This window comes from Myripristis murdjan, chromosome 14 (genome assembly GCF_902150065.1).
Source record: "Myripristis murdjan chromosome 14, fMyrMur1.1, whole genome shotgun sequence".
Taxonomy (NCBI): domain Eukaryota; kingdom Metazoa; phylum Chordata; class Actinopteri; order Holocentriformes; family Holocentridae; genus Myripristis; species Myripristis murdjan.
The window spans coordinates 14,023,218-14,095,306 of NC_043993.1; the positions used below are offsets into that span (position 1 = coordinate 14,023,218).

The 72,089-nt window shown below is 39.7% G+C and overlaps 3 protein-coding genes across 3 annotated transcripts; 1 reads left to right on the top strand and 2 right to left on the bottom strand.

The window, feature by feature from the left end:
* Positions 1 to 31,758: 31,758 nt before the first annotated feature.
* Positions 31,759 to 44,671, top strand: ufm1 (ubiquitin-fold modifier 1). The gene is made up of 6 exons (XM_030069703.1): positions 31,759 to 31,903; positions 32,006 to 32,062; positions 34,560 to 34,617; positions 36,165 to 36,204; positions 38,624 to 38,656; positions 44,202 to 44,671. Coding segments are annotated over exons 1-6 (264 nt in total). The 5' UTR covers positions 31,759 to 31,901; the 3' UTR covers positions 44,276 to 44,671.
* A 1,821-nt stretch (positions 44,672 to 46,492) lies between these two features.
* Positions 46,493 to 50,007, bottom strand: LOC115371654 (nicotinamide N-methyltransferase-like). Its single transcript, XM_030069119.1, has 3 exons — positions 49,881 to 50,007; positions 47,112 to 47,319; positions 46,493 to 46,910 (listed from the first exon to the last, which is right to left on the bottom strand). Exons 1-3 carry the CDS (start codon positions 50,005 to 50,007, stop codon positions 46,493 to 46,495), a joined length of 753 nt encoding a protein of 250 aa, XP_029924979.1.
* An 11,393-nt stretch (positions 50,008 to 61,400) lies between these two features.
* On the bottom strand, positions 61,401 to 65,577 carry LOC115371656 (nicotinamide N-methyltransferase-like). Its single transcript, XM_030069120.1, has 4 exons — positions 65,543 to 65,577; positions 62,497 to 62,663; positions 62,020 to 62,227; positions 61,401 to 61,836 (listed from the first exon to the last, which is right to left on the bottom strand). Exons 1-4 carry the CDS (start codon positions 65,575 to 65,577, stop codon positions 61,401 to 61,403), a joined length of 846 nt encoding a protein of 281 aa, XP_029924980.1.
* Between the last annotated feature and the right edge of the window lie 6,512 nt (positions 65,578 to 72,089).

A 72,089-nucleotide genomic window follows, 5' to 3' on the forward strand; every position in this document is an offset into this window, starting at 1 on the left:
AAACATCATACTGGAGATCTAAAATATGACTGCCTGCTTTGAGGAAAAATTAGCAGAAACACGTATTATACATTTCGTAGATATTAGGTTAAACATGCAAAACTGGTATGGTCTTTTATATTCATATGACAAAGTTTACCACTATGAGTGCAGTTCTCATTATCGTACACATTACAGCCTAAGCATAATGTCTCAAACCAGCCAGAGTTCAAATTTGAGCATGAGACAAAACTGGAAGCTGTCATGATGCAGTTTTCGTGAAAATGTGTTTTCTTTGGAAACAAAACCAAGGCAGGAGATTGCAATGTAAGCTGTGCATGGGTAATTTATTAGCAGAGCTCCAAAATATGATGAGAATTTGTTTCCAGTACGAGTTGTATGCAGCTGTTCAGTGCATGTGGATGCTGGGAAAGTGGATGGGGAATGGCCGGATATCCACCTTCACCTCTTGTATCACTATCAGGCATGAAAAACCACAGATGAGTAAGGAAACATTTGGAAATAGCAGGAGCCAATCTGTTTTGAGAGACCAATTTAACCATAACCGTAGCCCAATCTTAACCAAATTGTTTTTAATTCCTGACTTTCACTCAAACCCTTAGTCACTGTTAAACTTTCTGTCATCTAACCTTTGTCAATGGCAGCAGTTGAAAAAGCGGTTCCCAAAGTGTTTCCAGTTTGTGATATTGTGACATAATTCTCTCATGGTGGAGGAACATAATGCTCACATTATTCATGTACATATGTGTTTCAAAATTCACGCTAATTTCATGATATTTTGCCGCTTGGGGATTCAGTGTCTTGCTTGACAGTATTTCAGCAATAGCTTGTGAGAAGGACATTATTTATTCACCAATCGCACACTTCTGCCTGTTTGATTTGAAGATATGGGAACAGAAATGATGTAAAGTGCTAAATGAAAGCAGATGAGGGAATAGGGAAGGACCTCAGGAGCAAGTTAGTGCAATGACTTAATGATCCACTTCCCTCATGTCACATCGATCTATTTACTCATATGTCATCAGCGCATAACAATTAGCATCACCTCGGCCACAAATGCATTATAGAGCAAAGTGTAAAGAGTAAATGCTCTGTCCCTCATCTCTTTCTCTCTCTCTTTCACTTTTCCCAGTCTCCTTCCTCAGGCAAGGTTTAGCAGCATGCAGTTCCAGCTGACAGTGCTCACCATACCCCACTGCTTCTGCTCTTTTCCCTCACGTCTGTTCCATTAACACCACAGGCCTCTTTGCTGACTCACTGAAAGTTTAAACTGGCGGGACATGCTGCACATCATAAATGCTGTAAGTAATTACACAAGGAACAAATGCCATTTTTCCACCAGTCCCATGTCGGTCCCATCAAAACAATTATGCAACTGCGCTTCTTACTTTTCGTCTTGGCTGATGGGTAGCTGCTACTGTGTAATTACTGCAGACAAGTACACTGCAATGACAAACTGTTTAGCAACATGGGAGGAGACAGCTTTCTAAAGCCTCTCAAAGGACACCATCACCATGGAAATGACCAGTTGCTGAAAATAACAGAAATCATCAGTGTAATTATAGTGGAAACGGACGTTTAATCATGCCATTGTTTCTGATTGTGTTTTTGCTTCAGGAGAAAAAATACAAACGAGATATAAATGCATGTTAAATTATTCTCCCTTGTGTGAATGTTATGCTGTTGGAAATGCGTTACGCATTCGGATCATTTTAAAGCACTTATCTATAAATCAAAGCACTTTACAGAGAGAAATTAAACATGACAACAATTCAAAACGGTTAAAAACATCTCATATCATGCAGATCTTACACAGTATATCATGCGTTTATCCTGGCTTCACTATTTATAAAGGACTGGATAGCTCTTGGTTGCAGTTTTGGTGAACTCTCTGTGGCAACTGGTGATCCTCCTTTCCTTTTCACTCAGGCTGAAAAGGGGGCACTTGACAATACCAACAATATGATTACATGGCTTCATTACAATCTCATTTATGCGGTGTCTGGAGACATTCTATTTGAGCGACTATCAAATACCCCCTCCAGCTATCATCTGCAGTATAATTGTTATTAAATTTACATCAGCGGCCTTTGTAAATTTAAATGTGATCTACCTCAACTTGCCAGTGTTGAATAAATCTGTACATGGCTCTTTATTGCTATTTTTGGAATCATTAGTGCTATCACAGAGCCAAATGATATGTAGTGTGAATGACAGAGATGGGTCTTTATTATTCAGCAGTTTTCTGAAACCAGGCAAAAACACTTAAAATATTCTATATATAGCCATTGTTGGTATTGAACAGGCTCCTTCTTAATCTCATAATTCACAAGATTTTTGTTCTTCTTGATATTAGCGACACCTTTGGTGTTAAGGAGTAATTTCTTTGGTGTCTTGCATACAGTGAAACAAAAATAATAAAAGACACGCAATTTAGACTGAGTGTATTAAACAACAGCAAAACTTATCAACCTAAAAGACAGATTTGCATCGCCTCTCATGTTTGACTGCTATTTTTTATCTTAACATGCACTGCCAACATTCACTCCGGGTTTGTCGCTGAGATGGTTGCTTTCCCTTTTAGCACACCTGCCGTCCTTTGCACAATTGATGTTTCTTTTCCCTTGGATTTTCTGTTAAAGAAGTTTGAGTTTCTGTAGGAGGTGGTCTTTTGTTTGTTTAGTCAGTCAGGGTGCTCATGCATAACTGCTTTTTTCCCCTCAGATTTATCCCAAACAAAGTACCTCTGCTGCTTCTGGACACAGAAAACCCATCATTCTCTGTGCGGCACAGATTTTTTTTTTTTTTTCCAAGGAAGGAGGTACCTGCTCACACTGTGGGTGTCTATAACAGCAAATGCATGAACTGCCTACAGGATGAATCACTATTTATAGTGTTTGTTGGCAATATTTAGTCCCAGAAATGAGTGATTTGTGTGGAGCCAGGCTGGCTTGAGGACCATTACTTGGTTTTGTTAAGCATTGCTTTACATTGGTTTGGCCTTTGGGTTGTTCCACAGTTTCATTATGATAGGAGGCTCAGCTTTTATTGCCGACCACAGAGAACCTCTATACCTCGGACTGATGTTCAAAGGTCAGCCACATTCTGCTCAACCTTTCATGCCTGCAGGAAAGAAATGACTGAGGACGATTAAAGGAAAGAGCTCTGCTTAGATTATTACGCAATTCACATTACACATTCTTACAATGATTAAGGTGTATTTGATGGTGTGGTATGATAGTGATTAATTCTATAGGGTCTTTATTTCAAATTAACCGATGACATTCATTTGTTCATCAGTATGCCATTATGATGATGAAGATTATCAAAGTTGTAGTGAGGATGATGATGATGATGATAGCAATGGTTGTGGTGGAAAAGATTATAATGTCATGGTGATCTGATAATTGTTTGCAGGAACTGAAGAGGAACACTGAGCTGCAGCCTCACTTCCAGACTGCTGTTAACGCGAGGTTAATGGAGCTGGCTTGAAGAAAGCGCGAGGGGTGGAGAGGGGGAGGGTGACAAAAGACAGAAACTGTGAAAAGGAAGCACTTGAGCGAGGTCAGACTAAGTGTCTACACGGCTCTCATTTTCTCGTTTTTAAGAGGGAAAGAGAAATCTTAAGCCCCCGGGGCTTAGCAAGTGTCCTTACAGAATGTCACAGCATTTAGCTACTCACGCACACACACATAAATCCCATGCTCACACAAACGCACATACACACACGCACTAGCTTACAAGAGACAGAACCCTACTCGTCTGTAAAGGTCCCATGCACTGTACAAACTTGTATCATATAAACAGCAAGGAGGACACATGGAAAGGGAAGTCACAGAGAACATGGGCAAGTTGCTGAGGAAGATATTTGTGTTTTTTGTGATCTTCGTCATAGCCCAGTCTGTCCTGTTTTATCCATTTTACAGACTGATGTCTTGTTTCCTTTTTCCCATTTTCTGTGTTATTTCACTCCTTCTCTCACAGTCGCCTGTGGCGTTGTTCTTGTTACCTCAGTGGACTGAAGGTGTTAGAGTGGTTGCTATGCTCACTGAACTAAAGGGACCTGGTCCAGCTAAATGGAAAACAACAAATTAGGCAAGTAATAGAATGCATTTTAGCAGATATGACGTGTCTAAGTACACAGCACCTGGGTAATTGATTTCTTTGACAAGAGGCTAATTGTGAGCCTATGAGAGCATCGATATCCTTAGGTAAGGTAAAATATCCAAGTGACATTAACGGATGATTTTTTTTTTTTTTTTTTATTAATAGCACAATTAGTTATAAGATGGAGATAGACAGAGAGAGGAATGTAAAGACGGAGGGCAAGAAATTAAATTGTTCACTATCCTCTATTTTTATCTGATTTATCTGATATCTGATTTTAATTAAAATAACTTCAAATCAAATACGTTATGTGCTGTTTGCCATAGAGGTGGAATGTAAAAACTCTTACAAAAATATAGATGTTCCAACACACACACACTCACACACACACACAGATGCAAGTGCATCGGGACACTCAGTAAGAAAGTAAGAGAGAAGCCTTTCAGCTTTGAGAAACATCCATTAAGGGTAAAAGCTTTTCAATCAAGGAACTGAATAAAACACCACAGGGAAATTGTACCAAAAGACAACAAACAACTAAGAAAAAAAAAGCCGAAAGGAAAGCAGCATTAAGCATACTTTATGCACAGAACATTTAATTGATTTCTTTACTCATTTGACCATTTGTCCGCCACAAAAATGAACAATGAAGTGTCTAATGATGTGCATGTTGTCTTTTTGACCACAGCATCTGCAGATGAGTCAATTTAAAACTCTGAGAGGAGAGATGTTATTCCATTATCCCACGGTCTGATTGTTGCCTGGCCATCAGAATAGTTCATTTATGATTCCAGGCACTAAGTGTTTGTCTTTAAAGCAGATCAGAGAGTATGGCACTCAACATCTGACAGCCGAATGAGCTTGCAGATGATCAGCAGTGAGCTCTTTGGAGAGGGCGACTATCGGTCGGTGTGCATCCGTTTGTCCGTGATTTCCGTAAAATTTGCTGGGAAGGTTGGACATGGGTCAAGGCAAAAGTATCTAACTTTTTGCACCTCTTGGCCAAAACGGAGTGCAGTAGCAGTTGTGGCATATAACAAAAGTCATATAACTACCCAAAAGATTAGTGCAACACCCCAAAATTTTGACATAAGCTTTGTCCTGGGCTAAGATAGAAGCTATTAACTTCTCATACTGCTTGTGCCATACCTGACCCCTCCCAAGCGACACACACTTTTCAGTTCAGTTTGGCTGTGTTTCCAAAGTGGGCCTTGTGGGATGTCTCCTGACCTGGCATGTAGCTGTCGACAAGCTGATACACAACAGATTCTGGACCAGAGGTGGTCTAATGAGTTTTTTTCCTTTGTTTGTTAAGTCAACAAAAGGTTTTTTTTTTTTTTTTTTTTTTTTTTTTTTTCTTTTGCACATCCAGCTGCTTTACATGCTTTACATTGATCAAAGTAAAAGGGGGGGAGGTCTTCCACAAACCTGGTAGCACCATGTGGCTCAAGGCTATGATTTTGTGTCCCAGATTATAACATGATTTTTTAGTCCATTGTCGATTCTTGCTTTCGTAACACACAGGAATTTGTTTTTTATTGGTTGTGCCTCTGAAAGGTCAGCAGCAAACAGTGTCAAAGTTGAAAAATTGTTGAAGTTTTAGCACAACACCGAGATGGTACACTGACGCATCTCTGCTGCGGGGTTGGAGGCAACCGCATTATCCATAGAGAAATAAAGGACAAGCTAGGGCAAAGCGTTTTACTTCAGATGATGTGTAGGAAGCATATTTTCTGGTGAGTCGTTAGGGCAAGATATACACTTAGATGTATTTCAAAGGCACTCAAAGCACCTCACACAGGGATACATGCTGTGCCACAGAACAATCTGCCTTGGAGCTATTTCATGTCCTCAGAAATCCAGTGGCAAAAGGTATCAGAAACCTGCAGGGTTCACAGCCACATTTGAGTTATGAGCTTCAAGTCTTGATAGCAAAGCTCACTCCACTAAAATCAAACACAAGAACAGGGAAAGCTCATATGCTGGAACTTTGCGTCAGCTGGTGTTTGCTTACCCGCTGTTTGTAACCATTTGAGAAGTATTCAGACTGATGGAGTGTATGTAATAGTAAGGCTGCACTTGAAATATTCGCTGAAATGGATGGAAGAAATTCAATAACATCAGTTATCAGTGGATTTCAAAGGCTCGGAGAGATGTAAACTAATGTAAATTTACACAGACATAGCGTCTGATGTTCTTTACTTGCACTTTACACATTAAAAATGGAGGCACTCTCTCTGTGGAAAAAAGCAGGGTACAGCAAAACACAATGCATGTGCAGGAGGGGTAGGAGGCTCAGGGCTTATTAACTGCAGTTGAAATTGTCTGTAAAAAGTTATGACTTCTGGAATACTGCAGCACTTTTGAGTTTAATCCCTCAAAGAAAGAACAAAGACATTTGAGTCGTGTCTCCTTCAAACAGCTTTGATGATTTATGTATATGAATGCAGTAGAATTGGACCTCCTGTGCTGTGTGGATAGTGGTGCAAGGTCTCTGTTGAGCACATCACAACTCCATTTGGCTTTTGTTGGCTTTCTTCACTAAACAGCTGCTTTAGTCTGTGCAGTCAGTCAAGTTTGCAGCATTTGAACCGGCATCCTCACGGGAAAGCCTCTGCCCAGCACGTTTGCCTCACTTAACTCATTGAACTTGGATTTTCCGTTAAGTAGCTTCAAAGTTGGGATTTTGCAACACTTAATTAAAGCTTCATCATACTTATAATGAGTGAAATATTTAGACCCAAGATTGTTTTATGGCTGCACCATTACATCGAATACAAAATGTCTAGTTATCTTCTGCAGATTTTTTATTATATTTTATTTTCTTCACACATTTTTCTGGCTGCACAGCATTGACAAACCAACCTGTGGGAGCATCAGAGTTGAAGAGATTAAATTAGAGGAGTTAATCTCAGCAAATGAAATATTGTTAATGTTAATTCTGCCTGTGTGTATTCACAGTCATTCAGCAAATACCCTTGTTTGCAAAACATTATGGAGAACAGTGTTCTGAGCCAGAGCAGATTTTAAAACAAAATGACAAATGATATGCAGTGTTTCTCACAAACTGCTGGCAAGCCAAATGTTCTTCAGGCACTCTAGTCTCTCCCTGCAGTAGAAGCTAATTACTTTGCAACATTAGCTGACTATTAACCTTGATAATCCATCTGATTATCAAGGTTACATTTCCATCTGTCCCTCCATGCAGTTCATGTTGGTGCAGTCGCACCACAACATGAAGGGTCTCAGAGGTGCTGTATCATGGGTGAAATGAATTATGGTCACTGTAGTTCAGTAACATGCTTTCAGAGGTTGGCTGCATTACATCTTGATTGAAAACGACATCAGCAAGAACAGCCAGCGTCATGCATCATGGCTTCAAAAAAGAAAAAAAAAAAAGTAAGGGGAACTTGTAAAATCAGTCTCACTTTTCTCCAACCTCAGTTCATCGCATGTTGTTCAGAAAGCTCCTGGCTCTGGGTTCAGCGGCGTTATTTTTTCGGCCATTTTTTCGAACAAAGAAAATCTAGTGGCACTGCTCATCCCTGAACTCTCTGCAGAGTTCATCCACAGCATTTCATATAAGTGATTCAATAGCTTGGCCATGCTGTCTTCCCCCTCCTCATAAAAACACACACACAGCTATTGATTCTTATAGTAATCTATCCATAGATTGTGACTGAGGTGTCATCCATCATATTGCCTGTACTAATTCTTAACTGCTGTGAGCGTTTTATCAATACCATAAACCCCTCATTTATCATCCTGTTGTGCTGGTGCAGCTGCCCTGGTGTCTTTGATAAAGCCATTACAGTTGTCTTCCAGTTTTGTTTTGTTTTTAAATTGTCCCTTAATTAGTTAATAACATTTTCTGTAATTACGACAAAGGGGATACTTGTGAAAATGAAATGTGGTGGCAACAAAGCTACCACTTACAAAAAAAAAAAAAAGAAAAAAGAAAAAAGAGAAATGTGTAATTTGCATCTGTTTCTGTTACAAAAAAAATTTCAGTAAAACAGAAATTGTTTTCATAGGCAGATGTGGAGAGAAGTGAAGGAAAGTTGAGTGTGTTCATTTTCATACAAAGACACCTAACTGGCAAAATATTGAGGCAGGCAAATAGCTCTGAAACCAGTGAACCAACATATTGAACCTTTCAGATTAAAATATTATGAAATCAAGACATTAAGGATGTGCAGTTAAATAATAAAGATAGAAATAGTGTGCATGGCATTAATGCAGATGCAGGAAACTAAATTTACAATGTCAGCCTGGCTTGTGATAGTTTTTTAATACTGAGGGTCAGTCAGAGAGGCATATTACTGTATCATTTACCAAGGCACAGCACTACCATCTCCTCCATGTCAAGCCAAACACTTAAACAAGAAGGCAGCAAATAAATATTAGTCAACAGAAGTGTCTTTTATACATGGTGAGAAAATAGAAATGTCAGTTTAGTTTAGGCTGAAATGATCTTACTTGTCAGTGTATTAAAGAAACAGAGACAGATGTGTCGCGGTATAGCATGAGTCAGAGCCAAACCCATGCAGCCACAGGGAATAGATCTCAGCACATTTTCTGATATGAGCCACCACTCTACTCAAAGATCTCACAGCAAAGCAAATCATGGAGTAAAACCATGTGTCAACACATTTCCAAGAGAAGAGTTTTTCTTTTAAATTCAAAACTTGAAGTTTTCTTTCTGTCTTTTTTTTTTTTTTTTTTTTTTTTTTTTTTGCAGGCCATAATCACTAGGCTAAATAAACACTCCAAATTGAGCACACTGGGATTTAAAAAGTCCATCTGATGTTTCAGAGAACTTGCATAAGGAAAACTTGGTGAATCCTCGCATTATTAGCCTCTGGTAAATATCGGCACTTAGTTTGTTTCAAAGCACTTTCTTCTACTTCTTCTAACTCAACTTCCTCTACTTGTTTCAAGGCACTTTCTTCCTTCGTAGTAGTAGTAGTAGTAGTAGTAGTAGTATTGTTATCATTATTGCTTTATTATTTTACACTTCATCCCCACTGGAATAGCTATACCTGAACAAAAGACCTCACCCTAAAGCCACTATAGAAACTCTGCACTATTAAACCTGAGAAGGCATGGTGGATGAATGGGAACATGCAGTTCACTGCTCCAAAGCAGACAGGGAGGCGCTAGGTGTCAGCAGGCCTGTGAAGGTGTGTGGGAGGTAAGAGATTAAAGGAGATAAAAAGATATCCTTTGGTGAGGTATGGATAAGTTGATTTTTTTTTTTTTTTATTATCATTTTTATATCAAAGTAAAGGCCTGTCTTCTCACACACTACAGACCAGCTGGCATTTCAGTAAATGGATAAAAGACAGAGAGGAGATACAGAGGGATAATACCGCAGTGCCGTGGGAACTATTATGGTTTAAGGTATGTTGACTGTGATTTCTACACAACTTAGGTATAAAAAGCCCTTTGAAGAGGGTAAACGAGGCTATAGGAGCTATTTGATATTCCCTCCTCTGTTTTCTAACATAATTATAGTGTTACAGATGACTGGCTGCATGTAACTGGAGCCCAACCATTTGGAAAACATCCCTTCTTGGTCAGTAGAGTAAAAACCTCCTGAGGAAGTAATGCCTTGAATTAGATTTGCTATCCATCCGGCCGCAGCATCCTTTATGCCAACACCACAAAGGCCTTGTCTTCAGAGCAACAGGAAATCAATGTCACCATTAAATTTTACAAGAGATCATTAACTTTCCATTGTTTATCTGTATGTGTGTGTGTGTGACATCTCCTACAACTGTGTAGTGCCCCATTCCACTAATCATATTGTCCTGCTCTGTGTTCTCTTCTCACAAACATATACCTTACAGTGGGCAGACTCGAATATGCAAAGAAAGATTCAGGGGGAGAGGGAAGTGGCAAACAGATGAAAACGCAGAAAGACAGAAACCTGAGACTTTGATGTCAAACAAGTGGCCAATCAGAGGATATGCATCCCCTCGAGTCCAATCATAACACATCCTTTGGCCCAAATCCTGTCATTGCATGCCCTGTGGATTTGACTCGTTTGGAGAATATCCCATAGTTTTCAGATATACACTGTGAACAAAGCCTCCAAGGGGAGGATGGCTGAGCTGGCCTCATGTATAAGATGTCAAGAGAAGCGTAGTCTAACCTTTGGGTTTAATTGGTTAACTTCCAATATAGGAATCAATATGTAATCCGGTGCATTCTGTGAGTGTAAATTAAAGATGTGATCTACAGAACAGCCTCTAAGAGTAGTTTCTACCAGCAGGTAAAATGTTTTTCCACATGCAGTCAATGTTTCCTTGCTTTTTTAAAGAATCACACAGAGCTGTGCTTTTTTTTCTCATTCATTGGATTTTAACCACCATGTATTATAAAATGACTGAAATTCCTGCTTATTAAAACTATATTTATAAAGAATACCATACTGTAGCCATGGTAATCATAAGCAATGATCAGCTAGACTGACAGACTAATGACTATACGTTACTTTAGCCTCCCAATACAGCCTGTTAATTACCTAACATGCTGACTTGCGGTAAAAATGACAAGCATCGCAGGTTTAGGGAAGCCACTCCAATAACTATCCATTCTGCAAATCAAAAGAAATACAGCTATGAAAAAAAGTCACAGAAATGACTTGTTATATTAACCAATAGTGACATGATAGTGCATAGTGCACTGTGCACAATCCACCTTGCCATTTTGAAAGATAGAAAGCATCAAGTATGATTTTCTTTAAAATAAATAAATAACACATTTGTTATGTAATTATAATGATGTCAAGATTATAACTTCAGTCAGTCTTGATGCTCTTCAGTATAAGGCATTAAAATGTCTGTGGCTAAAACTGTCATAAGTTTGCAGTGTTGCATCATACTGTTAACCTAACCTTTAATAAACTTTTCTATTAAACATCATCTCAGCTCAGGAAAGAGAGTTGATGCTTCTTGGTGTTGAACCCCTAGAGGAAAAAGACTTTCAGAAATGTGCTCAGCTAATACATTTTCAGCTTGTGACATTTCACAGCTGATCTTTTAAAATTGTACCCGAAAAGCCACCAGATTATGTGGAAGGCTGCAAAACTATACTGCAAGGCTGCAAGTTATTTCTTAATTCGAAGGCAGGTTTATAAAGATGATCCAATATGGAGAAATCACCCAGGAAACAATAACCACGTCTTTCTCAAAGGTGTAGATCAAAAAAAAAAAAAAAAAAAAGAAAGAAAGAAAGAAAGAAAGAAAGAAAGAACCAGAAATCATCCTCCATGTGTGCACGTTAAAAAGACACTTCAAGGGCAGGTGAGCTAAGGATATGAACTGATTTGTAAACTTAAACTGGAGACAGTGGCAATGTAATTTTCTTAATTCTACAAAGGAAGCAGATGTTCTGTGTGAGCAGGCATGGGCTGAATTAATCAGATCTCTCCCAAAAGTCCTTGAAACATCACTGAGGAATAAAAATTTAAACACTCCACGGTATTCTCTCTGTTGTCTGCAACCACTTGACCCTGTCACTGTTCTAAATCAGCAGCTCATTTTGCTGCATTTTGATGTCTCACACTATTTTACAGGACATAATGGGTAGATATGACTTCCTTATGTAATGTCAATGTTCACTCAATGGGTGAATAGGCCTCTAACCATGTCAGACAACAGCCGTGAATACATAGAATGATTAAATGAAAATTACATTCAGATTCACTGGCCAGAATCCATATGACCAAATGCAAATGCAGTCAGCACAGTCAATAGTAGCTACAATAGTATCCTTCCTCCACCTCCCAGTTTCTACTTGTTTTTTTGTTCTGCCTACTTTTTTGTTCTGCCCTTTAAGAGTTTTTAGGGAGTTGCTCCTTACCCGATGTGAGGGTCAAAGGACAGAGGACTTTGTATTGCTGTGAAGCCTGTTGAGGCAAATTTCTATTTTGTGATATTGGACTATACAAATAAAATGAACTTGACTTGAAAAGGCTGACAATGCCAGTGCAAGCTGTAACTCTGTATGATATAATGAGACTGAAAAATTCAGAGTGGCATGAAAATGAAAGGCTAATGCTCATTTGTTTCTTTACCTTTCCACATTTGTGAGACTTCCAGTTTTTGAAAGACTTCTACCCTCTCCTGGCGTGGAGAGTTATTTCCTCTCACGCGGGCACCGTCAGCTGTAGTCTTTGTGTATGGACAACTTTTAGCAGGCAACATAAGGTGGCATAAGGTGATGTAAAGCGATCTAGTTGTAGACCTGGGTCGGCACTAGTTCTTTAACATCTGCGCGATGTGTCCCGGGCCTTAAATCCACATTGTCCAAGACACTGTTTGGAAGTGAAAAGTGGAGGGTGTGTTTTCGGTTTCAGTTGTGCTGGTTCAAGATGCACTGGATGCATTGGAGTGCCTTACCCTGGGGGATGAGGGGATGAGATGAGATGAACCCTGAGGCTGTAAAAACTCCCCAGCCAATGCATCATCAAGGCCTCAGCTACTCTGAACACATTACTTAATCACCCTGACAAACTACTGACTCACTGGCTGTGTAAACAAACCCAGTGGGAGAGGAGATGAGGCCTGAATCGGTTTGAGAGCACAGAGCACATCATGAGCAACAGATCCCAAAGATTTATGTCCAACTTGAATGTTTGTGCTTTTGCCTCTGTAGTGTCATCACCCTCCACTCTGGAAAAGCAGATACACTGTGTGACATAAGATCACACGCAGAAAGATTAATGTATGTGTGTGTGTGTGTAAGCTTGTGGCACTAAAAATGTCGCTCAAAATTAAATATGTGCGTGTTAGTCTGATGTCATCATAAAGGCTGAAAAATACCCCCTAAAAACAATTTCCCAAAACATAATGAGAGAAAGACAGAGAAACAAGTGATGTGTGTTTTGGACCATTAGGTGCGTTTTGTCTCATCTTCCACCATTTTTAATGCATTTTTTTTGCAAATATTTATTGTATTCACACCATTTGTAGCAAGAAAACAAGGTTGCAGATGTTAGTCAGTATTGTTTGGTCTAACAGAACAGTGCACCACTTGACAGTATAGAATTAATGCATTTATCACTGAATTTTGGGCATCTTGAAAATGTCACAGACTCCTTTATTTATGAAATTACTTAATCACCCATATAGTCATGAAGGCAGGTAGAGATAGTCACAACGCTATGCAACTCCACGTGGCAAGCCCAGGTTTAAGCTATCATACATTTTCATGGTATGTTGCTTCAGGGAAATAGCAGTCAGGAGCAGTTTAAGGGTCAGTAAATTGCACGTTTAATCAATCAATCAATGGTAATAAAACACAAACAAAGCTTTCAAATTATCTTTTCTTTTTTAGTGCAACTGCTAAAAATAGTAACAGGACATCAATATCTGAAAAAAAAAAAAAAAGATCAATAGCCGAATACGCCGAATACAGGTCCATTACAGTTCCATGCATTCGTGTGAGTTCAGCTCCATTTACATGATGAATAAATTCCATTTATACAAGGATACAAGGATACAAGAAAGTTTATTGGTCATTATACAACAGGTTGTATGATGAAATTAAAATTATCATATAATTTTTTCAGTTGAATAATTTGACAAAATCAGAGGTGTCTTCTTTCATGAAAAGTAGTTCAGGGGCTTTTTATCTGGAATATATTAAGCTCTGGGCAGTATTTAATGTATTCCATTTATCTAAATATTTAATTAGTCTGCAAATGTCTCATCAAACTTCATTTCAGCAGGGGTTCAGAACAGTGAGATTGTTTTCGCTGTGTATGGTCAAACTCTCTGATGATACCCGCACTATCAGTTATTTGCACATAAGCTCATGCTTCCTCAGTCTTGATGATAAATCCAAAGAACTATCTTTCTTTTTCCGTCTTTCTATTCCCATTCCATTCTCTTTCATCTCCTGGGGTGGCCGACAAATATGAGGAAACAATATTCATCCAAAGACAATGAACCAAAACATGTCGCCATGGTTACCGGGTGTGCAGCAGATAATGTCTATGGCTGGCTGGTGTCTAATCTCTAAGCTTTCTTAATGGCCTGGTCTCTCTCTCTCTCTCTCTCTCTCTCTCTCTCTCTCTCTCTCTCTCTTTCCCTCGCCCCCAACTACCAATGCATGGCGCATCAGAATGGGTGTTCAATGAAGTGCATTACAAGAGAAATTGTGGTATCGACCAGGTCTGACCTTTCTAGGGCGTAACTGTGTCTATCAGGTGTATGATGACTTATTACTTTGTGGATATAGTCTCATGAGGGGTGTCTGTCCATAAAAAGGATTACGAATGTTAAATGAGCTGGGTTCGCTCTCTATCCCAGCCCTCTCCCTCTCAGTGACTCCACAAACCACTGCAATCTCCATTAACCTCTACCCTTGGCTCCACCCTCACCCTCACATGCACGCACACACACACCCATACAGTACATAGACATGCACATACATACACCCTGTGCTCTGATTTTTCTCTGCTGGTTATTAGTCTGCCCACAGGGCACACAATATATAGAAGTACATTATATTAGAGTGTTCATTATGTTTGCACTGTCAGGGCTCTTTGTGTATGGGAAGAGTAACGCATATTGCACACAGCAACTCTGACACTGCCAACAAAACATGGTTGATAAAAGCACAGAGCAGAGGCCTTAGGGCATTGGGAGTCTCTTGGGTATTTTTTTTTTTTTTTTTTTTTTTTTTTGGCACTGGAGCAAAGACAGCATGTGGCTTTTCACAGAATAGAAACATGTGAGACAGGCAGGCGGGCAGAAAGGGAGGCAAGAACAAATACAGAAGAGTTGATGAATAAATCAATGACCGGCCTTATAATAGACAGTGGACTCAAACAAAGACAAAGAGAGGCGTAAGTCCAAAGATAATGGCTGCCAACAAGGGGATAAAAAGCTTTGGTATAACTGTCACAGCTAATGACAGAGCATGTAGGCAAGATTAGAACAGCCAGTTGGAAAGTGCGGGGAAACACGCAGTCGCTAATAAAAAACACAGGTTTGAAGGGCTAATGATACACTGCTGCTGTGCTGAATATGCACTGAAGAGAAATGAATGATCCACAGGTTGACAAACAGCGAGAGAGAGAGACAGACAGGTGGATAAAAACGTATGCAGAGAATGCAAACGGTGTAACAAGAAGAAACCTTTAAATACTGTGATTCCTTATGTTACAATAAGGTACAGAAGCTCACAAAAGGCTCATTTTATCTCTATGGGTATATTGTTGTGACTCATCATTCCAGACCTGACAGCTAAAATTAGATCACCTCAATTTCCACTGAGAATGAATCACCTCTTTTCTTTACTGCGTGGCAAAGTTAATAACTTAATCAAATATGGATTTAACAAGTTTAGCACAGCCTGCCTGCATATCACTGTTAAAATATAGCAGGTATAATTTGTCATGATTAAGGTCACACTGTTATAATCACTGACAGTGGCCGGCGATAACTGAGTTTGTTCAGAAGGCTCTTGGACAAGGTTTATAGTAACACGTAATCATAAAACTTGAAGCAGTAACGCCAAAGTTATGGAGCAAAGTGTGACTTTTCTTCTGGGGAAATTGTCTAATCACACAGCGCGGGCACGTCTCTGTCTAATTTGGAAAGTATGCGCTGTCATTTAGGGTTAGGGAGTGGGTTGCTGATGAAGAGCGGTGTCTTTCCAGTTCATTCACTTAAAATACGTAACTGATGCAAATGAGTCAGCAACAACTGAGATCAGAGTGCCACGGTCAAATCGTGCTCACCCCTGCGTGTGTCTGAAATATCACATTTTCTGCTGAGGACCAAGGCCATATAAAGGCCTTTTACCTGTGCATGTGTGTGTGATAGGCACATGCTGAGTCAGACCTCCATCACTTCAGTAAAACAGCTGCAGTTTCCCAGGCCAGACATCCATTAATCCTCTGATTGCTTTAGGAGGCACTGGGCACCTTCTGTGCTGACATCCCAGTGCCAAAACCAGCAGGATGACATCTACCCATCCACCAGCCTCACAACCTTAACTGCTTCTTTATTTGCAATCTGTCTCTGTATCTCTCTCTCTCTCTCTCCCTTGTGGTTTCAAGTGGTGGTCAGTGATGAAGTGTACGGTAAACCCCAGTTTTTACATCCTACATACATCTTTCTGATCACCATATATGTCACATCAAGAGCTATTAAATTGATGCAGTTTTATGAAGATGGGCTCTTAAATAGGCAGCATAAAATAATGTGTGCATTAAAGTATAATTGATATTTGGTGGTGGTTTCCCTTATCGTGGTCTTTTTTCTTTTCTTTTTTTTTTCTTAAGGGTTTCATAAGAACAGTGGGTATACAGCAGACCATATAATCTCTAAACTGAGGTTAAAACATGGCAATCACCAAAATATAAGTTGAGTTATGAGATTTTTACATGACAGTAGAGTTATGTCCCACATGCATCAAGGGGACATGCATGTGCAAAGCTTGTACAATGACCTCAGCTGAAACTTTTGGCACATTTAACCGGCTGTCACACTGACGAGCCGAACCAAATCATGAATGTATAATCTGCGAAGCTCTGCGAGGTTTAGGGGTCACCACTGTCTCAGAAGCGCTCGGAGTGCTGTTTTGTTGAACAGATGCCATTTTAACTTGAATTCAGCTGAGTGATTTTTTGACTGACATCTCTATGGTGCAATAATTGCTACGTAGCCACGCTCTGGAACATGGTGTGTCTACAGAGTGTACATCAAGTCCCTCATCACAAATTTCTTGATTTCCCCATGTCTCACTTTTCTTTCTCTGTTTCTCTCTCTCTCTGTTTCTCTTTCTCTTTCTTTTTATTTCTTCATGTAGCAAGCAGGACACAGGATGCATGATGTGTATACACATGAAGGTAATCACACCACATTCTACTCAAGCTCCACACCCACTGTCCTTTGCAGTTTGTGAGTAAAACAAATGGGAACGATAGTAGTGTGCTGACAGTACTGTAGCTGACAGTGAGCCCGGTTTCTGACTGAAACAAGGAGACTTAGACCTGAACCTGTAACTGAACCCCAATAATGGTGAAATAATAATGGTGAAAAGTAGGGTGCTTAATGTTTGATGGAAGCTGATGTCAATATCTGATATAATCTACGGGTGGTGACATATCACCTGCCACCAAAGACGAGGCACCCTAGCAATGGGAATCACAGCTCTTTAACAGGATCTGGCTCTTATGGCTCCATCCTTTCTGAAGAGCTGGGCTGTTTTGAATGACATTTTTGATTTGCCAATATTGCACTCCATTTCATTGCCTTTATTGCTGAAGTGCATCCAAAGCACGTTGTCTACCTCTGAGTCTGATGGTGCTATCTCAGATTCCGGTAATACCCGCCACTACTCTGCCTCTGATTGGCTAGAAGCTTACTCACTGCCATTCGCTGTGTCCATTGGTTTAGGTTGGTTAAAGTTATGGTTAGGGTGGGGTTAGAATTAGGGTCAGCCAATCACAGGCAGAGTAGGGGTGGGTCTTCCTGGAATCTGGGTGGGTCTTGTGACCGGTCTCAGTCACTTCACGTAAATGGGGCAGGATTAGCATAGGCAGGGAAATTTGGGCACAGCGATAAAAAGAACGGCTCTCACCTTTGACTCGGTTCCCATCGTTCGTAACAAAGAGCTGTTCAAAAGAATCGGATCGCTCGTGAACATAACATCACCAAGGCACCCTACATTTCATCATTACTCTTTAGGCACAGATTACCATCCATTGTGCCATGCCAGATTTTCTGGTATACTCGGCAGCTAAAAGGCTACCAGAGGAGCTTCACAGTAACACTAGCAGGTGTGCTGCTCTGTTTGGGAGCTTGACACTCCCTCAATGTGACAACTTGGCTGGCTCTCCACTTACCTCCAGCTCTCGTCTCTCCCAGCCTCCCAGCGCTGGGAGGGCCTGCCCACCCTGGTCAAAACAGCGAGGCCACTGCTTATCTTCAGCTGTAATGAGAAACTAATTTCTTCAAGGCACACTTCAAGGCACACACTCCCATATCTCCCATATCTTCCTTCTCTTTTCCTGCTAAAAATGCAACTCTGCCCTCTTAAGAGGTAAATTTTACACCTTTTTTCCTCCCTGGACCTTTGCCTCTGTCATACCTGACCAGGATTTAAACACGGGGGACACTACCAGTGATCTCTCTTATTGGTGGCTTATGATGTTAGTGGATAAAGAAAAATGGATAAAGGGCAGCAGTTAAAACATTATAAACGTAAAATATAATGCAGCTTCCTAAAATATCCAGTTGTTTGTTCAAAAAGCTCACGCTTCATTGCTGCCGTCCCTCTGAGGTCTTTCCACCTCTATGGATTGGTTTGAAGTGGTGTAGCTTGGTGTTTGTGGATACGTGGAAACAGGTATGATCAGAGCTGTGTGTAATTTGTGGTGGTAATCCCCCCTCCCACCACCACGATGCTTTTTGATATGCATTGTGCATGACTGTGCTGCAATTCTGAGCGTGTCTTTCATCTCTGTTTCATCCTCTATTTTAGCAGGAACAGCTTTTAAAGGTTTCTAATTTGGTTTGATAAATGAAAATGCTTCATAGCAGCACTGTCATTCAGACCACCAAATTCATTAAAAACAGAATGACCTGTTGCTATCCATGTCATAGAGATGACTGCCCCCATCTCTGGGTTATATCTATCTGTAGTATCTATCCATCTTTGTCAGCGGTCCAGTTTAAGCCTCCCTCACTTGAAAATCCCTGGCTGTGCCACATTTTAACTATTGTCAAATATTAAATTCAATGACAGGCTGTGACAATTCTCTTTTACTCCTCCCAACAATTCTGTGCCTGATGTTTTACAAATGTCAGAATCAGAATTGCTTTATTTGACGAATACATTAAGCGCACAGTAATTATTTTGTCTTTGTTACACTGGTGCACAGACATAAACACACCAGCATGTCATATTGTTTAACAGTATGCACTGACAATTCATAGGCAACAGGAAGTCACATGCAGTACAAAGGAACAGTGGAAGAGAGACCGCAGACTGTAGACTGCACATATATGTGCATATACTGGAAATTTAGTATTCAACATCAATGTCCATTCAAGCATTACGGTACAGTGTGTGTCGATTAGATTATGGATCAGTATTGTATTAGGCAATTGCTATGAATTAAATAACTAACTAATAACTAATAAGATATTAATTATAAAAACGACACAAATGTGGAGGCAATTTCTGAAGCTATAAAGTGTGTGTGTGTGTGTATATGTGTGTGTGTCTGCTTGTGTGCGTAGATGTGAGAAATGTGTGTGAGACAGGGCACTGGCCATCTGCAACGAGTGGCTTGTGTTTACATGGCATGGAATGGAAGAGAGATTAGTGCCAGACAGATAAGCGATAAATACAGCCACTCAGCCATAAGATATCGCCACCAGTTCATCCCCACCAAATCAGACAGAGCATGAGGATGTAATGCAAATGACCTGTATATAATCTATATATAGCTTTATATCTCTGCCTATGAGCCTGGACATATTTCCTGACACATGTGCTTACGTTCCTCCAATCTGTAAATATGATTTAACAACATACGTCACTATGCATGCACATTTGTGTTCCTGGATGCATTTCTGCACATACGTCCTTCTATGTATAACTGAGAATGTCTAACAGCAAACAGTGTCTACTGGCAAATTTCCTGTGTATGCTATTGTGGAGAGAGATTTGCACTCCCTTCACGCAGTATGAATTTCTCTTTACTGCAAACATATGTACAAATTTGTCAAATTGCTGTCAACATAGTGACAGTTCTCTCAAAATAATGAGATTTCAGTATCACATGGCATTACTGTTATCTTCTAAATGTTTGCTGTATTATCTTCAATATACTCCTATTGTTGTATTTTTATCTATACCTTATTCTCTTTTGCTGCTGTAACGACCCACATTCCCTCCGGGGATCATTCAACTTTCATCTAATCTAAATTAATGTAACGGTCCTCAGCTAAGCTTGACTTGTGGTAGAGAGGGATTTGTTTTTTGTTTTTGTTTTTTTGCACTCTGGGTACGTTTTTCATTCAAAACATATTATTCACCATAACTGTTCAGTAATGCTCTGTATGCATCAACCATGCCATTCAATTAGGTAATGGCCAGGATGACTGAAATGTCCCAGAAAACTCAAAGCATGAGATTTATTAAGGAAGGTAAGTTGCTAATCAATTTACTTTCACCTTTAAATGCCACTGAAATCCCGTAGAGCAGAGTGCCCTTTCCTTTCCCCTCCAAAGTTAGCTATGTAATTAAAACTTGTGCTGGAAAATATGTTTGGCAGGATTGGTTACATTTCTGATTGTGGGCATTAAACCATGTAGAGAAAGGTTTTCACAGATTACACAGAACTGGCTGAAGCACAGAACTGAACAAATACCAGGCAGTATAACAAATGACAGCCACTATTTAAGAAGGTTAGTATTGATTTAACAAAACCCACCCACTCTCAAATTAAGCCGGTCCCTTGAGTCAGGTCAGGACACCTAATCAGCCAATAACAAATAGTCGCCGTTGGATGAAAACCTTGTAACTCCAATTTCAGTGATTTTCATTTTTCACCTTTCACTGCCTCTTAGATAAACTGGAAAATATGTAACCACCAGGCTAAAAACAAGGCTGTTTTTCTCAGCTCCTACAAGCTGACATTTTGGAGATAAGTCTCTCACCTACAAAATGCAATATTCTCTTTGAAAAAAAAAAAAAAAAAAAAAAAAAAAAACACCAGCAAATTCACATTATGCATACTGCATATCAAGATTGTCCAGTTTAGTTTATCCCTCCAAAATATGTCTTAATAGGGAGAACGGTTCAGACTATGACAGTTGGACTATTTAAAAGGTGCCAATCACCCACATCCCAGACTCAGCCGAGCCTGATTGCTGTCGAGTGTTTCTGGAACAAACATCGATTTCCCTCTTCTAAGTATAGTTGGCTGTGTCTGGAAGTGTGTGCAACGGCAGGAGAAGGGGATTGAGCTGTAATCATAGTCTCTAATTAATGCTTTAGGCCTCATCTTTTGTAGTGCAGGCAGCTGAGACATAAATAGAAACATTGCCCATGCTTACACACACATACATGCGCACACACACACAAATCCATCCATACATGCACATACACATGTTGTCTGTGGGGCAGACAGCTGCTTCAGAGTCTGATGCTTGAGGAGCTTATAGTCTGAAAGGTTGATGGTAATGATGGTGCACTTGTCAGTTAAAGTTACTCAAAAACCTCGAAGAGTAATATAACAACTAAAACACTTCTTAAATGTACTAAATCTGGAATTGTTGGTGCTTCATTTGGTTTTTGCAAAGTTAACGGAAGAGAGAGGAAACGTGAAGCTATGTTAAATTGTCCAAAACGTGTTTTGTTTTGTTTTGTTTTTTTTTGTGTTTATGTTTCCTAAAATGTCCAACCTTGACCCTGCTGACTTGTATCTGTGCAAAGTTTGTCACCAGAGAAGTGTTTTCACAAAAGGCTTCTGTGCACATTATAAAATCAGATTCAGACGTCCCCCGGTCCAGCTAGATATGACACATCACAAATCGGACAGCCAATCCCATCAACTGATAGCGTGTTGCTTTGCATACCGGTGGCACCAGCTCTGCCGGTCGTGGTGCAGGACAGCTGGTCATGTTTTATTTTCTGAACAACAACAAGACCAACATGAAATGGCTGCTTCACATGAACATTATTGGTATAACGAAGAGATTATCAAATATGGCACAATGTTCACGACTGTCTCGGGATGGGACTTCTGCTCTGGGTATGTGCCAGTGTGCAAGCAAGCAGAGGGGTGGGTGGGGGCTACTTATATATTCATAGATGTGCACATTTTTTAATGGGGCAAGATTTAGAGTTCAATTTAATGCACAAAGGGGTGTTTTTTTTTTTGTTTTTTTTACGTTGAAATAAGTTATTGATGAACAGATGATGAACAGAGATTATTTTTAGTGTCTTTCTAGGGGCAAAATCACTCAAGGGAGACTTCAAAGGATAACTTTAAAGGATAAAAAGGATTTTCAACCTGGGCCCTATTTCTCCCTGTGCTTTTTTGTTTTTGTCCCCCCACCGCCCATTTCCTCACTTACCTCACTAGAGTTTTCACACCTCCAGGTTGCAAGGAACGCTTCGGTGAAATATGACTTTACAGGGAAATCTAAATCTGTTCTTTCCAACACAGTAACACATTGCAACTGGAGCTTCTAACATCCAATGTCCAAATATACATTTCCTGAAGCTTTCATAGATTGTGGTCTTGGCTATGCATATTATATATGTCATTTTAACTACCATGAGCTCACTGGCAAGAAAATCGCTCATGCTGCGTTCCAACTGTGAGACTCCATTCATATCGAGCTCTTATTGGTAATTACAGTAGGACACGTAAGAATTTCTGGTAGGCTGTGATATCTCCCACCTGGTGGCACAGATTACAAGCAAACATAGTCTGAAAACGTGAGAAATAGCTGCTGTAATTGGTTTCTAATTTTTAATTGATAAATACAAATGGTTTTGAATGAATTCAACACAAAGAATTCTACACAAGTAATGTATAAGCAATGCTAAAAAAAAAAAAATAAATAAAAGTATCATGTAAGTGTCACAAAAATATCTTATAAAAAGTATCCAGTGGGCGTGAAATTTCATGTTCAGTCATTTACTATTTGAAGATAATTGCAGTGTGAACGTCATCGTGTTTTTAATTTGAATGTAACTGTTAGAAATGACCCATTAGCATTTTGTGTGCATGTGTGGGAATGCAGTGCTCCCGGACCTGGACATATGCAAAGCTCTACAGCAAAGTAAGTCATGAATTTCTCAACACAATCAATCGTCACCATGGCAAAAGATAGGCAAATGGGACCAAGGTTGAAGATAACCAGAATTATCCTTTTAATACGATTACGCTTGATAGAGTGTGATGGGAAGATGCATTAACTGTCAACAGCACATTCAATTCCCATATTTGAGGAAAGATAAGGGTGACACAGGGATGATAAATGACAAATTGTATGAAGAGTTTGGAAGGCAAACACATACAGAGGAGGAGAGTGGTGCTAAATCTGGAAGACAGTGGCAGTGCATCAATGAGAAAAGGGGCAGAGGAGGAGGAGAGCAGATGAATAGGGAGGAGGGTGTGGAATTAACAAGAGGAAAGGAAGCTGGATATAGAAATGTACTGCAGAGAAACTGAAAGTATGGGGTGCTGACTGTCATCTGGTAGCCGAGGTGTTGATTTGTCACCGGGACTATGCACACATGCACACACACACACACACACACACAAACACACACTTAACACACACACATACTCACTCCCTCCATCCCTGTTTGATGGCTGATTGCTGCCCTCTGTTTTCCCCTCTCCTGTCTTCTCCCTTAACCATTACCTTCTGTTTACGCGGCATAAGCTCAGCATTGTTATTCTACCTACTATCTTGCACACTTTCCCTTTACTTTCACTTATTCATGCCTCTTTTTCTTCACTGGAGCTACTCCTGCAACACTACATCCATCCTGAATGAAGCATGTAATTGAAATAGACGCCTGTCTGCTCTGGCCGTTGCCCTTTAATAGCCTCACATCTTGACATGACTTTGACATCCCTTCAGCAGGGTGGTATCTCTGCACCATCCCGCCTGCTGCAAATTATATACTGTTGACCATGAAGTACATCACAAAGATATACTTTATGTCCAAGAGGTCTGCTGTGACCTTTATGGATAAGCGGTTTGGAAAATGAATGAATGAATGAATGTTCAAGTAGCGTGAGACACACTGACAAATACAATTTCTGTTTTTCTGTTTTTTTTTTCTTTTTGTTTTTTTTTTTTTCTCATTGGGGAAAACTGTGGACCAGCAAGGGAAATACAGTGCTCTCTCCAATTGATTCTCATTTCCTAAACCCATAGTGCATGCACCTTTCTAAATTATTATGTCAAGCATCATTAGATTTTAGTCGCTGTGAGTGCATGTGTATGTGTGTGTTTGCGTGTGTATATGTTTTAATGATACATAGGACGATGGCCTCTCGCTTGTACCCTTGATTCATTTTGTTTGGGCTGAGAATACCACTGCTATAATGACTTTCCTGCTGAAGAGCATCTGGGGAATGCGTTAACAACAAGAGGGTTTAATAGGCCTATCAATGATATAAATGGCAGTAAGAGACTGTGGGGCAATGTGGTACATCAGGCAGCTATTTATACAAACAATGTGATATGGATCTGTGTCATTGCTCAGTTTTCACCGAGTCACATTTGAATAAAGTTTGGAACATCTGCTTTGCTACTTTGCTTTATCACACCCTCACTCTGCTAACACAGCCCTGGCAATTTATTCACCGACTCAAATTGAATTACACCCAACTATCGTGGGGATTATGCAAAGTAGGTAAATATCGGCAGCAAGAATGACATGGGTGTCTTTTCTCTGGAGGCTTTTTGCACTAGTTTTCACAGATGATTATACATTGTCCTTCTTTTATATAAGAAATGAAGGACTAATGCCATGCATGGTCAAATGACAGATTCTTTCCTTTTTTTTTTTGATTGTAGGACTTGACTTTCTCAGTCCTCTGCTGCACGGTGATGTTATTTTGTTGTGCTGTGCACGTAAATGTAAGTGTGAAAGGTTTTACATGCAGTCTTTTCATGGATTTATGTTTTTGTGGTTTGTTTTATTTTAGTCTCACTCTTTATTTCCTTTTCATTGTCCTTTAACCAGGTCCATACTTTTTCTTTCTCACATTTACACAGTTTAGCATGTGTTTGTGTGAGTTTCAGCATATATTACTTAGCATTTAATAGCATATAAAGCTTAGTATACTGTTTTATAAGAGTGTATAGTATACTCTAGCTCAGGACTTTACCCACCCTGATGAATGGGAAACGCAGACATTAAAAGACTCAATTAAACTTGCAGGGCAAGGAGTACAATTTGGCGGTCTAACAAGTAAAAGTGCTGTCTGCGTTCAGAGCTTTAGAGGATTAGACTTCCTCAGTGTAAAGGCAACCAGATAATACAAATGAGAAAATATTAACATTGGCATTATGTCAACTGTGTTGAGCATAATCCGTTTTAGATATGGTTACATAATCCATTCAGACAGGAAAAAAAAACCCCAAAACAAACAAACAAACAAAAAAAAAAAACAATATGAGCTAATATTTTCCAACTGTATGCTTTTCATTAACAAAAACTGACATCAATTGACATTTGCCAATTACCAGTCACATTAACTGTGTAAATGATGTGAAGATATGTTGTAAAAAAGATGTGAAATACCCTTTGATAAGTTGTCACATGAAGATTATTAACCAGCTGCCACACTCCAGTTAGGGTCTTACCCGCGTTAAGCTGTTTACATGGACCTTTAATACCCTGCTGCTGAGCATCTTTGTTGCTGCAATGAATAAAGCAACAAAAAGAACAGCCCTGTCCACCTGTGGTGTCTCACCCACAGCTAGAACGATCTGCCAGCCAAAAAGGATGAAAAGGTGCAGCTGCCCCCCCCCACCCCCCCCCCCCCCCACCCCCACCACCACACACATACACACACACACTGACCAACAGCAGCTTCCTTGTAATACTGCATAGAGATTTTATTAGTTATAGCAATACTGTAGCGTTGTTAAGTACTGTTCACCGCCATGTTCTTTGTTGATATTAAAATGTCCACAAAATGCCGATGATGTTGTTTACATTGTTTACATGAAGATGATGTTTACATGTCACAGTAAGTCACTTAATAACTGAGAGAGTGAGACACCTTAAGGTATTCTGTAATTGGAGTACAAGCATACCTCGGGAATTTGTTTTGCTATAATTAGTGCTTTATTGCAGATTTTACAGACGGTAAATAAGAGAGCAGTAAACATAAAGTGAAAACATTTGTACACATACATATATACTCAGTGGCCACTTTATTAGGTCCACCTGCACAGTCCAATACATTCCAATACAACTGCACTGCTATAAAGTTTACTTTTCTGATGCCTATAATGCTCAGGTTCATTCAATTCAGTTTGACATTGAGGTCATAGATAGTGCTGCTGTTGTACTGGACTGCATTTTATTGAGGGGTGTTTCCACTATTCTGTCCATCTCATGTATTTAAACACGGAGGATAAAAAATTAGAAACACCTCTCAATATAATGTAGTCCAGTACAAGACCTCTGCAAACTACAACCTCAATAATAAACATAGAATTACATTTACACACTCGCCACAATGTCAACAAAAACTGAACATTATAAGCTTTCTTAAAAGGTAGAATTTATGGCAGAGCTGTTGAATTGAATTGCATTGCATTAGATTGTAATGGTGGGCCTAATAAAGTGGCCTCTGGGTGTGTACTAACTTACAATACAGTATGACTATATATTGCAAAAAAGTGAGTTATTAAATTACTTTGGCGTTATCTTTATATTGCCAATTGTCTATGCACCATCAGTGTACTGTAGATAGTGCTGCATTTTGGAAAGAATTTATCAAGCTTGTTTACCCGAGAAAAGGTGAGCCTCTCATGTGCAGCCATTTTGCTGAGTAAGATGTGCTATTTTCCCCGAGAGGGCATGTGTTACCTCAGGTGGTACAGCTTCTAGCTTCTTTTCTTTTTACATGCATTCACCCCAAAACAGTGTTACCTGAGTTAAATTCTCTCTAATTACTCTCTCTCTCTCTCTCTCTCTCTCTCTCTCTCTCTCTCTCTCTCCCTCTCTCTCTCTCTCTCTCTCACTCTCTCTCTTTCTCTCTTTCTCTGTGTGTGTGTTTGTGTGTATGTGTGTGTGAAATTGCAGCCTCTTTGTGAACTGATCCCCTCATTTCTGATTTGAAATCAAAGCCGACTCCCTTTGCAACCTCAGCCTGGGCGCTGGGTTCATGTCTGTGTTGTAGGGGATCTAGATATTAATTTAATTGGTGCCTGTCTGCATGTGATTGCACTCTCAAACGTAAACATCGGTGGCATTACTATGTAGAATTACATAAAGATATTGGCAATACATACTTTGTTTTTATCCACTCAAGAGTGTGTACTTAACGTATTCCGGAGAATATGTTTTGTACCTGACGTTAGAAACTGCAAGTGCTCAAACCCCGGGAGGGCCCTGGGCTTTCTCTGAACATGTCTCATACAAAATCAACATTCTGCTGTTACGCTCACGATATGTTACTGTGGATAAGAACATCAGCTGAGTGTCTGAAATGTAAAACAGTATGTCAGTGCCTAGGATCATAGAGCAGGCCAGGAGGGAAGTTATTTCAAAAGGCCTGCTGCAGCTGTAATGGTGAGCGGCGATCTTCATGTGGCTCGCTATCTGGCTTTATTTGTGACAAGCACTGATAACACCCTATCTCTACCCATGGTCTCAATTTCTCTCTTTGTTCCCTTGTTTGTTCCAGATTGTTGTAACCAGAGCCTTCTTTAAAACACTAATCCCTCTCAGTCATCAGTTATGAACCACTAGAGGTGTGTGTTGCTGTGTGTATCTGCAAAGACCTTGCCCTTTGCCTGTATTTTCTTGCTTTGCTGAGCTTGGGACTCTTCTGGGCCTCGGCCTTTGGGGAGAGGGTGTGTAGCTCCCAGCCAATAACAGTGCAGCACTGTGCCAAACCAATAGCATGGCATCCAATAGGAAGCTATGAAAGCTATGATGAGAATGAATCTGGGGTTGGCTTTCACCCGCTGACAAGCACTGAAGGAGAGGATGAGGATGAAGAGCGACGCTGCACTCACCTGTTTTTATGTCAGACAGGTAGGTGCCAGCGGGCATTTCGTCCTGTCGCCATCCTGCAGGAAACAAAAACCGGGGAGCCAAGTTTGAACGTTGCTTTTACAAACTGCAATCATCAAATCCTACTCATTCTGCCATTGACAGCAGCGTATATCCAAACCTTTCCAACACACCCATCACTTACATGCAATCACAACCAACATACATTTAACAACAAGCATTGCACATAAACATCAGTTTTAGGGTGGCTTAACTCCCCACCACTTACCTGAGGCCATTCTGAACCATTCCAGTGTTTGGCAAGAAGTGTTGGATAAGGTTGGCTCAGGTTTTAAATCCGACCTAACTCCAGTAACTTGGCACATTAGAAATGTATCTGAGAGGTTAGGGGTGCCCATGAAGTACTGCTCTATCTTGAGCAGCACATTTTGCGAGGACTGTATCTCAACTGGTGGGGGATCCAAGTGCCCCTTTTTCTAACACAAAAAAAGCCGGGAGCATGCGGAACAAGAGACAGTTCAGAAGAATGATTGTCGACTTTCCACATGTCTGCATTGTACCTTAAAAACTTAAATACTTTATAAAGCTATCTACACAGTGTACCATGCACTCTGTTATGTGGCTGCTAGATAATATATAAAGTGGAACATAAACTCAAACAAAAAAAAAAGCCAAAAAAACAAAACAAAAAAAAAAAAAAAAAAGAAAGAAAAAATAAAACTTGGAATGCAAAAGGATTACTGTGTAGGTGTTTCAGAGTGAGTATTTGTAGCTACAGGGTGTCCAAGAGATAAACTTAGAACAGTATGTCTGTCCAAGTCACTGTGCTTCTTCTTCTTCCTCAACACCGGCTACAGACAATGCATTTTATCTTTGCACTTAGTAATGGTACAAGTGTGTGTGTGTGCGACTTTCCTTCTCTTACTCATTGGGGCACCTTGACTTGCACATGCCCTTTTCTAAAGCAGGAGAGCGTATGATTGTGTGCATATTTCTGTCTATCCAGTGAAAGAAAATACAGCACATATGGCTCATCACTGGCCTTTTACATGAATAAAAGCACAATTGTTTGCATGCTTAAGTGCGTGTATATTGTTCTGTGTATGTGTGACGCATGTATTTGTGTACATGCGCACATGCATAATGTAGTGTGCACCTATGTTTGTGTGTTTGAGTGAGTGTGTGTATGCATATCCACTCATATTAGCATTGATTACTGTTCTATTCCTGTAGGTAATTGGCATTTTCTCTGTACTCACGGGACATGCTTTTGGTATGTTGATAAGCTCCTTCAATGGACGTTTGCACAGTTGTATTTTGCATTTCCAGGGTGCTCTCTGACCTCCTCTAGGGGTGTGACAGACAGCTACTCCCGTATTTCTCCCTATTCTCTCTGCTGCAGAACAGCATATTCCCCCTCAACATTATGATGGATGGAGACAGTCCATGAAAAATATAACAGCTTCTGAACGCAGCCGCGCTTCATGACTCTAGTTCTCATTATGATCAAGGAGAATTAGATAGGCAAGAAACTTCACATCCATTACTTGTCCAGACTGCTTAATTTTATGTCTGTTTGGCTGTGTCCTGGATATGTTGTACTAATTTTCCATTTTCATGCATTTTTCCCAGTTCATTTATAAGACACAAATTTACTAAAGTAACACTGTTTTTAATTGGATTGTTTCTGCATTAGGAAGTTGGTATGTGTGGACTTATAATACCTAATCTACATAAGACAGGATAGACTATGTACACTTCTCCCCAAGGTAGTCTGCAGAAACAAAGGGAGGACTTCTGATTTTTTATTTATTTGCTGTAGTCGTTTCTTTGAAGACAAAAGCATGTTGTCCGGCCTGTACGTAGGGCCTCATGTTGTGCTGGGGGCCACATGTGCAAATGTGGTGCATATATGAACTCTGCTTTGTCCCCGGTGCGAGCAGTTTGCGAGGCCCCCAAGCCATCGTTTGCCAAGTCAAGTCAGTTGAGGTCTGTACTCTACTGCACACATCGCTTTAATGTTTGACAATCAACATCAAACCAAAGACACAAGGGTCTGGATGCTACTTTTCTTCTTCAGGTTGAAGTTACTTTTCTAAGGAAAACATCTTTGGTTGAAATAGTTTAATATCTGATGACCTATTTTGAGGCAAATAATTATTTATTTTAGATTTATTTATTTGTTTCAAGTTAAAGATACTTTTGTTGAAAGACACCAGAGTCTGAGTGATAGTTGTTTTTTTTCTATTTGAGGTTTGAAATTTTTTAAGGAAAGCATGTTGTTGATTTTTTTTTTTTTTTTTTTTTTTTTGTTAATTGATGACCTAATTTATTGTTTTATTTCAGATGTTGTTTGTTCTTACTAATAAAGATTGTTCTGTTAAATGGTATTTTCCTATGCACTGATTTTGTACCTGTTGTACTCTTGGCAGGACGGAGTGTACACCGGAGGGCCTCATGACAAAATTTGCTTACGGCCCAAACTTGGCCAGGGGCAGCTCTGCATGTTGTACTCAGTAATGTTAATTGCCACAACCCTCCATTCACGTTTCTTAAACAAGGTGCTGTGTAAGATCTCTCTCTCTCTCTTTTTCTTTCTTTCTTTCTTTCTTTACAAACCTAATCACGTCCTCATCTTTTTTGTTGAATTTTTCTGGGAAAGACCCATCACTGAAGTCCCAGAGGTGTGTGCGTGTGTGTGTGCGTGCGTGAGTGTGTGTGTGTGCATGTGTGTGTGCGTGCGCGTGTGCATGTGTGCACACTGTGCAGTGTGCGCAATAGCTCTGACTCATCATAATAAATTTGCCCCCATTCTCTTTGCCTTTGGCTGTCATTCTATCGCCCACATCTCTCTCTCTCTCTCTCTCTCTCTCTCTCTCTCCCCCTCTCTCTTTTTCATGGAAAATCCAAGAGGTACTGAACACATGGGCAGTATTTAAAAGATATGCACAAGTCTTATACAGCATGTTACATTACGTTTGTGTGTTTAGTCATACTTTTTTTAGATATAAAAAATCAGAGAGTAATTAAGTAGAGACATTTCAGAAGACTTTCACAAAACCTCAAGAACTGACTAGTAGTGAGTATAATCCAAACCACTGATACTAGTATGGGTATTAGTGCAGCCCTACATATTTTCCATGTTATCTAAATGATGAAAAAAAAAATGACCAAAATACTATAACCAAATCTGTATGACTGTAATTTCAGGAATATGTGATATCACAACATCAGACTTAAACAGCAGACATGCTACCAGAAGGCCTGGTCCAGGCCCACATACCGTTATGTCATCAGCTGGTTAGATCTGTAACCATTCAAAATATAAAACTTAAATAAAAATAAAATAAAGATCTTTGTGCATCAAGTGAAATTACTTACAAATAAATAAAATAGTAAACAAATAATTATGCAACTAAAAGTAAAAATAAAATAAAATAAAATAAAATGGATCATTTACTCACAGTGTACCCGCTTACCCACACACCACTACTACTGATGTTTACTTAGAGCTCTGTAATCAATGGATGATTGAGGCTTACAATGTAGTGAAGTGGGCTCTCAAGCAAAATATTAATTGAAAGTAAAATGGTTGACTTAAAAATAATAATAGAAGCACACAAAAAGCTGACAAATTGAAGTAGCACAGATACAGCACATCAAGAGAAACCTGTTTGTTATCAGGCTGCGAAGAAATACAACTGTGATGCATCGAAATGCGCACAAGAAAATAACAAACATCAATGCGCGCACAGTCGTCTCTTACGGTAAGGGATAGTCGTTGGGCATAGACGCCTGTCTATTATTAGCAGAATTTTTACCTTTAAATTTCACCCAAAATACACATTTTTATCACATATAAATTAATGATTTGGAGAATACACGAAAATATCTCTCAAACGATTAAAAACACACAGAAAATCAACGAAACCAGAACAGAATGGATGACGTGTGCATGTGGGTCCTTTGAACTTCCGGGACTGGACAAACTGTAACTGTGTGCAGAGGAAGACGCCTCAACCCTAAAAATGTGGGTTTTCGCCATGTTTTGACTGATTATTTTCCACAGACATGAAATATTGCGTAGCCAGCACCGAGACGCCAGTAACGCTGTGTTTGTCCGCTGTTTCAGGTCTAAAGTTACGTTTAAAATCACGCTGACGTCGGACCCCCGGCTGCCGTACAAAGTGTAAGTCCACTGACAGCTCAGCGCCGCCACATCTCGTTTTTTGGATTTAATTTGACAGTGAAATGTAACGTCAGCCTCACTGTTCGTGTTTAAAAGGTGTTTAGTATAAATGTAGAGATGTGACAGTGTTGTGTGAACCTGCTCTGACGTGTGTGACGTGAAATGAACAGCTGTTTGGGCAGCCAGGTGTTTCAGGTGGTTAAAATGATGAGGCTGAATACTCTGGCTGCTCAACTAATGTACGCTCAGACATCACAAGTGTCACCTGCTCACAAGGACTGTATTTTACCTGTTTATCTCCATCTTTGACTTGCTGTTGAGTTGCTGTGCCTCCAAACCATATGGCATTTAGGGGTGGGACGACAGACGATTTTATCGCGGAAATAATAGTAATAATAATCGTAAATCATGATAAACGTGAATACCCTCACAGGAGGACCCCTTGGAAAAGCTGTCTAACTGTCTAATGTACCGTCTAATGCAGTAGATTTGTTTCTCAACAACATGGGAGCTGAAGTGATTCCAGTATGTTTTAGTGTCATTTCAAGAGGTTTAAGCATGTTTTGATGATTATTGGGATAATATCATGAACAACAATTATTATAGCCTGGGTAATTGTGACGTGAAATTTTCATATTGTCCCATGGCTAGGGTGACCATATTTTCAACCCCCCCAAACCAGGACCCTTTGAGTGCTGCATGTTTATACATAGGTGTTTTCCTAAGGATGGACTATGAACAGTTATTTCAGCACAAAGCACACCTAACGAGCACACCTGACAACACCATGGACAGTGCCCCAGCAGACAAAAAACTGTCTCGCAAAATCCACCTAAACATAGTTGAAACCTGAATAATAACACCGGTAAATGCAAAACACAAGGATTTGTTTGCTGTGTTTCAACATACAGTATGTACTGATTGTCAGATAGCCTGTTGAAATAAAACACAAGGTATTTGTCAGCATGCACAAGTGCAGGCTGCCAGCTAAATGGCTGACTGTGACACATTGTCTTTGCAGCCGTTTCAACCCTGGGACCATTAGATTCAACAGAAAACAGTCAACATCGTCCATGTTTGTTTAAACGTGGGAACGAAGACAGCCATAAAGTGCCTGTAGAGCAAGACGCTCCTGTGCACGATCTGCTGGCCAAGTCTGTGTTGAACATGATGTCGCCGGCATCAGAGTGTCATAGCTTCAAAGAGTAGAGGCCAGATTGCTTCAGCCTTGGTACCATTAGATTCAACAGAAAACGCTGGACATTTTTGGTGTGACATTTTAGTGTGGTGTGAGTTAAAAATTCAACCAGTCATACCATCATAGATTTTTTTTAACACTACTGCCCCTCATCCCCTCCCATCAGGTAAAACTGCCTATCTCTATCTCCCGAGGTGATAACCCACTGATTAACACTGTATGCCTTTGAATCAAGGAACTTGTAGAAGTGGTTCACATTTCTCAGCGCTGCCCTCTTTTATGTATTTTGTTGGAAGAAGATTTTGGGAATAACAGGTGACCTAATTCTAAACGTTGCGGTGTCACTGAAGTGCTCCCAGGTAGATTGTATGTTTGCCGAATTAAAGAATGTCTCGTAAAGATTCAGAAAAGGTCTTGAGTCATATTTAACGGGGTATTTACCTCTGCCAGTAAGTAAGGTGTAAAACTGACAAAACGTACAGGGAAGCCCTCATGTGTGACAGAGAGAGAGAGTAACAGGCACACTAAACAAACCCAAGAAACTGTATAGTATGATACAGCATAGAGCCAGGTGATATATTAATAATGTGATAGGAGACAAGATATCGTCTGGGATTTTGGAAGTTGTAATATGGTGTCATTTTTGTCTTTTCCTGGTTTTAAAGGCTTCATTACAGTAAAGGGATGCAGTTATTACACTGTTGGAGCTGTTTTATGATTTGCCTCGTACCCGTTTGGAGCAGCATCTCTCAACAACAGAGTTTACAAAATACTTTGACAACCAAAATAAAAGCACAGTACCATGAAAACAAAAGTAGTGAAAAACAATTAGTAAATCAAGTGTGTTGGACTGAGATGGGGAACATCAGCGGCACATTACTAATAATTATCAAAAATTGCTTGTGTGTCAACATCGTCAGCATCTTCAAAGTCTTCTCAATGATCTGAGAATGACACATTCAACAAAAGAACAAGAATTAAAGATCAAGTCAGAGGGAGAGGCTGCACAAGCATCAGGCTAGGCCGTTATAAAGCGTTAAGCCCCACCTTCCTATAGTGTCTTCACAGTATGTTCATCTTGAAAGGTCAAAATGCAACTTTACAGCAATACAGTAATATCAAATTAAACCACTGGCGTGTAAGGAGCAACACAGCAGAAGTATGTTGACGTGAGGACTTGAACCGAGGAACTGTCTCTAAGCGCCTCCCCTCACTGCTGTGAAAAGGAATGACAGCGTGTGGCGAGAGGAAAGGCTGCGTTTTGATGGTGTCTTTAAAATCCCATTGTTTGTGTTCCAGACTCAGTGTCCCAGAGAGCACGCCGTTCACAGCAGTGTTGAAGTTTGCAGCTGAGGAGGTAATGTCCCTTGCTGTTTGCCTTCAGCCATGAAAACACTGTCGCCTACATTGTGTACAACATGGCACTGAGCTCAGACTTGCATTTTTAATAATGTGCCTCAAAAATTACCTCAGAACTTTAGTTGGCCACATTATTTTGCTCAGCAGGCAGGGAAAATCAGCATGCATAATGTGTGTGAATATTGCCGTATTTGTTCAAATAAAAGCATGCATAAGGGAGTTGGATATTTCATCAAAATCATTGAACAGATGTGGTTTTGATGGAAGAAGATATTACACTGAATGAACACATTTAGTCTAAGACATTAGGGATGGATACGGACGATTTGTCTCAATAAGACCTGAAAGCAGACCTCACCCTTTACTCTTTTGTAAATTTGCTCTGACTACACTTGATCGTAAGGACCAGTATTTTCACACATGACATTTTTGACTTATATTGCATAGACCTTCTGTCAAGGCAGCAGACTGAAACAGAAAGCCACTGTGTGGACAAGAAGAAGATAATATGGATCAACTTAGTAGTAATTCACAGGTAAATTTAGTAGTGTGAAACTGTGGGAAAAAAAACAGGAAATTATTCATCATCAAAGTCAGGCTTGCTTGCAGAATTAACTTTGATTTGCCTGTGCCATCTTATGCATATTTTTGTAAGGTGCTGGGTGTTAATTTCACCTAAAGTACACCACAGTGGCTGTTTTTTGGACGTAAAGACACTTTAGAGAAGTTTACTCAGGTCTTTATTCCAGAGAGAAATCCCTAAACAAAGTCTCTTATTGACTCATAGACTAAGGTTTATTGTACTTAATAATTTAACAGTTAGGAGACAGTTATCAGTACTGCTGCAGCAATTAAGGTATTTAAGTTAATCTATTTATTTGATGGATCTGCTAGACTTACACTGTATTGAGCTCACCATTAACTCCCATTCATTCTTGCTCTCACCTAATTTGTTTATACCTGTAGTGCTTAAGCTATCTGGCGCTAGTTTGCTAACCTTATCTCCCAGTTGACAGACTGCTAGTTGCCTCCTTTCACTGCAAATCCCACCAGCCCACTCTCCCTGCCGGCGAGCACTGAAATAGGACATGTATTGAGACGCGACTGAATGTTTTCCTTCCAGACACTCAAGCATAGCTATCGTTCCCCCAGGCTTTCTCACTTTAACTGTGTGTGTGTGTGTGTGTGTGTGTGTGTGTGTGTGTTGGGGTGAGGTGGGGGCGTGGGGCTAGCTGTCATAACAGGCTGAACACAAAACACACTACCCAGCGGTTTGCTTTTTCTTGTTTTACCCCTTGGTTTCACCATGCTAAACAGAGCCAGAGGATCACAATTAAACTTAAAGAGCGCTGACTTGGTGACTCTGGCTTTCTTACTACATGAAGTGCTCACACTATGTCTTCATGCCCATGGGGCAGCAACAGATCCACTGAATGTATTTTCCAAAATCATTTTATGTGAATAAAACTTCCAAGTTTTCATTAATTTTATTCATGAGGGTGAATTGAGTGTGACCCTTTTTGTCTGCTTCATTTACTCTTACAGTTCAAGGTACCAGCAGCAACCAGTGCCATCATAACAAATGGTGAGTTGGAGAAAATCATCAAAATTATTTTGCTGGTGCATCAGGTTAAATTGATAGTGTATATATATATACATATATATATATATATATATATATATATATATATATATATATATATATATATATATATACATATATATATATATACATACATACATATATATATATATATATATATATATATATATATATATATATATATATATATATACATATATATATATATATATACATATATATATGTATATATATATATATGTGTAATAGTTTTTTTTTCTTTTCATCTAGTGTTTAGTTCAAGTGCTAAAAGGTTGCAATAGGAGTGCAATTTTCAAAAAATGGTTATTTGTGCTACATTATAGGCAGTAATAGAAATAAACAAGGGATTGATCATATACTTAATAATAAAAGTAACCTTCTTTGTTACTGGCAATCATGAAAGATTATCTTGGCCCACACCAGTACTCTCAGAGCATTCAAGTAAAATAGTAATGTTACTGAATTTTATTTTCATGAGTATTGCATTGTGTTTCATTAAATAGACATTACTCTCGCAAAACCAAAAATGTAAAATGCCTACAGATAATGTCAAAGAGAAATGTGATGCAGGAAATTAGCCAGAGTGAAATGCAGTTAAGATTTTTATTGAGCAGTAATATTCATTATATGTCAAAATGCATTTACCTGTATAAAATACATATACATAGATGTACAAAGTGAAAAGAATATCCTATAGTTACAAATCAGCCTAAACATTTTGCTTAAAATTTTATTTCATGTACTACTATGACTTCCCCTCTATTTTATTGTTAGTGTCATTCGTTGCAAACTCCCTCTTCTTGTGTTTTTCCTGCCATATGTTGGATATCAGGCTCCCTCGGTACATATCAAAGCGATCTGACGGCGTAGGCCTGGATTATCCACCACAATGCTCAAGCACCATGTAGAATGTATGGTTCACTTACTGATGCCATTTCAATCTAGTTCCTGACGTTTCTAAGGACAAAATATATATATATATATATATATATATATATATATATATATATTTTTTTTTTTTTTTTTTTTTTCCATTACTGCATGTGAACGTCCACAGGGTGGAATTTATAGTGAGTTTTTTCCTGCCTGATTTTTCCTTTGATGTTTGAGTACTAGCACTCAAAAAAAGGTGGTAATAATTCTGCTTCAAATTATGTTTAATCAGGTATTAAGTAATCTATGACCTTGGTAGAATTATGCTTGATTTAAATGCATTATTAGCTGCACACAAAGTAATTATGTGACTAGCAGAAGGCACTATGGAGGCTAATGTTGAAGTTAAAGGTGCACTCTGCAGATTTACAGAGGGCCAATTAAAATAAGCACAGTTTAGATTGAAATTACTCAAAAATATAGCTCGATTCATTCTGGACATATAGTGATGCCATAACTATAACAACAACACTAATGTTATAATTAACTGCAAGAGTAGATTGATTAGCTTACACACAGTACAAAGCAACAAGAAGATGTCAGTAAAAAAAAAAAAAAGATCATCCTGTCTCTGTTCTGGCAGTTTTAGTCATGCCAGTCTAAAGTGGAATATAAGGAACAGGATATTCACTGAAAGTGCACCCACTGTGTTTTCACACATACGGTAGCTTAGTCATATGGATGAGGATGTTCTTAAAACTAGGATGACAGTTTTTGGGGGCTGTGACAAAGTATTGCACATATGAGTACAACTGCCAGATAGCTTTGAGTTAAGTGTGAAAATGCTTCAGATATTAACGTCATGTAGGGCTGAATGATATGGTTTTTAAAAAAAATCATGTTCTTATTATACTGATTGATATTGCAGTTGCTAGTTGTCTATGAATCTAATGTGCTTTTAGTTGAAATTATAATATCTGCATCATAATGTTGATATTTAATGGAAAAAAGCTATTAAAAGGACAGCGATTTGGTTGTTGCCAGGCTCTTTAGCAAACTAACATGCTTTATTTTGGCTGGGGAGTACACATCTTTTTTAGGCCAGGGCATCTCTGTCGCACCACAATACTTCATTTTTAATGATTTATTTATTTTTTTTATTTATTTTTTTTTATCACACATTTCAACTTGATTAAAAAATTGCAGGTCCTGCAATTTGGATATTGCACTTGGCCATATTGTGATTTCAGTTATATTTAGATTAATATTTGTTCAGTCCTAATGACATGTCAGACTCGAATGTCAGAGATTAATTTTAGGTTTACTCATTAGTGCAGATAAACAGTTTATTGTTATTCCAGACAGAATAAGATGCTGAGAAACTTTCTTTCTTTTGTTGACTAGTGCAGCAGCAATATGGATAAAGTGATAGCAAATTATGTTTTGCATAGATGTGCCAATTGATTGACCTGCTGTATTTTTTTTTCCTTTCATGTTTGTCATGCAGACGGAATAGGAATCAACCCTGCACAGACAGCAGGTGAGTTTCGGTGTCGTCTTCATGCACATGCCTTTGATTAAGCTACATTTTCAGTGCCACAGGGCACTTCAGGTTGTTCTCAAGTTTCCGAAGAAATCCGCCATTAGCCAGTTTACATGGTTCAAGATTTCCTCTCATTTAATTGTATTATGGTACATCATCAACCTCAAGGCTATATTTTCAGACCATCTTTGAGGTTCGTCAAGGTGCTTTCATCTAAGCGTTAAACCTGAATAAAAGCACTTTAGATAATGCTGGTGGCAGTGTGTTAATAGTCTAAAAGATGAAGCTGATAGTGGGTCCAGTGGCACTGACTCCTGGGGGCCGTTCCACAAAGGAGGATAAGAAAAGCATAGTTAAGCTTTATATGAAAAGCCTGACTTTATTTAACCTCGATGTGGGATTAAGCGGTTCCACAAAGCGACCTTTCAGCAAACATAATCAGGCTAATTCGGGCCTGGTTTCAATAATCAAGATAAATATGCATTCATCACATGAAAACACAGACCTCAGATGTCAAGTATGGTTCATTTCTGTTCACCATATGTTGCAGTGTATGATGAAAGAAATTATTCTGAGGTTAAAAAATGGCAAAGCCGTCATGAATAACAAAGCCAGAGAGGAAGCTTGCTAAGATATTGCAAATCATCGGGGTACACAGACTAAGATGGGCAGGGGTGAAAACCACCTACAGGCCTTTGGCCTGTTTTTCTAAGTAACTGTGGCATTCTGGGTTTGAATCTGCCCCGGGACCTTTGTCGCATGTCAGTTCCTCCCTTTTGCATTTTTCGCTCCCCGTGAACTGTCTCATAAAGGAGAAATGCCATAAAAAATCATCTTTGAAAGGGCAATTACCCAGAAATGCCAGGGTCATGATGCTCCCCAAGGAAGCAATTTTTGAATACTGCACTTGCATGTCTGACTCCTCACTGATATGTGTAATCCAGTCTAAAAATTACAGACACAGCATGCAATTCAATATTAAACAACTTTGAAATATTAGAAAGATTGATTAATTTCCAACAGAAATATGTTTCTAACCCCCCCCCCCCCCCCCCCAAAAAAAAAAAAAAAAACAGAAATATTCCAACAGAAATATGTCTCTTAATGTTTCTTTGTGTTAAAAAAACAAACAAAAAAAACGTCTTGATTGTTCTTTTAGAGATCCAGAAAAAAGATCTTCTTGTGTGGATCCAGCCCTCATATGAATCACCACTCCCACATTTTTTAATTACATGGTGATTTCTGAGCTCTGGAACTGCTCTCATTCTTGGGAGTAGATTTGACCAGAATCTGTGCGAGATGCCCGATTGGGTGGTTGACAGATTCTCTGATAATGCCTTTACCTCGAAGAAGTAAATAAATACAGCAGCGGCCATGAAGACTTGTAGTGTTACCAGCAGAGAACTAACTTTGGTGATTTCTTCTGTTCTTGAGAAACATTACAGCATTGATTAAATCGAAAGACAAACTATTACTGTGTAATAGTAATTTAAGTCGGCTAGTCTAACTTTGGTATAGCCAATGCCGAACTGTGACGAATCAGTAAAATTTAGTTTTGTATTTCACTTGAAGTTATGCACATATTGTAGTTGTAATGCAGAATCGAGGAAGAACTTTGATAAATATGTCGTGTTTCAGTTGTGTCGGATGATTTTGACACCGACTTAGCTCAAGTTGAGGCTAAACTTGCACATAAGCCTAAACAGGACCTGGCTAGTCTCCAAAGCGATGTTTTCATGGTAACTTAACTCTGCTTTATGTGTCTAAAATGCCTGAAAATATGGCTGGCTTCCTGAAAGAGGCTTAACTTAACCCGTACCCTTTGTGAAACAGACCTTAAAGCTGTTTGTGTGGAAATTGATTGATTTTAGGACTGTGGACGCAATTCCCCAAGGAGCTAAGGTTTAATGTTTCATTACATTCAAAGGTGGCCTCCAACTCTCCCTGTGCCAGAGGAGAACCAAGCTGTTATACCAAGTTTTTAAATCATTACATTCTCTTGACTTTTGATTCACACTTCTCGCAGAATCACTTTCCTCTATGTCAGCGTCATTGGTGGATCCCTGAGGTACACACTCACTGTGTCACCAAGATGTCTTTATGTAATGGTATCACTCTCCACAAAGATGTATATTGTATGACTGGGTTTTTTTTCAGAGAGCTGGGGAAAGTAATGCTTTCTTTGACTGTAGGCAATATGGGGTCTTTTATGCTAAGAAAGGAGTGTCAGGCATTCACGACGGGTTTTTAACTGTGTAACATTAATGCTGTGTGCTTCTAAGAATAGCCAAGCTTCAGACACCTCTGTCAATTGCTTTTTTTTACTCCTGCTGGCAGTATTATACCTCACTTTTGTAAGAGTAGAACTGTATATATGGTAGAAATTTATCTTATGTAATTTTAGCACCCCTCTATTTTAAAAAGGCTGATCATATCTCACTCTCACACACATTAGATAACAAGTTACACCATTGGTAAAGTCGTAGTTTTTCACAAGAGCACAAGAGCGTTGCATCACAGAGCCTTAAGTTTATGGCAGCTGTCATTTATTCTATTAATCAAGTACTAATTGAGTAATTGGATCACTACATCTTACTCAAATATTTTTCTTCAAAAGCTGCCAGGCATGCAACATACATAACATCATATATCAAGCGTCAGATCGTTTTACCCCCAGTTTTTCTTTGGTTAAACTTTTGTCTTTTGCTTAGTTTAACATGAACAGTTTGATGTTAAATGCCAAAAGATAATAGGGTAAGGTTTCAATCCTGACCAGTGAACTTAAGCTGCTGTTTGGAATATTGTCGCACATAAAAGCTGAGCATACCTTTCATTTCAAAGGAATGCATACAGGTCAGGTGGTGCTTCAAATAACCCCTTCTGCACAAACACAAAAAAGTAAGAACTGCACACTCTAATAGCTTCCTGCTTGATCAGTAGCTGTATGTCAACCCTGCAAACTGCACCTCATCCTTCATGGCCTGGCAGCAGGGTTTCAGCATCAGGGTTAATGTCCTCCATCAGTGACCACCTTTCCAGTATTTTCTACAAACATATGTCAGCATTTCTAAAGATAACAAATGCTTGCACCATACCTATCCATTAAATCATAATTAAGCTGGAAAAACCAGCTGAATGCAACTCATGTTTTTTTCAGGCACTAACATCTCCATCTAGTATAATCCAGTGGCAGAGCAACATTACCTGACTTTTATGCCTCTCATTATTGAGGCTACATTTCACAGAGGTACAGACGCACCGAGACTCGACAGACCACAGATGTGCTGCATCATAGGTTCAATGAATTATGGTCATTATAGGTCACTAACAGGCTTTTGGCTCACGGCAGTGTTAAATCACGATTGTTTTAAAAACACTTCAGTAAGAACCGGCCGCTTCATGCATCACGGCACATGAAATGCATCTAAATTAGAAATTTACTCGGTGCTCTGTTAATTTACCTGGGCAGGCCACCCAAATATAAGATTGCTTTGGAAACAGTGGAATCATCGTGGGTCACCTGCATCCATGGGAAAATAATGAGTACTGTAATAAATTGATAACAGCTCATGCGCTTCAGCTGCTGTTTTTTGCTTCGAAGACCTTTTTCTGGAGCTGCATATTACTTTGCTCCTCATTGTAATTAAGATACTAACTGTACATGCCAAACACAAAAGTAATTAAATTATGTGGACTGAGTGACCTGTGGTAAATGCTTAACAGGTACACTAGTTGTTCTATATGCACTGGCAAAGGGCAAAAATCATGACATTGCGTATCACTACAAGGAAGCACTCTTCCACCAACCCTATGCAGTCACCAAGACATGAGAGTCGAGCAAGTGGGATATTCACAAAAACATATTCATGGCCACCCCTTTTGGCCAGTCGATACGAAAAGTTTAATGTTTTTTTGTGAGTCTGTTTGAAAGTTATGTGAAGCCACACCAACTGCCATGCCCCAGTTTGACCAGTTGGTGTCAAAAGTGAATTTGTTCTTCCTTTGCCCTTGCTCAAATTTCCCAAGTCTCAGGCAAGTCTAGACCCACCTTTTTGAGATATCCTCTTAACAAACAAACACGCAAACTGAATGGGCCAAAGTGGAGGCAGTAAGTTGGCACCTGATTTAACAGTTTAACCAATCTGTCTAGTATAGGCGGCAGTCAGGTATTTGATATTGATTTTTGTCTTCTGAAAGCTAGAAATAAAGAGACATCACTGGGTGGAATACCCTCTCTAATCCTGACTGCAGATTTATCTATATCTGGCAACAGTGATGGCAGCCTTCCTGAATAAGTAATCGACCTGCAGAGAGCCTTTTGACTCGTGTGAACCTTTCTAATGATCTTACTTGTGCATCAGTCACAGAGGCAGCACATGTTACAGAGTATTAAAGAAACATGGCTATAAACTCATTGGCTTTCATTAATGATGTAGGGCCCTCCTGTCTAACAAAAGTGTTGTTTTCTTTTGACCTATAACTGAAAATGTGACACACACACACACACACACACAATGGCACAATGACAATCTATTTTTGTCTTTAAGATATTTGCATAGTTTTTGATTTAGATTTTTTTTTTGTCTTTATTCCTGTGCCGTAGTTATGAACTGTTTAGACTGTTCTTACCTATTATTCATTCAGTTTTGTTTCCATCGTAGTGAATAACTAGCTCAAAGTTTTGCTCTGCGGTCCCACTGTTTCTCTTTTCCAAGGCTCCTAAGAAGGCTTGATAAGATCTAAGCTGAATTTGACAGTCATGATTGAGAATGGATGCTGAAAGGCTGAGGCTGAAATTTTAGTTCAGCTTCTTACTCTGGTTCAGTACTGCAGTACTGTGAATGAAGCAAGACTCAGTGTTTGTGCTTACTTAAAGGCAAAAATTCACCTGCGCTCAAACTGATTTGTGATTAAACTGCAAAGACAAACAGGCTAAAAATACGGTTTCCAGTAGGTTTCAGTCCCTTTTTCAGTTCCAAGCAGTCTACCAGTTTTTCCTTCAACTTCAAAGGCTCCCTTACTTTGAAATATTTTGGTTTTTGCTGTCATACCTTTACTTACTTTTTGATGTATAGGTATTCATGGAAATGTCTTTCTTTGATCTTAACTACATTCCCTTGTGCTGCTGCGTCAAATTGAGTTTCCCCCACAGGGGATCAATAAAGCTACATCTCTTATCTTGTCAAGACGTGCTTCATCTCAGTTCTGTTTTGTCTTTTTCTGTCTTGACACCACACCCAGGCTTTAATTGTGCAGCTTTAAATCTTGTATTTCAAATAGCAGACTTTTTACATATGCAAGCTGAAGACAAATTTCTGCCTTTTGCTCAGAGAAAGTGGACAATAATTTTGAACTGGTTTGAATTGAAGTATTGAAAAATGTAAAATTATCTTTGAATGGGGCTCAAGGCTGAGTCTTGACTGCAGTGACCTGGGTTCGATTCCAAGCCCCCCTGGAAACTGGAAACCCCTGCTAACTGCCATGTTAGTGGTCAGCCTCATAGCCCCATCATAATCTGTTTTCCTGCTGTCCTGTGTTGCAGGGAATGTGTTTCTCAAACATGGCTCAGAGCTGCGCATCATTCCCAGAGACAGAGTGGGAAGACAAGGAGACTGATGCTGCCTTTCCTCCTTGATGGCAGAGTGACTCACACAGCAGAATCATAACATCTGAGACCCAGGAAAACACCTCAGCGTGTGTGTTGTATTTATTTTGAGGCCCACATCTGACCGTGAATCACACCTTTGGAAGAGTATATAAATATAAACTGATGACATGCATATGCACATGCATGGTCACTGCTTCTGCATTTTCAGTCTGACTTTTTCTGTAAGCAATATTGCATCAAAAGATTGGAGCGACATCAAGAGTAATCAGAGATACTTAATTATTGATACACACAACAAACGGCGGCTCGGGCTGAGACTAAGAACCATAATGGAGTTAACAGTTATAATTTTTGTACTTTTTAGTTGTGATAATAAACAATTAATCAATATGGCTACCAGTGAAGTATGCTTTTGCAATGTCTACTCTTGTTTTTGATTGCATTGTGAATATGTGAGTATGAGAGGTGTTACTATTTAAGATGTTGTATATGCCACATGCTTTAAAGGACCGTTTCTGTTTACATTAAACGACTGTAGATGGGAAGGTAAATGGTGTTCACATTACATGAGCAGTGTTTCTTACCCTCATACACCAGAATTTGCTTATAGATCCATTTCATGGCATGTATTTTTACATACATGTAAAAATGATGATGTGTTAAGTTGAAGGGTATGTGATTGTTAATGTGAGGATGAGTAGCCTACAACCATGTGGCTCTTTGCTGCCCTCTATCAGGTTGCAGTCTGAATAAATATGCCTTGCCTTTGTATAACAAAACAATGAATTATGCCCTTCACACATGAAATAAAAAAGTTAAGTTATGATACTAGTTGGCAACCAAGTGTCAGGAAAACATGTCAGGCTTCTAAAAAGTTTGGTTAGGTAAGGCGTAGATTCAACAGCTCTGACAGTGAATTTCCTCTGGGAAATAGCAAATTAAAAGTGTGTGATTGCTGTTATCTGTCCTGTACCTTTTTTCTCAGTAAAGTCTCTTTTGGTAGGTAAGTCGCTTTCAGAAGGTCATGGTTTGAATGTATTCCTTAAAGTCAAGTGTCTTTACTATTCCCTTCCCAAACAAAAGTTTGACTCTCTCAGGAAGACTAATAGATTGTTAATTGATTGATACATGTGGAAAAACGTTTTTATCCCCAACACATTAATCATTATCCTTCGAGAAGGTCTGAACCATCAATTTTTAATTGGTTCCCTTTCTCCACTCTGGGAAGACTATGCATAATTGGTCAAGAAAAACAAAGAAAAAAGAATAATGAAGCATGAAGCATGCATGCTGAAAGCATGAGAGAAAGCCCAGCGCAATATCCATTAGCATGCAGAATCTGGAGCTGGAGTGCCATCACAAATGGATTTCCTAATTTATTTTAATCAAAGCACTTGCTGCACACATTCACCGGATATTGACTTCTGGGAAAAGGCCACAGATGGTCCAGGATGGTCCTGTAGATCTTGCTCATATCACAGCATTGGCCATGCTGCTGCAAAGAGGACTCTGGCAAAATTCAAATTAGGGGCATGCTGCAATGTTACGATGTATGCATGTTTACTGTGTTTCTGGTGTGGCACAATATGGAATTGGTATGATTCAGAATTATATGTAATGTTACAAAATATGACAGCAATATATCTATCATGTATGCACACAATACCTTTATTCAGTATTACATAATGAATTTGATTCCTTTGAACCCCACCACCACCCTCCTCATAAATGGGGGACATTGTCACCTACTACCACAGATGAAGAATTAAATCATTTTTATGAACTATATCACATGGTACCACACTGACACATCACATCAACATATCGAATGAAGAAAATGATGCCCACTTAAATAGTTCGAAAAGGTTCATTATGCCTACTTTTCACACGAGAGTTACTGTTCCTTTTTTTCAGGCAAAAATTAAGGTAGTAGATGAGATAAGGTAAAATAAACATCTACTGCCCACTTAAATACTTTCCCAAAACAGCAAACCCAAATCAAAACTGTATCTGTTTCACACAGCCTACTGTACCAAAACAGTGGCAACATACACCATCTATATCAGTGCTTTCTCAAAGCTAAAAGGCAAACAGATTCTCTGTATAGTAAATACAGCAAATTACTAGGTTACTGAATTTACCAAAACCTTCGCTACCACTGTAAGTAGCTTATTACAAATCTAAATAAGGCCTTTGGCATGAAATCACACTGACACTGCCAATGTTTATTCTTTATGAGCAACTAAGTAGAAATTTGCCTCAATATCACTTCTGTCTTCTGTGTTCGTAAGTTTCTGCCGATTGAAGTGCTGCACAGACATGCCCAACTCACAGAGTGTATCTTCAATAAATTCTTGGCTCAGGCTGACCACGGGGAACCTCTGATCCCCCACTGTATAGAAAGTCTCACTAAGATCTCCAATCATCACCAGGACTCCTCCAGGCTGCAGCAAACCCACCACAGCTTCCAGTGAGCGCCTGTAGGCCTCCCGGTCTTTACAGGCAGCCTCCAGACAGAGAGATGATATGATGCAGTCTGCAGGCTCTACTGTTAACGGCTGGAATGGATTCTCCAGGTTGACGTCACATTTTAGGACGTGCTTGATCTTCTGGCGGAGAGTCTCTTTAACGACTGCCGGAGTCCTGCTGCAGAAGATGGAGGCAATACAAAAAGAAGTTTGTGGTCATTGTTTGCAGATACTACAACACTGTATGTAGTTTTTAGGCATATTTACACATACAATATTTATTCTCAGATGATATAGGTAAATGAGAGATTAAAAATAAATATTTTGGTTGATATTGAATTGTGTTTCATTGTGGAAGCATGTTTTCATGCAATACCTTCTCCCCTCGACATCACAAGCAAACTGAATATGGCGATTCCAGTTGAAGCAGCCCTCCTCATCTCTTAACCATTTTTCTACCTCCCTTCTGTTGACTTCGGCATAATCAGACACCACGATCTCCTCAAAGTGGGCAGAGGCGCTGATCAGAGTGTGGATGGTAGGACCTGTCCCAATTTCAATCAGCCTCTTGCCCTTGTATTTGCCTGGATCCAAGCAGGTATGTAAAGAAGAAAAAATATATGTCAGACTGCAGCTGTCAAACCAAAACTCAACTTTGGCGGAGTGTAGGTTTGTATAGATAAGTGGATGTTACACGAGTCCACATGATGGCAAACTATCCTCATTAGTTGCCCCGTGCTCCACAAGGTGGTAATCAACAGTACTGGATTTCAATCTCTCCATTAACCTCCGTAGTGCAGAAAAACAGGTACAAAAATAACAATTCTTTTGCATAAACTATCATGAACAAAGCGGACTGTGCAACATGTCACAGTACCTGTTATTATAATTAATCTTAATTTATTTAATCAAACTGCTCTTTTCTTCTTATTTTCCTACTTGCACTGAAAAGTACATTCAACAAGTAGCATCTGCATAAACTTCGACAAACTAGCTGCCATGGAAGTGAACAGAGAGACAGAAATACAGTACTCTCAGTGACTAACCCAGAGTAGCATGGATCATCAACTATTTTTGAATCCTGCTCATGCATTTGTCACACCATTATGTAACACTCATATGCTCAGATTTCCACCAAATTTGGTGGAGAGGTACCTTCTCGGGATAACCGCCACATTAGCCAACAGCAGGTTGTTGTTGGTGGGAGAGCTGTGTTGGTGAGGACCAACAACTGGACCCTTGTGGTCTGCATTAAGAGACAAGGAGGCATGATGGGCCATGGGGATTCTTCAGTGTCTCAAGATGCTGTATATCCCGGCATGAGGAATCTGACGACTGATCCCATGTCAAAAGGAAGGCCTCTGGAGGATTGTGAGGATTGACGAGTTTATGAGTCTAATATAGACTTTATTTAGAGGGGCACACGGTGGACATATTAACACGTATGGGCCATTGCCAGAGAAGCTATTGAACACTTTTCTGTTCTTTTGTCTCAGATCTTAGTTTTGTCTCCTCCCTTGAGGGTGAGACGGGGGGGCTGATACTCCTAGATGACACACTAATACCATGGTAGGCATGAATGACTCAGCTGTTTGCAGTATTTTATTCTTTATTCTCTAATTAGCCTCCATTAGCTGTCAATAACATAGCAGATACTCTTGCTGGTGTCCACATACTGCTTTGCACCACACTAGTCCCCAGTACTGTGGAGCTGACAAGGGGGCGATGTGCAACCTCTGAAGGTATGGTTTCTGACGCACTGATGCATGCAGGTCTGCCTGTGGAGTTTATGCAGACCATTCAAGGGGCATGGGATCAAAGCAAATTGGTTTTCGTTTTCACCAGAGGTGTGTGGAGAGGCATTGATCCTTTGATCTATTAAGCTGGTTCTATCTGCTCTTTTCTCCAGCATCTGCCACAGAGGGGTTTTCTTTATTCCACTATTAAAGGATACGTGTCAGCGATCTCTTGTCATGAGGGAGTTTGAGAGAGGTTTTTGATTGTCCACTCTCTCCTGAAACTCATCTACAGTGGGGGTGGAAATCAACTTCTATTGATATGTGTTACTTACTACCCTGCTGTGGAGCTGCCTTTGCATTTTGAGGCCCTTTTAATGAAATGAACTCTTGGGCAAAGTTGCAGTCTATTGAGATAGCACTACTGCTTGCACTGATTCAACTGAGAGGTTGAGTGATATATGTGTGCACTTTAGGTTCACCCAATCGCTCTTTTCATGCAAGATGACGTGTGTTGTCACACTCAGATACAATCGATCCTTTGTTCTGGGGAATGTGCGCTTGTTTAGATCACAGGCAACTCACCGGGGTGTGTTTTATCCTCCTCCCCATTATAGGGAGAGAGAGGACAGACTAAACTGTTTGTGCTCGGTACATGCATTGGCATGGTATGTGGAACTCATGGCTGTCAAAAAAGCCAGTAGGCAGTGGGTAAGCAAAGTGGGCAAGTCTAAAGCTCACTGGCTTTGAAATGTCATGAGGCATATGTGTTGTCAGGCAGGGACCCTCCCACCTCTGTGCATGCACACTCAGATGCGGTGGCATCAACAGCCTTGTGTCCAGTGGGAAGCATGTCGAGGACATTTGTGTGGCCATGTTTTAATCAATGCCCTGTCCATTCATTAGGTTTTACCTATTGGATATGGTCACTCTGGTTTAAAAATGACAGGCAGAGACCTCTATTGAGTTAGCGCTGCTACTTCCTGGTTTGCTGATGAACATGAACATGAATATGAACGTTTCTGGACCATCCGTTTACACTGGTGATGTTTGAAAAAAACTAAAAGAGACTGCAGTGTTTTTTTCACCAAGCAGGATTAGAAAGTTAGCCAGATAATTATGAAAAATACATGCAATATCTTTGTCATACTGATGTGAATCAGTAAAACAAAAATACTATTGGCTTTAAGACATTATGATTCACTCATGCATGTTGATGATTGCTAATAATAAAGAAAATTTCAGAAAATATTATGATTACTCACAGAAGATATTATAAAGATGTTATGAAGTTACCCCCTTGTGTTCCAGTAACAATGACTGTCTTTACCGTAATCTGGATGTACAAAGTGACTATAACTTCTGGTTCACACTCAGATGAGTTACAACAGAGAGTTTGACGTCTGTACCTGATGAAAAGGTCTGGCTCAGCTGGCACAACATAAAAGATGCAAAACGCCTGTTTTTTCCCGTCATCAGGTAGAACTCATTCAGGTAGGTCTCCGGATCAAACTTGGTCTCGTACAGGTCCTCCATACTGTTTGTGTCTCTCGGCCTTAAGATGGTAGACATTGTAGGGAAACAGGATATCGATGCACAATTACAACATTGAGTGATCTTGATACTAAAAAGTGTGTGTGTGTGTGTGTGTGAGACTGAGAGGGCAATAAAGACCCACTTTGTATAAAATACTGTAGATTTTCTGTCTGGTGTTCCCTAATCCTTTGTTCCCCTGCTCTTTTAAAAATAACATGTTCAGTACATCTGCTGGCCTTCAATTGAAGCCAGCTAACCTAAAATGAGATCTGGTGGACTTCCTGTGACACTGCATAGATAAGACCAGAGTGACCAGCTCTGCGGCCAGAGATCAGTGAGCCAGATACTTGGAAATGGACTTGGGAATGGAAACAACCGCTCTGATACAGTCCATCAAGCGCATTTTTATTGTGAAATTTACAAACACACACACACACACACCACATATTGCTTTAAAGAGATGCTTCGCTCTGAAACGTGAATGTTATCAAACCCAATAACAATGACTAATTTAAGGGATGTAAGTAACTTGTATTTAAGTCTTCACACCTTCACTGCGACATTTCATATAGCTTTTTGTATGAAAATCAAATCAGATGAGCATCAGAATGTTCCACCACACTTCACTTTCATTGCACAGTCTACTTCACTCTTCATAAGAAAAAGAGTATCATAATATTGCACTGCAAAAAGAGCATTATAAACGGTTTTAAAGTATTGTTTACAGATTTAAACTTACTGTGCATCTTGACATTTATGTCAAGGGGGATCTTATCAGCACTAATAAGAGACTATGGTTTCACAAACACAAAAACAAGTAAAAAAAAAAAAAAAAAAAAAAACTGGGTATGATAATATATGCTGGTCTTATCTATCTATTTATTTATTTATTTAAAATTAACTTTTCGACTAAAACCTTGCTTGCAAAAATGCAGCTTCTTAGCTCTGGTCCAGGATATTAGCTGCAGTGAGTAGGCTAATAGCTATTCTACATAAACACATTTTATGGACAATATAAAATATGCCAGTGTCAAACTATTTACTGTCTGCACTTCAGTTAACTCGGTACTCACTGAAGAGTTGAAATCTCTCATGTAGCTGTCATTTTGTGAATGCATTACCTTAATCTGTAGCTGAAGAAAGGTCCTGCGGATTCAGCGCTGAGGATCACAGTTCTGATGTCGCTGGTGTTGTGACTGGTTCAACAGTCTGTTTCTGCTCTTTTTTAAGCAAATCTAATCTGCATGCCTAACATACAAATGCAAATTCATAGGCCTTTAGGGTTTTTTCAGACACACCTAATAACCTTATGGAATGTTGCATAGGGTCTTTTTATGGACAAGGCTAACCTGTGTGACAACCCTGTAGAGTGCAAAAATATTGCATGAGGTCTGTATGGTGCCTCTGAGTAACACTGTTTCCTCAGACAAAAAGATAAGGAGCAGTAATCTCAGCTTTGGTCCTTTCTGTGAGGAGTTTGCATGTTCTCTCCATGTAAAACACAGGGAGAACACGGTGCAGGTGCATCATTTTCCTCCCACAGTCCAAAGTAATGGTTGACACTTCACAGGTAACTGATACCTATGATGTGTAAATTTGAAGAAAAAAAGGTCACAGTTTTACAGGGGAATCCACAACTCCTTTCAGAGCCACTGAGGTTAAGTTAGACCCAGATCCAACAACTGTGACACTGGTAAATAACAAATTAAACGTTGTAGGTGTCATAGTTCAGACTTTATTAGTAATGAGCAGGGGAGAGTACTAATTTATTTGACTTGAGTAAAAGTAAAATTACCTGCTCAAATCCACTAAAATAAGAGTAAAAAGTAGCTCATTTAAAGTGTATATTAAGTAAAAGCTACTTTTGTATTCATTTATTTATTTATTTTTTTCAACTTAGCTTTTTTGATGAGGCCCTCTGACGCTTCCCAGCAGTCAGCCCCTGCAGCCCCACCCCCCTTCAGTCAGATACATTTGGTAAAGAAGGAACGGCGAGGTCTGAAAAATCATTGCATAAGCTAATATAATGGAGAAACAAAATAAAAAGAGAAAAAAGTGGATCAGAAAAACTAAGAAAGAAATTCAGTAAAGGAGATTGCAGGAAACCTGTTCTTCTGTTTTCCTGTCACTATTTCCCCTGCAGAGGAGACTGGAGATGGTTTACACAGTGCCCTGCAGCCCCTATACAGTTTGAGTGACGCATGCTGACCCACCTCAGCTAAGCAGCCTCGCCCCTAGCACAAGCTGCCAAATTGTTAGTGCAGCCAAACCGGTATGAGAAATATTTATACTGGTTTACCCAAGCAACTGCTAGCCAAATAGCAAGCAGCAGCAGGCTTCTACTTAAATGGTCAACAACTTAAGTAGCGGCCTTTTCATCTGACACTTACAGGGCTGTAGTCAACCAAAGAAAATCTTGGTCAACTAAAGTCCTGAAATTTCGACCATAAGTCGACTAATCGGGGGGCGGAGGGAATGCTAAAAAAAAAAAAAAAAAAAAAAAAAAGTTACTATTTTTAGATTAATTAACTGGGCAGTAGCCTACCTGGCAGCCTTGTCTGCCTGAATGAATTATAAATAAACATAAACAACTAGTATTTGCAGTATATTAAATTGTTTTTTACCTAATTATTTTGCACTGAATGACACACTGGAGTCGGTCGGCTCTGACAGCGTTGTATCACGTGCACCTACGCAATATCATAGCCTATGATTTCCGAGAATAGTACTTTGTCAAGCTGCTGTCGTCGCAGGTGTGTGCGCCTGCAGTTACAAAACGATTATTAGACTAAAACTTTGAAATATGCCAATTCTGATATGTTTATACTCAAAACTGACGGAGCAACCTAATACAGACATGTTAGCTTACCGTTTTTAGGTGATATGCCATGTTGGTCGTTGAGCTGTGATATGCAAACTGTTGTTTGCAAAGTTTGCATTCGACTTTTTTTTTTCCATCTATTTTGGTAAAATGCTGCCACACTGACGATGTCTTTGACATGGTAGAGGACTAAGGGCCCTATCTTGGGCCAGACTCCCTAAACCCGCTATTTGCGGATTTAGGATTTAGGAAGAGGCATTCCCCCGTAAAAGTTGCTATCTTGTGCACCTCCCGCTATCCGCAAAACACCTGCGCTACCTGCTATATTATGCATAGGCGTGTTTTGGGCATTACGCCAGTTAAACCAATCAGTGTGCCAGGTGCCATTGCCTTTAAGGCCAGGATGCGCTATCCTAAATCCTAAATCCTAAACCCGCGATGGAGAGAGGGAGGTAGATTTTCTCAGGGCTTCGACTGAGGCTAAAGCAAGTTGGCTTTATATATATACATATTATATATTATATTATAGGCGAGTTAATTCAGGAGGTGGAGCCACATGTGTCCAAGTGGACGTGTCACAAGGTTGTACTGATTGAGTAAAATCCCCGGGCCACACCACAGACACACAAGCGGCAGAGGTGGAATATGTGTAAACTAATTTATTGACAAGGTAGATTGGGCAAATAAAATATTAAAAATAAAAATATAGCACAGCTGCTGGCTTATGATAAAACAATAAAACGTGCTGGCGTAAGTGTCCAATTAAAACAGTCTTTCCTCTAAACAGTCTATATGAGTAATATACTTTCGTCTAAAAGACGACAGTCCTAGACACTTAAACTTTTGTACACTCAAAGCTCTCAAGCAAAAATGTCATTGCAGTACTTAACAGATAACATTACATAATGTTAAATTCCTTGATGCTAAGTGTCTCTGAGTGAAATGACATTAAAGAGAGGATTGTACAATTTGATTGCAGGTGTGATCAATACAATAAATGATGTTTGTTGTTGGTGGTTGGGCTACCCATTTGTTTATGTATGGATCACACACTGTGAAGGCATATGACGATGCAGTATTCATCAGTGGGGAAAGCAGTGTGTTCATTTGAACCTTCTGCTTTACATTACAACAATAGCAACAACAACAACAACAACATATTTGGCCTAATATGGTTCAGTTTGTTTGTGCATTAGTGCACATTTGCTGTGGTTGCTCTGATTATTTTTTTTTTTAATTCCATGTCACTTTTATTAAATAAAGTGCAGCAGAGAAATATTCCTCATCTGATGAATGCTGCCCAATTTGCTCCTCATCATCCTTTGTCTTTGCTCTTACAGTGGAATGTACGGAGCTTGTTGTCAAATGGTCAGGAGTTCAAGCATTACCTGAAGGGGATGGAAACAAAACCAGATATAGTTTGCATACAGGAAACGTGGTTAAAACCGAACTTAGACTTTGTGGTGAATGGGTATATAAAACATAGAAGGGACAGGAGCCCTGGGGGTGGAGGAGGTTGTATGACTCTTATCAAACAAGGAATTCCGAACCGAGTAATGGGGATTGGTGATGAACAGGAGTATATCATTGCTGAACTGTGGGACAGAACTGAAGCAAAAGGGAAAGCTGGAGAAACTTCTGTGACACAATTGGAAGAACCATATCAGTAGGGCAGGTGTGGGGAACGGTAAAGAGGATGGGAGGGGATAGAAGAGACTGGGAGTATCCGGCCGTGGAAGATGAAGGGGAAACAGCAGTGACAGACAAGGAGAAGGCAGAAGTTATGGCAAAGGCATTCGCAAAGGTGCACAGCTCAGAAAACTTAACAGAGGAAGGTAATAGGAGAAGAGAAAGAACGTTGAGCCAATTCTCCAAGTTGATTAACAGGAGGCAAAGCAGTGATGACGGGTTAGACGATCCATTTACGCTGGCAGAAATGATAAGAGCAATTAAAAAGTCAAGACCAATCTCTCCAGGGAAAGATCAAGTAGGATATGTTATGTTGAAACATTTAGGGGAGAAAACCTTGAATCAACTTTTGGGTTTGTACAACAAAGTGTGGGAGGAGGGCAAGCTACCAGATGCCTGCAAAGAAGCAGTGGTAATACCAATAAGGAAACCAGGCAAGGATCCATCAAAATCAACAAGGTACAGGCCTATAGCCTTGACATCAAATCTGTGTAAAATAATGGAGAGAATGATAACTGATAGACTGTCCTACCATCTGGAGAAGTCCGGGAAAATAGCAAATTGCCAGAGTGGTTTTCGGAAGGGGAGAAACACAATGGATGCAGTAATACAGCTTGAGACAGAAATAAGGAAAGCACAAGTAAACAAAGAATCTGTAATTGCAGTATTATTTGATATTGAAAAGGCATACGATATGATGTGGAAACAGGGGCTACTAATCAAGCTTGCTAAAATGGGTATAACTGGGAACGTTTTTAACTGGATTAGAGACTTTCTTTTTGGTAGGAAAATAGAAGTAAGGATTGGTGCAGATGTATCGAGTCAATATATTGTGGGAAATGGTACGCCTCAGGGTAGTGTGATGAGTCCTCTATTATTCACAATAAGTATAAATGATGTGTTCTCAAATATCCCAACAGATATAGGAAGAGTGCTCTTTGCAGATGACGGGGCCTTATGGAAAAGGGGGAAGAACATTGGGCATATTGTAGGGAATAGATAAAGTGATAGAATGGGGCTTCAACTGGGGTTGCAAGTTCTCCACAGAAAAAAACAAAAATAATGTGCTTCACTAGGAAAAGAACGTGTCATGAAATTAAGTTAAATATGTACAGGGAAGAACTGGAAAGAGTCGGAACCCTTAAATACTTAGGGTTTATATTTGACTCGGGGCTAACATGGGAGACCATGTCAAAAGAACAGAAGAAAAGAGCAAAACAGTAATCAGTGTGATGCAATGCTTAGCAGGGCAAGCATGGGGAGCGAGCTGTTTTTCATTAAAAAGAATGTATATGGCATTGATAAGATCAGCACTAGACTATGGTAATGTAGCATATGGCTCAGCAGCAAGAAGCCATCTATAAAAACTTGATATATTACAGGCACAGTCTTTAAGGGTTTGCTGTGGAGCATTTAAATCAACGCCTGTGTTAGCTCTGCAGGTGCAGACAGAAGAAATGCCTTTGGAGCTCCGGAGGAAGCAGCTGATAATGAATTATTGGATAAACTTGCAAGGACAGGCGAATGATCATCCAGCAAAACAAACACTGCTGGATGTATGGGAAAATAGAAATAGTCCCACTGAACATTTTGATAAGTCGAGGAACAAAATAGCAAAAGAACTTTCTGCAGATAAATATAAAGTCAGTCAAGCAGTCCCGTTTCCAGCAATAGCGCCATGGAAACTTCAATGCCCTAGAGTAGACTGGTTCCTCCTCGATATTGGGAAGGGAAAACGAAGGACAGTGGATTTAGTGAGTGCATTCAGTTCCCGGATAACAGAAGAGTACAGTGGTTTTATTCAGATCTATACAGATGGTGCGAAAAAGCCTGAGACAGGAGTGACAAGGTTTGGGGTAGCTGTCCCAACCAGAGGTATAGGGATAAACAGAAGAACAACTGACAGGTTGGGGGTAAACACAGTGGAAATGGTGGCTATATTTGTAGCGCTAAAATGGGTGGAGGTAACATCTCAGATAAAACAGTGATATGCTCTGACTCAGCATCAGTACTGCAAAGTATATCATCCCATTCAGACAGCAGACAGGACAGTCTGTATGAAGTGCTCCAAGTAATCACTAAGATACATATCAACGGGGGTCAGGTAACATTTCTTTGGGTACCAGTATCTAAGAGAAACGGGACTCTACAACAGGATCTAGGTTTTTTTTTTTTTTTAATCTTTACTGGGAATCAGCAGCGTCATTTTTTTTTTTTTATTACTATTATTATTTTGAGCCACTCCGGAACCAGAGGAGGCGGTAATGCACCGAAAGACAGATGCCAATCGCCATTAAACAAGATGAAGAAGAAGTCACTCCGCAATGCGTTCTGGGACATAAACAATAGCACGTCGCCATATTGAGCGAGAGAAAAACAGAGCCAGCGAGATACAGTTTTAGATACTATTTGAAAACTTGTTGAAAGCAAGTTATCATTTTATGTAAGATTACCATGGCTACCGCCAAGCGTGATGTCATACAACCGTACGTACACTCCTGATCAAAATCTTAAGACTAGTTGAGAAATTGCAAGAATTTACATTTTGCACTGTTGGATCTTAAGAAGGCTCTAAGTAGAGCTTCAAAATGCAAAAAGAAGAAATGTGAGTGAGACAAAAAAAAAAAAACTGACTAAGCAATTTATTGCAAACAACCATTAAACTGAAATAGGCTGTTCATCAGCTGATCAAAAGTTTAAGACCGCTGCCTTTAAAAGCCCAAATCTTGGCAAAAATGTGGATTCAGTGTCATTTTCTGTCAGGTATCCACACTGTCACGACCTCCTGATTTGAGCCCGACTCCGATCCCGAACCACAGACGAAGCGTTTTTCTTTTGAAGATGGTTTCTTGGTTTGAATCGTTTTGTGCTTTGATCGTTTCTCTATTTGCAGCACGTTTGATGATGATGAATTTGGCTTTGTTTTTTGCAGCACGTTTTTTCATTTGCACCACGTTCCTCCTTTTGTACCTCGTTTAGACTTGATTGATGTTTGAATTTGTGAATTGGATCGTTTCTGTCGCCTACTTGAAGCTGGTTTCTGTAACTGAGACACATTTGGCTGTTGCAGCGCGTTTGGCCCTTGTCAGCCACTGTACTCTCATGTATATAAACAGGGAGGACAAAAAATTAGAAACACCTATAAATATAATGCAGTCCAGTACAAGACTCTCTGCAAACTACAGCCTCAGTAATAATCACAGAATTACATTTACACACTTGCCAAAATGTCAACATAAAACTTAACATTATAAACTTTCTTAAAAAGGTCTACTTTATGGCAGAGCTGTTGCACTGAACTGAATTAGATTGTACAGGTGGACCTGATAAAGCAGCCACTGAGTGTATATTTCAATTGCATACTCTGTATAGTTTATAGTATAGGTCAAACAATTGGATGTGCTCCAGACACTTGGAGCTACAGTGCATGCCAGTTATGTGCACATAATAGGCTAGGGTGATGGGAAATGAAAGACTGCTTATCTGATTTATATAAGACTCATGGAAAGTACTAGAGAAAATCAAAAAGGAGAGTTTTTAAATAATAGCTCTTTTAAGACTGATTTTTGTGCACTGTGTAGCCTATATGTGTGTACAGGTTTATTATTATTTTTTCACGAAACATAGAATCACTTAAGCAATAAATCAGTGTTAAACTTATTTTTTATTAAGACAGTCAATTAAAGGGAACCATATATCTATATACTCTATATTGTCTTGTAGGAAATTTGTTTCCACAGCCTGTACAAACAGAGACATATAGATAACGATGCCACAACACACAGCTATACATAAATACAGATAAACATAATTGTGTCCACAGCAGATGATGAAATCACTAAGGTTTGGGTAGTGTGATAAAAAAGGAAGTGTTTACTTAGATACCATTATTTTGGGGGAAAAACAAATTACACTACTCTCTTGGAAATAATGGTGTATGAGACACAAGGTTGGTTTCCATCCAAATATATTGAAATTTTTGAGCGAATTTTGTCAAAATGCGCAAAAGAAAATGTGAATTTATGCCTGTTTCCATAAGTTTTGTTTTGCGATTATTGAGAGAAGAGTACGCCGTGAGATGACACCATATGATAGCGTATATGTCCACTGAACAACAACACTCAGCTGACACTCAACAGCTGATCATGGACAGATTTCTGCTGAACTTGTCGGCTCTTGGGAGAAGTCTGGTTACTATTTTGCAACGCTAACTTCGTACCGAACCATCCTAAATAAGGAATAAGAGACTAATAATAATAATAATAACTAATAATAAGACTGTAGCGTAGAAGTGTGACGTGGTATCTGGTCCAGTCATCGTTTATTCGCAAAACCTGTTTGCACAGCAAAAAGTCACATTTTCTTTTATTGATACGCTGAGAAATCCACCTCCTCCAAGCGTAAAAACTTTTTTGCGAATTTTCGGCCGTTTTTTGAATACCTGGCGTTTCCATCCAAGGTTTTTTTTTTTTTTTTTTTTTTTTTCGCAATTTCTGAAAAAGCGAATAGAAATAGGTGGATGGAAACCCAGCTACTGACAGAGTGATGAAGACCAGAACCACGGGATAAGATCCACAACAGGAGGAGCTCCAAAGGGTATGAAATCAAGTATGCACTGAAATCAGTCAATTCAGTTGTAAGTAAGTAAGTAAAATTTATTTATATAGCACTTTTCACAGAGAAAGGCTCACAAAGTGCCTCACAAAATGACAGTAAAACAAAGGAAACCATTAAAAATTATAGAAACACAGAAGACAAATAAAAAACAGTAAAAAACAAAGCAAAGTTACCAAAAGTTGTCAAAAGACAGTGACAGTCAGAGCATGGTTGGTTTACGACCTTTCAGGAAAAGCTTGCCTGTACAAGTATGTTTTTAGTTCCTTTTTAAACATGTCCACCGTAGCGGAGACTCTCAGGTCCTGTGGAAGAGCATTCCACAGCCTGGGAGCAACACACTGAAAGGCTCTGTCACCGTTGGTTTTTAGCCTGGTACGAGGCACAACCAGTAGACCCCCGTCTACAGACCTGAGAGACCTGTTGGGTACATGAGGGTGAAGCAGGTCACACACATACTCTGGTGCCTGACCATGAAGAGCTCTATAAACCAAAACAAGGACTTTAAAACGGAGGCCAGAATAGGGGTGATATGGCAGCTCTTCTGAGATTTTGTCAGTAGCCTGGCCGCAGCGTTCTGTACCAGCTGCAGGCGGTTGATGGCTGCCTTACTGAGACAGGTGAACACAGAGTTGCAGTAGTCAAACCGCGATGATACAAATCAATGAACAATCATTTCAAGTTCAGCTTAGGACACAACAGTTTTGCAATGTTTTTAAGATGAAAAAAGCAGGTGCGTGTCAAAGTGTTGATGTGTTTATCAGAGCTCATGGCATGATCAAAAATGACACCAAGATTTCTCAGGGAGGAACATACATTTAAGCTGAGGGATCCAATACCGCACTTCACCTTCAGTGCTATCAGGACCAAAAATGAGGACTTCAGTTTTGTTTGGATTTAGCTGAAGGAAATTGTCAGCCAACCAGACCTTAATAGCAGAAAAACAATCATGCAGCACATTCAGACTGTTGGTTTTGTCAGGTTTAAAAGAACACTGTGACTGAATATCATCTGCATACAAATGGTAAGACACCATGGAACTGGCTGATAATTTCTCCCAGAGGCAACATATACAGTGCAAACAAAATGGGGCCCAAAACCGACCCCTGAGGCACCCCACCGGAAAGGGAGGCAGACTTGGATATAAAAGTGCCAGCAGCTACAGAGAAGGTTCTACCTGATAGGTACGAGGCAAACCAGTTGAGGGTACTGCCTGAGATGTCTACATGGTCTCTGAGCCTGTGATCCATGTCCAGTGTCAAATGCTGCACTGAGATCAAGCAGCACCAGAACAGTACATTTGCCAGAGTCAGACGGCATCAAGATATCATTAGATACCTTGAGAAGAGCTGTTTCAGTTGAATGCCTCTTACGATAACCGGACTGGAATTTGTCATAAATCTTGTGCTGATTCAGGGCACTGACAAGCTGGTTAGCTACAATTTTCTCAAAAATCTTGGAAACAAAAGGCAGCTTGGATATAGGCCTGAAGTTGTTTGGTAAAAAAGGGGTCCAGATTGGGCATTTTAAGAAGAGGCTGAACAATAGCCTGTTTGAAATAGGAGGTGAAGCAACCAGAGACCAATGAGCAGTTAAAAATATGGAGCAGAGCAGGGCCGATGGATGCAAGAGCTTTTTTCAATAATTGTGTGGGTAAGACATCAAGTGGGCTGGAGGAGATCTTCATACTGCTTACTAGCTCAGTCAACTGTAGCAGGGAGATGGGCACAAAGCAGTCCAGTATAGGCTGCCGATTAGAAGGAGCACGGAGGGGGGCAGCAGAAGGAGTTATACTAGCCATAATATTGGCTACTTTGTCAACAAAAAATGCCAGGAAATTATTGCAGTCGTCCACAGAAAGGGCAGGCACAACAGGTAACTGAGGGGAGACAAGGTTGTGTATGGTGTCAAAGACAACTTTAGGATTCCTCTTATTGGAGGAAATAAGCTCTCTGAAATAAGAAGCCCTTGCAAATTTAACCATGGAATTAAATTCTGTTAAGAGTTCTTTAAAGTAGATACGATGGACCTGGAGCCCTGTAGACTTCCACAGGCGCTCTACACGCCGACATTTATGTCTCAAACAACGAATGCCCTCATTCATCCAAGGGTTACAGATGACAGAGGCAACAAAACGAGATTTCAAAGGGGCGATGTCATTTCACTGCACAGTTGGTAAAATCAGAAGAAAATTTTCAGCAGAGCAGTCATTTAACATATGTGAACGGTCAGACGGTCAGAGTTAAAAGACACATTAAAAAGAATACAATCATGATCGGTCACAGTTTTTATGAGCAACCAGGTAGAAAGATGCTTCATAATCACATTTCAGATTGGCCTCTCTGTCTTCAGCCTGTTGCAGAATGAGGTGCTGCACAGACAGGCCCAACTCACAGAGTGTTTTCTCAATAAAGTCTTGGCTCAGATTCAAAGAGGAGAATCTTTGATCCCCCACTGTATAGAAAGTCTCATTAAGATCTCCAATTATCACCAGGACTCCTCCAGGCCGCAGCAAACCCACCATGGCTCCCAGTGAACGCCTGTAGGCCTCCCGGTCTTTACAGGCAGCCTCCAGACAGAGAGATGATATGATGCAGTCTGCAGGCTCTACTGTTACCGGCTGGAATGGATTCTCCAGGTTGACATCACATTTTAGGACGTGCTTGATCCTCTGGCGGAGAGTCTCTTTAACGACTGCCGGAGTCCTGCAGTAGAAGATGGAGGCAATACAAAGAGGAAGTAAAGAGTGAAAGTGTGTTTATGGTCTAAGTTTGCAGATATAAACACTGTGTAGCTTTTTGGCAGATTTACACAGAAAATACCTAATTTAAATATTTTGGTGGACATAGAATTGTGTTGCATTATGGAAGCATGTTTTCATGCAATACCTTCTCCCCTCCAGGTCACAGACAAACTGAATATGGGGATCCCAGTTGAAGCAGCCCTCCTCAGCTCTTATCCACTTCTCTAACTCCCTTCTGTTGCTGTCTGTATAATCAGACACCACGATCTCCTCAAAGTGCTCACAGGCGCTGATCAGAGTGTGGATGGTAGGACCTGTCCCAACTTCAATCAGCCTCTTGCCCTTGTATTTGCCTGAATCCATACAGTTTAAAAAAACAAAAACAAATAAATATCAGATGGCAACTGTCCTCACCTGCAATTACAATGTAATGCAATCAAAATTAAAACACATTTCAGCTCCAATTAAATTGATTAACAGAGCTCTCCCACAGGCTCTCAGTATTTGATAGATACATAGATATAGTGTAGGCTGTTTGTTTGCACTGGTGATGTAAATAGGGTAAAAAAGTGAATATAGCTTTTGATTCACTCTCAGATGAAATACAGTGTGATGGCACTACCTGATGAGAAGGTCTGGCTCAGCTCACACAGCACGAATGTCAAAAAACGTCTGTTGTCAGAGAACTGGTAAAAATTGTCAAGATAGGTCTTGGGATCAAACTTGCTCTGGTACAGCTCTGAGTTGGTCAAGGTTCTGGATTCATCCATACTGTCTTGATCTCTCAGCCTGAAGATGACAGACATGCAGGACACAGGTTGCTAATATCATGTGACTACATTAGTGAGTGATAACAGATACTGCAATGAGTGTTTGTCAGTGTCTCACAGCTACAGTGAGTGAGGACCCATTATGACTGACAATGACTGATCATAGAAACTTATTTTTTTTTATGATTGCTGAAGCACGATTTTGAAAACTGCTCATTTTGTCAAAACAAAGATCACATACCCACATTCATAAGTTGCAGAACTCTTCATATGTTTGGCAAAATGAAACACTTCAAAACTCAATTCAAAACTATATAATAATTTAGAAAAAAAATGTCGCTGTATGGTGCACACACATCATTCACACTATCTGGTTCTGCTTGAGCCAGTAGAACACTGCTGTGCTCAAACTAAACTAAAACATGTTTTAACATTTCTGCTTTTCTAATGATATAGTCTGGATTTTATTTTTTCAGGGTTATTGTTAGAGCAGAATATGACTGCTTCACTTGTCTCCCTGCATATGCCCCTCAGTAGCAGCGCTGCAGCAGCTCTGCTGTGTGTGTGAACACCACACGCCTGCCAGCTGCAGCACTTCAGCGAGGAAGCTGTCACACACAGGTACATGTAACTAGTCTGGTCTGTGGTGTAAGACACAACACCTGATCTAAATGTGGCTGCTACAGCGACACAATGCACATTTGACAATTCAGGGTGATCAGATATTAAAGGTTGCCAGACAACGCCACCCTGGGAATTTCACCCAGAGAATCATGTTATTCACACACTTAGGACACGCAGGTTCTTTACACTCAGAGGGCCAGAGACGTGCGTTCAAAATGTACAAAATGCTTTTTTAGAACAATTTTAAAAATATATATTTTCTTTGAAAAAGACACCATTCACACAGAATGGGAAAAGGGAACCTAATCAGGTGCTGAGGCTTACTGGTTGGACAGGGGCTAGTGAAAGGGAGAGGGATCCACCAAAACAAACCAAAAATCACCCAACGTGACACACACTCGGTTGTGAGGTAAACCAAATCCCAAGGGAGCACAACACCCCCAAAAGGGTGGGGGTTGGGGGGAGGGGGGGAATACCCCTATGTAAATAGTCTACAATGTAAATAGTCATGAAAAAAAAGAAAACACATTGAATGAGAAGGTGTGTCCAAACTTCTGGCCTGTACTGTGTATATACATATATATATATATATATATATATATATATATATACATATATATATATATATATACACACACATATATACTACATATATATATATATATATATATATATATATATATATGTGTGTGTGTGTGTGTGTGTGTATTATATATGTGTATATATGTGTGTGTGTATATATATATACACCATATATATACACACACACATATATATATATATATATATAAATATATATATATATATATATAATATATACACACACACACATATATATACACATAATACTAATATATACACACACACATATATATATATATATACAATATATATATATACACACCACACACACATATATACACACAATATACACACCACACACACAACATATATATACATATATATATACACACACATATATATACACATATATACATATACACACACACACACACACATATATATATATACACATATATACACACACACACACACATATATACATATACATATATATACACACACACACACACACACACACACACATATATACATATATATACCACCACACCACACACACACACACCACACACACGCACATATATATACATATATATATACACACACACACACACAACATATATATATATATATATATATATATATATATATCACATATAACACATATACACACAATATATATACATATATATATACACACACACATATATAATATATAGGGAGAGTGGGGTAATTTGTGCCAAGGGGCAAGTAGTGCCACCCCTGTTATCTAGAAAACCATAGAAGAAGTTGGTCATGTGACCACATATTTTTGAAGAGGCATCCATTTCACTCATCCTGCAAAGAAGGGAGACACATGCTTGAGAGGTAAGCACATTTCAGTTCAAAAACATTTTTTTGCCCTCCAAAGTAAATTTCTGGACAGATTCTCTCCCCAGCCACTGTCTGAGCATTTGAGCACATTCTAAACATTCAGATCAGATTGCTCGGTCGGATCTACGTGTGTATAATTACAGTAAACATCATTTTGCCGTGGTTTCATTCTTCGCTAAAATTTTTATATATATATATATATATATATATATATATATATACATATACACATATATATATAAGTCTGCGGAGATGCCCACCACAGACATATATAGGTAGACTGGACCATAGATATAGAAACGTAGATGTAAATTTTGTCCGTGGGTTGGGCTTGGGCAGACATGAATAAAGATTCATATTTTGAATGACTAATGTTTATACGCAAATCCTGTCAACTGACTCCGGGCCAGATCAGCATATAAACTATCCACATATGTCACATGCTCCACAGATAAATAATATGCCAGTGCTGTGTGAGGCCACTCAGCACATGACCAATCACATCATCAGCACCACTCGCGCCCAGTGCCTGTCAGCTGAAGTAAGGTATCCCATATTATATTTTAAGTTCTGATATACTGTAAATTAAATAGGTGAATGAACTGTTTCGGGAAATTGCCTTTAGTTTATGGTGTTATTTTATAGATATTATAGTGCATTTTGCAATTATAGCAATGCTGTTGGACTTGGACTGTTGTTGGAAGCAACATAGCCTATATGGATTTTTATGGGCATATTTTGAGTTCTGGTATTGGGCTGATTTTTGGGCCCTTTTTATACCGGGTTGGGCGGGTTTTGGGCTGCTTTTGTCTCACAGACCTGGCAACCCTGCGATACGTCAGCGGAGCCGCCATATTGGTAGGGGCAACAGAGTGGGAGCGCCCGGGAGTCCGACAGCAGACCGCAGCGAATATGCCAGCCTCATGTGCTGCTTTGAGTAGAAAATCGACAAGGTGGGATAACCTTTCACAGGTACAAGTGGCAGTTTCATTGTATTGAACTGTTTAGAGTTAGTGATCGTAAAATGTTGCTTCAAACTGTCATGAAAATGAGCTGACACTGTGGTGGTGATCTAACGCTAGTAACCTCACATCACCAGCCTCTTACTCCAGGTTAGCTAGCTTACTGAGTATATGACTTAAGTAAAGTTAAACGTGATATTTTGATCTTTTTGTATAATTTAGTTAATAAAAATGTTCAGAGGAGTGTGTTTATGTTAGCTACGTCTAGTAAGCTATGCACTAGCTGCATCATTCAGCAACCATTAACGTTACGGCTTGCTGATGGCTTTGTTTTTTGTCAAAGGTTCCCGAGTGATCCTGAAGTTTGGAAAGCTTGGGCCATAGCTGCCAGGAGGAAGGATTTTAAGCCCACTGAGACCACGCTTCTCTACAGCTGTCATTTCAAGGCAGAGGACGTTGACAGAACTGGGCAAACCATGCGTTGCAAGGACTGTGTTCAGTTTTCAGTTTTCCCGGCTATCGGAACTTTCATTAGCTGTCACAGATTTTCCTACGGGAGTTGACTTTAAATCTTTTTATGCTATTAAACAACTTTATAAACACATCGGTGAAGAACAATGTTGGTAAGGAATTTATTCCCAGATTTTCATAATATTCCCTGACATTTTTATTGTGTCGCTTGTGTTATTTTATTATGCTGTCATTATGTGGCATTGTGTGTTATGTGGTATTATTTTAATCATTCTCAACTTAATATTTTACATTTTATACTGATTGCTTGTGGATGCACCTATGTGCCCAGGTCTCCTGAAAATAAGATCTTGATCTCAATGGGACTTACCTGATTAAATAAAGGTTGAATGAATGTGTATATTGTAATTAGTTTTGTATTCCATGTCTGAATTAATGAAGATGAAAATGATGTTGTGTAGGCCAAGCCAAGAGTGCTGAAAAATAAATGATTACTACAGGTGACAACGTGGGCAAGCTTAAGTGTGGTGTGGAAACGGAACAACAAACTTAGGTCTTTCACATGTTGTGAAGATGGAAAAAATAGGATTTATCATGTGTCTTGGGTGTGTGCGGATGAACTGACTGGGTGTTCTCTTAACTGGAGTCTGGGGGAAAAATAGTTTTGTTCTATTTATTATTGAATTGATTTTATTATTATTAATAGAATAACAAGCAACCAGGTGGCTTTATAGGCTAACAATACAATGGGTATAGAAATCTATATATTTGGAGACACTCAAGTTGAAATTGTCAATATTCTTTTACGTTTGATGTTCCCTATTCATTAGACAGTAGCCTGCATATCCCTGAGAGGTAGGTTGTGGCTATTCAGGGGGTGTTTTGATATTTAGAGCTGATTAGACCCACCATCAGTATCTGAATTTATTTCCAATAAGTAACCAGTATCATGTTCAAGTTCTCGCGTTTATAACAAGTCAAATTTCTTGAAAATCGGTTCAGGATTAAACAAGTGACAGTCGGTTTACTCTGGGGTTACCGGGGTTACAACGTTTAGAACGTTAGCTTCCGCCCTGCGCAATATGGCGGACCGACAGACGCATACGTTTCTATATCTATGGACTGGACGCCTCACGCTGGAATCCCAGTAGACTGACGTCCGACGGCGGCGCCATCTTGCTGCGGTCAACCCCGCGATTCACTGTGTATTACCAATACAAGCTTTCGGAAATAAGTATCTACTCCCCTTGAATATTTTGAAGTTGTAGTGGTATAGTTGTTATCACACAAGACTTATTATTTATAGACTCGGGTTAAATTCTCGCTAGAAGCATGTTTTTCCCCTCAGATGCCCATCAGAAAGCATGCTTTATCATTAGACATGGCGAATTTTAAGATGCCTGTCAGTCCATTTGTTATCAATTTCGGTTTCTCATGGCCATATATTAAAAGATTAGGCCTATGGAAGAAATATATTTTGTCAGTAGAATAAGGACACATTATCAGTTTTCAAGTTTAATATATGCACATTAATGTGATAGGCATATTAGTCTAAATAGTGTAATGTTGATGATTATCTAAAATGTGGAAATATTGATGATTATCTAAAATGTGAAAGCATGCATATATGGTTCTTTGTCAGAGGGCCTCATTTGATCATTTTCTTTCTGATATAATCAAATTCAAGGTAAATATATACACATCAATGTGAAATGTGATCTAAAATGTGAAAAATATGGTTCTTCATCTGAGGTTCTCATGTCGTTATTGTACCTGTGAACACTCTGCCAGACCACCAAGGATCACACACACATTAGTATTCAAATAGACTTAGACTTTATTGTCATTGCACACACACACACACACACACACACAAAAAAAAAAAACAGCAGTGAGTTTTTTGCAATGAAATGTAGTTGCGTGGCTTCCAGATTACAACAGAGATGGAATTGTGGGGCAGTTTAAATAATTAAAATATAATCTATATAACTAGTCCGTAAAAAAACAAGAGCTAAATAATAATGAGTGCAATGGCTCAGTAGAAAGTCAAGCATTAACATTAGACCCAAAATATGCATTAAACAGTCTATACTGTGGGAATGGCTTGAGGGAATTTGTTTAAAATGCACACTGAGTACAGGGTTTTCCCTAGCTTTTTGGGGGGCTCAGGTGGTCCCTGGTAAGTAATAATGGGTAAGTTATAATGACCAAATTAAACTAAACATGTGTCTTACATGTGAAAGGTGATTCCCTGTTGTCTGGATTGTGCAGTACGTCGGTTTTTACAATCACAGGCTGCACAATGTTGAGGCATTTTCCATCGACAAGCTTTATTATTGTCACCGAGTCCCACTCTGTGTTTGGGCGGTCGACCGCTTCAAGATGGCCACCAACTCTGCCGTGAAAAAAGGGGGAGTGGCCAATCTAGCCTCTTTCTATGTCTATGATGCCCACTTACGGAAAGGGTGCATTAAGGGCTGAAAAAGTCCGCGAGAGATCCCTCATGCACTTCATGATTTGTCAAAGGGACAACCCTAAGCCCTCACGGACTTAGCGGGAGCGCGCCTCAAAGTCAGTGAGTGTGTGAGGGTGGACATTGGGATTGGGCCATGCATGAGGCATCCACCAGCACTTTACCTGCGACCACACCAGCGTTAGCCAGGTAAAGGCAAGCACGATAACGCTAAAGGTGCACTCACACTGACAGCGACAAAATTGCCTGTGGTCGCTCGGTTCGCTCCCTTCGTGTCGCCTGCAGTTTTCTTTGCAGTTTTCTGCAGGCGCGATGGAAGCGATCGGTCCTCCTCCTCTCTCATACTCCGGTCAACTTTTGCCGCCGTGGGAATCCAGATCGGCTCGCTATTGGCCGTCGCCTCGGTCGCGTCGCTCCTCATTTGCATAAAGTTGAGATTCTCTCAACTTTTTTCGCTCGCATCGTGTCGCCCAATTCGCTCGTCGCCTGTCGCCGCCCGAATCGCCCCTCGTCGCCAGCGTACATTGAAAATGAATGGCAGCTCGTCGCTCAAGTCGCCTCTGTCGCTTTCAGTGTGAGCACCCCTTAAGAGTGAGAGCACCTACCACAAGCCAGGAGTGGGGGGGCGCGCGCACGTACAAGCTGGGGGGACACACAAGCCCGGGGATACAGTCGTTCTGCAGTGCAAACTAAATGCCTTAAACATCTAATCAATGAGACAAACAATCACAAAGGTACAGCATAAGACATACCTGTCACAATCCGACACCTAACACGAGCGGAAGTGACGCAGATGGGAGCGCAAAGGAAGAGGCAGGCCCAATCCCAATGTCCACCCCCACGCTGAATCTCAATCTCCTCCCTAAACCCTGAGCCCTGAGCCCTCACTGACTTAGGTAGCTGCACCTGGAAAGTGATTGAGTGCGTGAGGCTGCAAGGGGCTGAAGTAGATTGCTTCCCTTGCAAAAAGGGAACGGGACAGCCCTTTGTTTGGTTGTCAACAGCGATGCATCATGTTTCTCACAATCGCAGCTTTGGGACTTTTTATTTTACGTTTTTTGCTTGGTATTTTTGAGGAGTAAACAGCATTAAAAATGATCTACTCCCACAAAAGGCATTGATGAGCTTGCCAAGAGATAAAAAAACAAATATGCATTGCCTATCTGCTTATTATCTTCATTTCTGAAGGCCATCTTATATAAAATATTATACTCACATGAGAACTTCTTTTTTGCAGCGTCACTGCTGATTGCACCCTCCATGTTTTTTGTTAATAAATTCGCTCATTTCACTTCGCTTTTATAGCGGCCACCAGCTGGTTTCCCCAGGGGATTCATGTCATACGTCACAATGCAATGAACTATGGGTAATTCCCTAACGCTAAGGCTGTGTCCGAAATCACTCCCTAATCACTATATAGTGCACTATATAGTGATTGTAGGGGTGTCCGAATGTTTAGTGATTATTAATGTTCACTATATAGTCCACTGGATGTATCCCACAATCCACCGCGAGATGTAGTGAACATCCGATGGTCACTAACCAGGCAATATATCCCGTCATGCATTGCGGACCGGCGCCGAACAACGGGCGAAGTAGTGTCCGAAACGGTCCGCTATTGAGTTCACTATATAGTCCACTACATTGAATTCTCTATATAGTGAGTAGAGAGGAGTGAGTGAGTGAGTGATTTCGGACACAGCCTAAGTCTGCGGAGATGCCCACTTACGGAAAGGGTGCATTAAGGGCTCAAAAAGTCCGCGAGAGATGATGGGCAACATTTTAAACATAGGCTGCACTAACATAGCGACTTGGAAGCCATAATGGAACACTAACGTTTTAAGTCGCGGAGGCTTAAATACAGGCTGATGCTGATTGGATAACACCTGTGACACGCCCACAAAACGGAGGAAAACTACCTCCGAGGCATGTTGCTCTCTGTTACAAAACGTTACAACCAAACACACCATTCAATGAGACAATGTCACACAACGTTACATATCTAATCGTAACGTCGTTGAATACACCCCTGATGTAATGTGAATTACTCCTGTATGGGATCAATAAAGTTCTTATCTTAGCCATCTGAGAAGATCAAAAACATTGTTTTTGGTGCCTTACTTGTAGTGATTACAATAGCCTCTTATTAGTACTATAGTTAAGGCTTCACCATCTCATTCAATACAAACAGGTAAGTGCCCAGAATGACCAGGACAGGAGGCTGACAACTTATAAAAAATATAAATTTATTACAAAAATAGAATCAATAAGATAAGACAAGAACAATATGTGGGCTGGTAGCTACCCAGTAGCAAATGTGCAAAAGTGCAATTCGTCAAGCAAAGCACATATATTCATAAGAATGGCAAAAACTCTATAAGAGGGCATATAGGATCAACTAACACATTAGGACCAATACGCTCCACAAGGAGGATAAAATATCACTACACACGATAAGAGCACACACGCAATGTTGAAGAAAACATTCTATGAGCACACAAACCAAGAGGTCGCTAAATGGTAGGCCTAGAGTGCCTGTACAGAGAGAGTGGCGACAACTCCGTTCACTGCAATGGTTCAGTTTTTTCACAGCAATGGCGGCGTATGGAGACCCTCGAAAGTTCCCGGAAGTTAGCATAAGCTAACTGCCGCACAATGTATTTTAACGGAGCAGATTGTCGGAGCTACACTTTTTCAAGGTAAAATGTTTAAATAATCGTATTTCCATATCAGTTGTGCATCGAAATCAAATTGACACGAGTAATTAAGTATGTTGACGGATTGTTACTGCCTTGATTCGTAGATTTAGAGAATATAAACCGATACAAGTTTACGCTAGCACACTGGATAATGATAGCAACACATGCCACAGGCTGATAAATGCAAATTCTGTTCTTAAATATAACTTTATCCAACGCTGTTGATAGCGAGGATAATATGTAGGGAGAGCTATTGTACTTAACTTCTATTTAATTTTTATTTATTATTGAGGCTGCGGAATGATGGGCAAAGCAGATGATATGAAGATATTGATTATGGACTGTGGGTCATAATGTGTCTTACTACCACCGCGTTGCACACACTTAACACTATACACCTATATTAATAAATCTCCTTTTAATACAAACAACTTCCCTCGGCTTTTGTGTTATTTTCTCTGTTTTGTGTTCTGTTTATAATTTTTAAAAAAATATTAAACTTCCCTATGGTGTGGTCTTTGAAAATGTGCAATGCATTGTTTGAATATGATTACCTCACATATTTTTTTGTTTTCACAATCAATGAAGGTGGTCATATTTCTCCTGCTGACTTTAGCCATCCATATTTTCCTCCTGTCCCTATCATTGGGGAAGCCATACATGCGCATGCCTTTCTCTGAACAATTGGAGCATCCCCATGCAGCACAGCATACCATGGTGAAGACTGTATTCAAGGACTGCAGACAAAAAAAAAAAAGGGC

Excerpts from the sequence above, each read along its gene's own strand:
- LOC115371656 (XM_030069120.1), bottom strand. The coding sequence starts at position 65,577 with ATGGCGGCTCCGCTGACGTATCGCAGGGTTGCCAG. Across the intron at positions 62,228-62,496 it reads GAGCCAGACCTTCTCATCAG|GCAAATACAAGGGCAAGAGG; the intron begins GTAGTGCCATCA and ends GTATGGATTCAG. Across the intron at positions 61,837-62,019 it reads TGTGACCTGGAGGGGAGAAG|GACTCCGGCAGTCGTTAAAG; the intron begins GTATTGCATGAA and ends CTTCTACTGCAG.
- ufm1 (XM_030069703.1), top strand. Across the intron at positions 32,063-34,559 it reads CCCCGGCTGCCGTACAAAGT|ACTCAGTGTCCCAGAGAGCA; the intron begins GTAAGTCCACTG and ends TTTGTGTTCCAG. Across the intron at positions 36,205-38,623 it reads CAGTGCCATCATAACAAATG|ACGGAATAGGAATCAACCCT; the intron begins GTGAGTTGGAGA and ends TTTGTCATGCAG.
- LOC115371654 (XM_030069119.1), bottom strand. The coding sequence starts at position 50,007 with ATGGAGGACCTGTACGAGACCAAGTTTGATCCGGAGACCTACCTGAAT. Across the intron at positions 47,320-49,880 it reads GAGCCAGACCTTTTCATCAG|GCAAATACAAGGGCAAGAGG; the intron begins GTACAGACGTCA and ends GCTTGGATCCAG. Across the intron at positions 46,911-47,111 it reads TGTGATGTCGAGGGGAGAAG|GACTCCGGCAGTCGTTAAAG; the intron begins GTATTGCATGAA and ends CTTCTGCAGCAG.